This window comes from Nuphar pumila, chromosome 7 (genome assembly GCF_984573655.1).
Source record: "Nuphar pumila chromosome 7, dmNupPumi1.hap1.1, whole genome shotgun sequence".
Classification (NCBI taxonomy): Eukaryota; Viridiplantae; Streptophyta; class Magnoliopsida; order Nymphaeales; family Nymphaeaceae; genus Nuphar; species Nuphar pumila.
Window position 1 is genome coordinate 68,115,553 of NC_143255.1, and position 72,089 is coordinate 68,187,641.

Genomic DNA, 72,089 nt, shown 5'->3' on the forward strand with positions numbered 1-72,089 from the left:
TTATATATTCTGCTGGTTGCTGTACGCATAATCAAACCTTGTTCTTGAATATGACTTGATTCATATGCTAAAAAGAATTGTATCCAAGATTGGCCGTGAGACCATATTTGCAATGTGCTGAAGCATTTTTTTTTTTTTTTTTTTATATATATATGGCCAAATACCAACTCATGATTCTCTATCCCCATCTTCATATTCATTATTGCTCATCTTTGTTCTGCTAAAAGTTGCTATATAAATTCTAACAGTGTCATAACAAGGGAAGTTGTTTGTTGCCCATGACAAATTGCAAGTCGTATCTGCTATCTTTGTGGGTTATTGGGGATTTTGACATGATGGGATATGTCATGAACAGACATCTTTGTGGATTTCTGCTAAATGTTGCCATATAAATTCTAACAGTGTCATAACAAGGGAAGTTGGTTGTTGTCCATGCAATGATGTATCTGAGAAATGTCATAGCGATGATAATGTTGGATGCCATTTTCTTTTCTTTTTTTTAGTTGTAATCCTTGTTGCAGCATATCACCATTACCATGACACTTGATGCACCTCGCCCCCTTTTTTTTTGTAGTTACAACAGTAGCTACCATACCTTCACAAAACCTCCCTCCGTTCCACTTCCTACTGCACAAAAACCATAGCAACCACTCATGCCTATTGACTGTAGCCTGTACACCTTTACATTGTCCATCTCTACTTAAACACCTTGCTGCATACATACTTCAAACCCCAGCATATATAGTTTTGATAAAACCATCTTGTATATAGATTTCTGCAGTTATCAATCAACCATAGATGTTTGTTTATAGATCTCTGCATCCTTTTTTTTTGTGCTAATAGTATCGTCCACCCTGTATACTGTCATAGCATCATTTGGTGAATATGAGTTGATTTGCCTATTTGAATATGAGCGTCCACTCCTCATAGGAGACACCTCCAATATGTCACCGTAGGGTCGGTGGTTTGCCTTTGCATCACCTGTACAACACCTGCTGTATACAATGATCAGTCTTCATCGGTGGCTGAAAATTTTAGTATAAGGCTGGATTGGCACTTCCAGTGGATCTATGATATTAAGGTTACCTTCTTGCTGGTTTGAAAAGATCTCTTCATCGGTAAAGTCTTAGCAACAGCAAGAGGGTCATCAATGGACATTTTGCTTAGGGTATATATGCGTATATCTGTGATACTTGAAGCCCACTGTTGAGAACTCATCATTAGGCCCTGTGCAGAATATATATTCACAATATATGGTATATATATATTCCTGTGTTTTGCCACGTGACTATAGAGGTGTACCTTTAATATATCATGTATATTGTTAATTGGGTATGAATGCCATCATCATATACATCTATATGCTTCTTTCCTTCAACATATTCATTTAGTTTTAATTCAAAACTCAACTTTTTTTTTTTCTCTTTCTTCTCTATGTCGGATAGTTTGCTTTATAGCTAATTCAATTCTTTTTGCAGGAAATATGCGGATAAAGTTATCATTTGAAGTTAAAAATTTGATTTTATGAGTTGTAATAATTAGATTTGAATGAGAATTTACATTTCCTGTTTTAGGCAGAATGGATGAGCATTATAAACATCATAAATTGTTTGTTTTCATGCATTTTTTTTGCCTTCATTCCTCAAATTCTCACAATGGTAACACGAATGGCACGTGCACCATTTAGTAAGAGATAATTGATACTAAGTTGATGATCCACATCAATGGCCATAGTCAGGGTGTGGACAAAACTTAGCATTTTTACCTTTTACAAAATAATACTGGACCCACACTGGATCCTTTTTCAAAATTCATCATGTTTTCCATAAATATTTTCCTCTTTTATCAGAATTTAACTTAAAATTAACTCAAAATATATACCAATGGCCATAGTCAGGGTATATTGAAGGTTAATTTCATTTTAAATTCTATAAAAGCACCAAATGTGTTCCATTCTTCACCTGAATTTAAACATAGATTATTATATAATACATTCAATGACCATAGTCAAGGATGTATTATATCTTCAATCTTATTTTAATTCATTTAAAGAATGAAATAGCTTTTCAAATTCCAATTTCAAAATTATTCAAATTCATTCATCATATAGGATAGAATTGCATCATATTTTCAAAAACTTTCTTTTTCAAAAACTCCAAGTGATGTTAATATCTTCTTCAATCTATCTTCGATCCTTATCAAATCCAATTCATCCTTTTCATTTTCAAAATTCAGTTTCATTTTTAATCTCAAAGTTCAATTTAACTTTGAGATTTCAAAGTCATTTTATTCAAATTCAAATCAAATTTCAAAGTTCAAATTGACTTTGAAATTCCAAATTCATTTTATATTCATATTTTCGATCAAAATCAAAGTTCAAATTAAACTTTGAGATTCTGGATTCATTTTCAGAATTTACAAATCCATTTTAGGACCTAGGATTCAACACTCATGTTAGATCTCAGGCTCCAGATCCAATTCCTCCTCAGGATCCAGACTCCGATTTCACTTTGGATCTTAGACTTCTGGTCCAAATTCCATCTTAGGGTCCAGAACCCAACTCTACATTGGATCTCAGACTTCAGATCCAAATTTATCTTAGGATCCAGACTCAAACTTCACTTTGGATCTTAGACATCAGATACAAATCCACTCTAGGATCCAGAACCCAATTCTATTGTGGATCTCAGATTTCAGATCCAATTCCATCTTAGGATCCAGGATCCAATTTTACTTTGGATCTCAAACTTCAGATCCAAAATTTCATTTAGGATCCAGAGTCCAACCCTATCTTGGATCTCAGATTTCAGATCCAAATACCATCTTGGATTCCAAATCTTAAATCCGATTCCATTCAAAATTCCAAAATCCAAATTCCATTTTAAATTCCAATTCTTAAAGCCAATTCCATTTCATTCAAACCAAGTTCCTATTTCGGATCCTAAATCCAAAAATCAACTCAAAACTCTATTCAGAATCCAGAACTTGGATTCGGATTTCATCTTGAAATTCCAATTGTTACAAATCCCATTCCTCAATTCCTTTAGATTTCCCACATTTCCTTCTAAAATCAAAACTTCAAAATTGGAATTCAATTCCATTCCAAATATTCATCCAAGTTCAAAACTTCTAAATTCAAAGTCCATTTATGACTTTGAAAATTTCCTTCATTCTCTTTTTTTCAAGACTTCAAGATCAATTCCCAAATTCCAGATTTATTTTCCCAAGCTCTTGATTATTCTAAAACTTAGAACTTTAATCTTAAGTTCTAAGTTAGAAAACATTTCTTCACTTTATCAGATTCACTTGGGGATTCTTCAAAACATTTTCTAAAAAAGCATACATCTTTGCATTTGCACCAGCATGATTCATTGTGCATTTTTTTAAATACTTAGATAATTTCTTAGCAAAGCAAAAGGCATTAATTCGACCCTTGGTTCGATTACCCCTGGTAAAGGCGCCAGGAACGGTCGAACCTCGTACCGACGAGCAGATCCCGTCTCCTAGTTTTCCCGCAAATATTTCAAAACGGAGGCGAGTTATTTCAAAATATTTTTTCAAAATCAAGGTCAAGTGAGACCCGCAAAATAAATTCCTCTTCTCTCTCTTTCTCTCTTCTCTCTTTCTTCCTTTTCTCTCTTCTATTTTTCTCCCTTCAAAAAGGAGGAAAATAGAGGTTGGAAAAGGAAAAGAGAAGGAAGAGAGAGAATATTACAAGAGAAAAATTTTTTTTTTTTTTTTTGCGATGATCACACTCGCAGAGCGAGGTTCAGGCTTAACCCTTAACCTGAACGGGACGACCATATGAAATCCTCGGGTGAAGAAACCATGATGGGACCTTCGGAATTCGGACGAACAAATCCGAAAGGGGTTTGCGAGAAGAGAAAAACAAGGGATTCCCTAAAGCTTGAGAAAAGGGATGATCTGGGGCGTCTCACTGCTGAGACTAAATCAGCTTTCTAAAAACAGACGACCTCTCACAGAAAGTTTGGGTGATACCTCGAGGAGCGAGGCAACAGGTTTAATCCTTAGCCTGAATGGATACAGAATCCTCGAGGAGCGAGGAAACTGTGATGGGACGTCTAGACTTGGCATAATAAGTCCAAGAGGGGTTTGCAAAAGGATGAAAATGGGGGTCCCTAAAGCTTGAAAAAAGGGTTGATCTTGGGCGCCTCATTGCTGAGACTGAAAAAAAAGCTTTTGACAATAACAAACCTTTGGCAGAAAATTCAGGTTTAACCCTTATCTTGAGCGATAACTGTCTATGGCGGGACAGTGGGGAACATGAAAAAGTGTGCAGATCTGAGAGCACTCAGATCAGACGGAAGGAAAGTACTTTTCAGTTCTGAAGAGGGATGACGTCAGGATACGTCAAAACGAACATCAAGTTCTTACTTCATGTTGGGATAACGAGAAAATATTGCCAATAAGATGCCAAAAATTGTAGTTGATTTAGAATGATTGAATTGTGCTTATGTGTGAAAATATCACATCTTTCTACCTAGAGTATTAACTCCAATTGGGCTAACTCTGTAGAATCAAGAGTCAAATTCAAAATTTTGTTGTTGTTGAGTTTCTTCAAGGAAGATATCAATTTCCTTGATATGAAAAGAGAGGAAACATTCTTAGTTTTATAAAAGCAATTCAGTGAAAAGATATTGATAAAAGAATTTCACATAGATAAAGATGATTTCTGACAGTCTCGGGCAGTTTGATATCCTGAGGCTTTTCCCACGATGATCTTTTTGCACTTTTTTGAGTCATGGAGCTTTCTTGGGCTTTTACATCATCCTTCATTTTGGAGATGTCCTAACTTTTCTCTCTTTTTTTTTGGGAAGGGTACGTCACAAACTCCATCTTGAAGATGTTCCGATCCCATTTTTTTTCTTTCTCAGGAATTAGGCTTGATGATATTGGTTCATTGGTCAAGATTTCTGGGTGATAGCAGAAATATCAAATATCTTTTAGGGTTTGTTGGGAGGTCCATCGCAGTCGCCTTCATCTTGGCGGTGATCTGAACGTTCCCTGGAAGGATCCGTCACAAACTCCATAATCTCAGAGATGATCCAAATCTTCTTTGGCCCTCGAGATCTAGCTCGCATATTCATCTTCATCTTGACGACAATTGAGAGATCCCTTTTGCGGATATTTGATTGTAGCTCAAAGGACTAAGGAGATACGGATTGAGTAGGTTCTTTTTTTACTGCCCAGGATATTTCCACTATCTTACTATCAAGAGAATGATCTTTAAAAATGTGTCATAGCTATCATCAATATCAATTCGCTTATGGCTTTTCAACATCATTGAATTTTTCTTTTGCCGGTTATATCGAAGATTTTTCTTCGTCCTCTTGGTTGACCAACAGAAAAAGCATGAATTTAGTTCTTATTTCGCAAAAATCTTGCTCTTTTGGAAATAATACTGAAGGTAGTTGGAGGAAATTCTTTACGTGATGAAAGCTTTGAAATCGACAATGACTTTTGATAACAAATTGGCAAAATAGTCTTGAAATCCTTGGTGAATGTAATTACTTGATATCGAATTGACATATCTATGACAAAATTCTCCTCTCTTTTTCCCCAAAAAGAGAGACCCAGGCTTAGCCCTTACCTGAATGGGAAGTTGGAAATACTCCTCTCTTCCCCAAAGAGGAGGTGTTTGCAAAATAGAACTTTCGAAGAGAAATTAAGTTTTCGTCAAAACTCTTTATCTCTAGGCTTCTCTTATGGAAAGGCGGCCGAAAAACAAAGTTGAGAAAGTATCACAGAGGAACGATTCCATCACACTATCCTTAAAATAAGGTCCTCTGCGAAGGGTTTGGCCAAAGATGAGAAAATGGGGCCACAAAAAAGAAACGAGCTTCTGTCGTAGCTCTCCCTGGAAGAATGGTTCTTTTGTGTAAAGTTGCTTGTTGTTTTGCAAACATGTTCACAAAGAAAACGAGTCCCTTCAAACTCTCCCTGGAAGAGGGTTCTTGCGAACGAAAGATGGTTGCATGCGAAAGGAACCAGCTCCCTCGAACTCTCCCTGAAGAGGGTCCTTCACAAAAGAAAAAGATTGATTTTTGACAAAATGATAACCCGAAGGTTGAAATTGGGAATTTAGAGCTTGAATTGTTGATGATTGGTTAGTACAAAGATTGAACCTGAAGGGCTAACTGATCAGTCAGCCAAACACTAGCACGAGCGCTAGATGTACCAGCACTGGATTTGAAGATGTACCAGTACGAGCACTGGTTTTTAAAAAACACACCAGTACGAGCACTGAATTTCGAAAAATGCCCCAGTATGAGTGCTGGGTTTCAAAAATGCACACCAGTACGAGCACTGGGTTTTTGAAAGTGCACACCAGTACGAGCACTGGTTTTCAAAAATGCACACCAGTACGAGCACTGGTTTTCGAAAGTGCACACCAGTACAAGCACTGGGTTTCGAAAGTGCACACCAGTACGAGCGCTGGTTTTCAAAATTGACACCAGTACAAGCACTGGGTTTTCAAAAATACATACCAGTACGAGCACTGGGTTTTTGAAAATGCATACCAGTACGAGCACTGGGTTTTTCAATGGAGAATTAAAAAAGAGACCGACGTTCTAAGATACTTGAGAATTAAGTGAGAATGATTGTCAGTGTTTCAGGATTATCCCTTATCCTGAAGGGGAAATTCAGGTTTGTCCCTTAACCTGAAAGGGAATGCAAGAAAACTTTGGTCCAATACGAGCATTGGATCAAGAGGGGGGAATCCGAGTCGGAACTCGAAATCGCAAAAATGGAAGATAAAAGGGAAAACTCAAGTCGGAACCCAATTTTTCAAAATAAAAGAATGAATGAGAAAATCGAGTTTGAGAAACTCGAATCCTTGACGTAACAATTTGGTCCAATGTGAACATCGGATCCAAAAGGAAGCCTGAGTCAGAACTCGCAACTCCGGAAATAGGAATATATATATATAAAAAGGAGAAAACCCGAGTCGGAACCCGGTTTTTCAAAATAAAAGAACTTATGAGAATCAAGTTTTTGAGAACTCGAATTTTCGACGTAACAATTGGTCCAATGCGAACATGGGGACCAAAAGGAAGCCCGAGTCGGAACTCGCAACTCCGGAAATAAGAATACACATATAAAAAAGAGAAAACTCGAGTCGAACCCCGATTTTTCAAAATAAAAGAATAAATGAGAAAATCGAGTTTGAGAACTCGAATTCTCGACGTAACAATTGGTCCAATGTGAACATCGGAACCAAAAGGAAGCCCGAGTTAGAACTCGCAACTCCGGAAATAAGAATATATATATATAAAAAGGAGAAAACCCGAGTCGGAACCCGGTTTTTCAAAATAAAAGAATGAATGAGAATCGAGTTTTTGAGAACTCGAATTCTCGATGTTACAATTGGTTTAATGTGAACATCGGAACCAAAAGGAAGCCCGGGTCGGAACTTGCAACTCCTGAAATAAGAATATATATATATATATATATATATATATATATATATATATAAAGGAGAAAACCCGAGTCGGAACCCGGTTTTTCAAAATAAAAGAATGAATGAGAATCGAGTTTTTGAGAACTCGAATTCTCGACATAACAATTGGTCCAATGCAAACATGGGGACCAAAAGGAAGCCCGAGTCGGAACTCACAACTCCGGAAATAAGAACATATATGAGACCCGAGTCGGAACCCGTACCTTTAAAAGAAAAATAAAAAAGAAAGCAAAAACCTGAGTCAGAACTCAGATGGGAAGGAAATGATTCCAACCCGGGAGTCGGATTATGGAAGGATTGACAAAAGGCACGAATAGATTCCGATGATTTATGAAGATGAGAAACTTATTCAAGATCCTCGACCCAAGATGGCCTAAGATTTGAATTTTATTTATGATAATTTCAGGATTATCCCTTATTCTGAAGAGGAAGAAGGAAATAAATTGAAAAAAAGTGATAAAAGTTGATGAAGAATAAAATCGATAAAAATTTAATAGAGAAAAGATTGATAAAGATTGACAAAGCATCAACAAAATTGATAAAGAATCTATAAAATTGATAAAAAATTCGAAAAGAATGAAAATTGATAAAGACTGAAAAAAAAATCTAGTGAAAAGTTGGCAAAATTGGTGAAAATTTTGAAAGACGGTAAACGATTTCAGAGTTATCCCTTATCCTGAAGGAAGAAGGACCTCGCGGGACAAGGTTCAGGTTTATCCCTTAACCTGAAATGGAAAAAGAATACCTCGAAGGCCGAGGTTCAGGTTTATCCCTTAACTTAAAGGGAAAAGAAGACTAGAATTTTGAGGAAATTTAATAAGGAAAAATTGATAAAAATCTACAAAATAAAGAAAGATTGATGAAAATTGTTTTTGCGAAAGAATCATCATAGGCAGCAATATCGCTTCTATGAGGGGTCTCAGGATTATCCATTTTCCTGAATGGGAACACCTCGAAGGACAAGTGTCAGGTTTGTCCCTTAACCTGAGCGGGCAAAAGAGGAAAAGGAAATACCTCATGGGAAAGAGGCATCAGGTTTATCCCTTAACCTGAAAGGGTAAAAGTAAGAATAAAATTGATAAAATTTAATGAAATTGATGAAAATTTGATAAAACTTGACAAAAATTGATAAAAATATTAAATTGGAAAATGAAATGAATGCAACTAATAAAGATAACAAGATTAACTAAAAAATTGATAAGATTTTTAGAAAAAGAGTTTATATGATCATGCTTGCACGTGGGATCTTTAAAATGAGAGGAAAAAAATGTTTATTTGAAAGACAAATAAGAAATCATTTTGATCGCAAGAAGAATGATCAGTGCGAGAGCTGATCTTTGAAAGGAGAATTTATCATGAGGGTTGATTAAAGAGAGATCATCATGAGGGTTAATTTTGAATACAATGGTTCCAAACCAGTTTTAAAAAGGAGATCAACACAAGGGTTGATTCTTGAGATAATGGTTCAAAAGCAAAATTGAAAAAAAAGATTAACTCAAGCGTTGATTTGGTCCGAAAGTGAATTTGAAAAATCAACACAAGGGTTGATTTTTGAAGACAATGGTTTGAAACCTGATTTTGGAAGATAAGATAAACACAAGGGTTGATTTTCGAATATAATGGTTCGAAAGCAAAATTGAAAAATAAGATTAACCCAAGAGTTGATTTGGTTCGAAAGCAAATTTGAAAAATAAAATCAACACAAGGGTTGATTTTCAAATATAATGGTTTGAAACCAATCTTGGAAAATAAGATCAACACAAGGGTTGATTTTCTGAAGATAATGATTCGAAACCAATTTTTGGAATAGAAGATCAATACAAGGGTTGGTTTCTGAAAAAGATTGGAGCAAAATTTTGAACCCTTGGCGATCATAACGAAGACTTTGCAGAAAATTTTCAAAATTTCATGATTTTGAAAAACCCTCATAGGTAATATCATTTCTCTCATCCATTGGTGCAAAAAAAAATGACGGTTCTTGAAAAGGAGTGGTTGTAAAGCCTTAAGTGCCCCGAAGATGATTATTTAAGACCCAGTCTCTGCACTGCAGGATTATCCGAGAAAGAAATCTCCCCTGGAGGAGGCCATGAATATCAACCCTCTCACTCTCTCTCTCTCTCCCTTCTATTTCTGCTTCTGTGCACATCCATTAGAAGATCATACATTGCTCCATCAAGCACCGACTGACCTATACATTGACTCTTGTGAAGCCTGATTCAGAGTTTTTACCCTTACAGGAGGAGTGTTTGGGGGCTCCTCCCAGCGTGGGTATCATCATTCAACTAAATGAGTTGTAGATCCTGATTCAGAGTTTTTACCCTTACAAGAGAGGGGTAAAACCTCATCTCACTCTCTCTCCTTTCTCTCTCTACTTCTGTGCACATTCAACAAACGATCCAACATTTCTCCATCAAACACCGACTGACCTGCACACTAACTATAGCATCGTTCAACTTGATGAGTTGTGGAACCTGATTTAGAGTTTTTGCCCTTACAGGAGGGGGGTTTGGGGGCTCCTCCCAGCGTGGGTAGCATCATTCAACTTGAAGAGTTGTGGAATCTGATTCAAAGTTTTTTTCCATTCATATTTTAAGGCATTAGATCTCATTTTTGAACATTCACGCATGTGCAGTTTGCTTTCATCATGTTCAGTTGCTTTCTAGATTATACTTTGAATTCTTGTGCATTTTAGATCTATCGATTTGTATGTAACCCGAGCTCATTTTAACTTGAATTTTTTACTGCAATTTCATGCATATGTCTTCATGCTCTCCATCAAAAATCAGATCATTCTGAGTTTGTTTGATCTACTTTAAAAATTGAGATTCAAAACCTGTTATTTTGCACCGTCAGGATTTTAGCAGAATCAGGACCAACTTGCGGAAGTGATTTCTCCCTAACCAGAGATGATCTTTTCGATCCGTAAAAAGGGTTGTTTTCTAAATTGAATCTAATTTTTCATACCAAATTTCAGCGATTTTTATGGTGTTTTCGTACCAGTTTCGGGTCAAAAACCATAACCCTGTCACCCTGTGTCATTTTAACGGCTCAGATTTTGATCCATTTTGTTTGAATTTTATTTTCCTAATGGAAGATTATTTTTCAATTATGTAAAACGGGTTCTCTTTGTTTATGTGTCTAGTTCATCCCTGTAAATTTTCAGAAATTTTCATGGTCAATTACTATTTTATTTTGATTAAATACCAGAACCTTGTATCCAGATTTTATACATGTTCTGATTTTGGCCCCCATATCATGACTGTTGTAGCACTTCTTCAACAAATCGTTATTTGATTGGCAATATTCTTCAGCAAATTATTGTTATGATTTTTTTGAGTCTCTAATGAGTCTCTACTATGATTTGTAGTATTTTTGGGTCTCCAACGAGCCTCATAATGATTTATAGTGTTGTTCGATCTTTTAACTATGATTTATAGTGCTTTGGGGTCTCCAACGAGTCTCACAACGATTTGTAGTGTTTTTCGGTCTTTTAACTATGATTTATAGTGGAGACCCACAGCGATTTATAGTATTATTGGACCTCGCTATAGCGATTTGTAGTGTTTCTCGCTAAACACTACAGCGATTTGTGATACAAATCGCTATCCGAATCAGAACCAACTTGTCAGGGTCATATCTCCCTAACCAGAGATTGGATTTCAAATTCGTAAAAAATGGTGTCTTCGTTATGAAGTCTAGTTTATTCCTGTAAATTTTCAGCGATTTTTATGGTTATTTGATACCCCATTTGGATCTAAAACCAGACCCCTATCAGTCTGCCTTATTTGAGTGACATAGGTTTTTATTTCATTTTGTAAGAGTCATATCTCCCCAACGGAAGATCATTTTTCAAATCCGTAAAAAGGGTTTTCTTGCTTTATGTGTCTAGTTTATATTTGGAAAGTTTTATAACTTTTTATGCTCATTTGATATTTCGAACCTGTTAAAAACCGAGACATGTTATAAAATGTTATAAAACTTAAAAAGTTTGAAACTTCCTCTATGTGTTTCGATTTTTAACAGGTTTGAAATATCAAATGAGCATAAAAAGTTATAAAACTTTCCAGATATAAACTAGACACATAGAAGAAGAAAACCCTTTTTACGGATTTAGAAAATGATCTTCCGTTGGGGAGATATGACTCTTACAAAATGAAATAAAAACCTATGTCACTCAAATAAGACAGACTGATAGGGGTCTGGTTTTAGATCCAAATGGGGTATCAAATGACCATAGAAATTGCTAAAAATTTACAGGAATAAACTAGACTTCATAACAAAGATACCAGTTTTTACGGATTTGAAATCCGATCTCTGGTTAGGGAGATATGGCCCTGACAAGTTGGTCCTGATTCAGATAGCGATTTGTATCACAAATCGCTGTAGTGTTTAGCGAGAAACACTACAAATCGCTAAACACTACAGCGATTTGTGATACAAATCGCTATCCGAATCAGGACCAACTTGTCAGGGCCATATCTCCCTAACCAGAGATTGGATTTCAAATCCGTAAAAACTGGTATCTTTGTTATGAAGTCTAGTTTATTTTTGTAAATTTTCAGCGATTTCTATAGTCATTTGATACCCCATTTGGATCTAAAACCAGACCCCTATCAGTCTGTCTTATTTGAGTGACATAGGTTTTTATTTCATTTTGTAAGAGTCATATCTCCCCAACGGAAGATCATTTTCCAAATCCGTAAAAAGGGTTTTCTTTTTCTATGTGTCTAGTTTATATATAGAAAGTTTTATAACTTTTTATGCTCATTTGATATTTCAAACCTGTTAAAAATCGAGACACATAGAGAAAGTTTCAAACTTTTTAAGTTTTATAACATTTTATAACATGTCTCGGTTTTTAACATGTTCGAAATATCAAATGAGCATAAAAAGTTATAAAACTTTCCAAATATAAACTAGACACATAGAGGAAGAAAACCCTTTTTACGGATTTGAAAAATGATCTTCCGTTGGGGAGATATGACTCTTACAAAATGAAATAAAAACCTATGTCACTCAAATAAGGCAGACTGATAGGGGTCTGGTTTTAGATCCAAATGGGGTATCAAATGACCATAAAAATCGCTGAAAATTTACAGGAATAAACTAGACTTCATAACGAAGACACCATTTTTTACGGATTTGAAATCCAATCTCTGGTTAGGGAGATATGACCCTGACAAGTTGGTCCTGATTCAGATAGCGATTTGTATCACAAATCGCTGTAGTGTTTAGCGAGAAACACTACAAATCGCTATAGCGATGTCCAACAATACTATAAATCGATGTGGGTCTCGTTAGAGACCCGAAAACACTATAAATCATAGTTAAAAGACCGAAAAACACTACAAATCATTGTGGGGCTCGTTGGAGACCCCAAAGCACTATAAATCATAGTTAAAAGATCGAACAACACTATAAATCATTGTGAGGCTCGTTGGAGACCCAAAAATACTATAAATCATAGTAGAGACTCATTAGAGACTCAAAAAAATCATAACAATAATTTGCTGAAGAATATTGCCAATCAAATAATGATTTGTTGAAGAAGTGCTACAACAGTCATGATATGGGGGCCAAAATCAGAACATTTATAAAATCTGGATATAAGGTTCTGGTATTTAATCAAAATAAAATAGTAATTGACCATGAAAATTTCTGAAAATTTACAGGGATGAACTAGACACATAAACAAAGAGAACCCGTTTTACATAATTGAAAAATGATCTTCCATTAGGAAAATAAAATTCAAACAAAATGGATCAAAATCTGAGCTGTTAAAATGACACAGGGTGACAGGGTTATGGTTTTTGACACAAAACTGGTACGAAAACACCATAGAAATCGCTGAAATTTGGTATGAAAAAACTAGATTCAATTTAGAAAACAACCCTTTTTACGGATTGGAAAGATCATCTCGGGTTAGGGAGAAATCACTTCCGCAAGTTGGTCCTGATTCTGCTAAAATCCTGACGGTGCAAAATAACAGGTTTTGAATCTTGATTTTTAAAGTGAGTCAAACAAACTCAGAATGAACTGATTTTTGGTGAAGAGCATGAAGACATATGCGTGAAGTTGCAGTAAAAATTTTAGATTAAAATGAGCTCTAGTTACATACAAATCGATAGATCTAAAATGCACAAGAATTCAAAGTATAATCTAGAAAGCAACTGAACATGATGAAAGCAAACTGCACATGTGTGGATGTTCAAACATGAGATCTAATGCCTTAAAATATGAATGGGTAAAAACTTTGAATCAGACTCCACAACTCTTCAAGTTGAATGATGCTACCCACGTTGGGAGGAGCCCCCAGACCCCTCTCCTATAAGGGTAAAAACTCTGAATCAAGATCTACAACTCATTTAGTTGAATGATGCTACTCACGCTGGGATGAACCCCCGGACCCCCCTCCTGTAAAAGCAAAAACTCTAAATCAGGCACATAAGTAGAGAGAGAAGGGAGAGAGAGTGAGAGGGTTGGTGTTCATGGCCTTCTCCAAGAGAAACCCTTTACCTCCCTTGATTTCTTTTCTAGAGAGAGAGGGTTTTACAGTGTTTTACGAAGAAGGAAGAAGAAGAAGATGACGATGGAGCAATATAGGATCGTCTGTTGGATGTGCACAGAAGTAGAGAGAGAAGAGAGAGAGAGTGAGAGGGTTGTTGTTCATGGCCTTCTCCAGGAAGAACTCTTTGTTTCCCTTGATTTCTTCTCTAGAGAGAGAGAGGGTTTTACAGTGTTTTACGGAGAAAGAAGAAGAAGACATGTTTGTCCTTTTTTTGAACAGAAAAAGAAGAAGACTTTGAAGAGTCAACATCATCCTCGACTTTCTGGATGGAGGACATGTTTGTCCTTTTTTTGAACTGTTTGTTTTTCTTTTTTGAATGAAGGGCATTTTTGTCATTTTCTCAAACCATCACTTTATGAGAAGAATAGCAAGAAAGGGTACTTAAGTCTTTGCAACAACACCAGAGTCCGATGCAAAGTTATGTCAACATACACGGGAATACGAGCCCCATGTGCTTGTATACGTGGTGCTCATTCAAAGCCCCGAACACAGACGTGGGATTCAGTGAATCATCGGGGGCGAACATACACCACCCTCTCACATCTGCTTTTGAATCTTGGTTTTAGTTTTAGGTCTGAATCTGGCTTAGATCTCTTGACCTATTAATTATTATTTTTTTGAGAACGGACCTAATAATTTCAAATAGCAAAATGGGTGTCGTCCGACCCAATTTTGACCCAAACCTGTCTTCAATGTGTATCGAGTTCTACCCTTGATCTGAATAAGCCAAAATAAATTTGTTAAAGACAAGGCAAATTCATATATATCTAATACAAAATATTGGCCAGATATCACCGAGGTGGTATCCCATGTGCTGAGCGGGTCCTGTGCCAAGCTGAAGGCCCAGGTTCGAATCCTTCTGCCACATGGGGCTTAAGAGATATCTGGTAGGGTCTGCCTAACCCCAGCTTGCCTTTTAGAAAAAACAAAAAATTGGTCAGATCCAGTTTCAAATTTCAATTTTTATGATCGACACTAGTTTTAAGCCTATATCCAACTTAGGTTTCATAAATCATAATAAAGCTTTGAATCTGGTTGGGCCTATGTTACGGGGTACAGTAAAACAGAGTTTTTTTTTTTAAGGCAAGCTAGGGTTAGGCAGACCCCTGCCAGTTACAACTATACCATTGGGTTTTGAACCTGCAACGTCCCAATACAATGTGACGTGCACTAGCTGCTCCAACCAGACAAGCAAAGTTGGTCATTTTCATCTGAAAAAGTGTTGGGTTTGCCCGACTTTGTTTCAAACCAGCCAGAATGTCGATTTGGTTCCAACCAAGATCCAAACCATTCAAGGGATATTTTGTTTATACGAATTTTAAAGTAAACATTCAAGTAAAATTGGAATTTTATAAATGTGGAAGCATGACTTGCCTACGACAGGCCAAAATCTTCCAGACCTCACATCCAGACCAATATTTTGTTTGAGATACTCTATTCCATTCTATAATGTTGAAAGAGAGTCGTTAGCTTTATTCATTTTACAATTGATCAAAAGGATTCGATTGCCGGTATTTGGCAGATATTTATCAAACAATCATTTTTTCCAACAGCGGCAAAGGCTAAAGTTGACTCTCTCTCTCTCTGCTTTTTTATCTCTCACTCTAGTTATCTCGGACCGAGCTTTCGGAATGGGGTAGGTACAGTACAGAGAGTGAAAAAATGCATCGAGTGTAGAAATGCACGGTGTGCGTTGGCTTGATCGATGATGTGTGGTGGTAGTACGGCACACGATAGGCAACAATATTATTGTTACTACATCATTGTATGATGGCACATACGTAGAGCGTTGTTTAGTTAAGCAGTGCCAGCAGATCAGAGGATGTTGCTTTTGAAAATTTGGTTAAAGAACTCTTGGCTTGCAGAAGTTTTCTACGCGTAGCGGTTGAATGCATGTGAGTGCATGTGGGTTAGGGCTAATTCTCTCAGGGATCCCCTTAGGTGATTTCAACCGAATATGGTGACTCTAGGCTAGACGAGTGAATACCTAAGTGTCAACGAATGAGTTTGGGTGGTGCTTTTCGCTATGGTGTTCAATTATCAACTGGTCTTCGGACTGAGGGCTGCAAGGTCTTGTTCATTCAGTAGTATGGTTTGACTATAGCATACACATGAAGTCGCAATACGCTCTATGACACGCAAGGCTAAAACAAGTTTGTGTTCTTTTCGAAAGTGATAGTCGGTATAGGACGACTATGCACTAAGTGACATGAACTAGATGGAATTCGCATTTGAAGATGTGCTTGATCAACTTTCACTAGGTAGTTATGCACAAGGTAGTGTGTAGGGCCAATGAAATGATTCAGCACATGAAAAAGTGTTTGTGTGAGGCCTTTGTCCATTAGGTTAGCGGGACTAAGCAGTTTGGCGCCATCGCGGGTTTGAAAAAAATTCTATGACCATGACAAAGCGATAGAAAGGCTTGTGACGGTAAAGAAGAACAATTGCGTCGCACTGGCCTATTGAAAAAGTAGGCTTGTGACATTGGTATTAGAGCAGAAAGATTCACGAAGACCTTGTTGTTCATGGAATGCGACACTGAAGAGGACAGTGATGGTTTGTCTTGGTTATGCAAATTTACGCAGCTAAAGTTGTTGACCAAGCACATAAGCAATATGTTGGCAAGATGTATGAGTCATCTTGTTGATGGTAAGCAGAAGTGTAAGGTTGTTGTTTAGTTAGCCAAGGGAATGTAGATAAGGCAAAAATTCTTACAAGTTATGTGTTAGGCTCGCAGGTGGAGCATGACGTTTGCCTTGTGCATGTAGATAATGCATGTTGCATTCGACTGGATGGATTTGCACCTTTGAGTATGAGAGACTCAACTAAACTTTTATATTGTCTCACAAGATTGTAGGTTAGCGGAGTGCCCATCTTGAGCAGAATGTTCATTGTTTTGGTCTCTTAACTTGGTAGTTCCTCTGCGAATTATGTGTGCAGAAAAAATCATTGTATATGAGAGTGCACTAGGGTCCCACGAGCAAAGAATGCTCGATGTTGATGGAGCAGGACACCACTGTCTAAGTAATCGAAAGCGCGTTAAGGAATGTGACTTGGCGTGTTAAAGGTTGCAACAATGGTGAATGAAAAACTGAACAAGTTGAGTAAGGTGAAAAAAAGAAGTAAATTAAAGATAAGTACAAGGAAAAACTAGCATATCAATTAAGATTGTGTTCTTACCTACACTGCTATTGTCGAAAACGATAATGGTTTGGGTGAGGGAGAATGTCTTAGACCGAGCTTTCAAAATGGAGCAGGTGCGGTGCAGAGATCTACTGAGTAAAAAGTGCATCGAGTGTAGAAAGGTGCAGTATGTGTTGGCTTGATTGGTGATGTGTGATGGTAGCACAACATGTGATAGGCAATGGTATCATCGTTAGTGCATCTTTATATGGCAGCATAGACGTTGAGTGTTGTTTGGTTTGGCTTGCAAGAGTTTTCCACGCGTAACGGTTAAATGCACGAGTGTGTGTGTGGGTTAGGGTTAATTTCTCAAGGTATCAACTTAGGTGATTTCAATCGAGTATGGTGACTCAATGTAGGCGAGTGAATGCCTAGGCGTCGGTGAATGAGTTTGTGTGGTACTCTTCGCTATAGTGTTCAATCATCAACTGATCTTCAAAATGAGGGTCGCAAGGTCTTCTTCCTTTAGCGACGAGGTTTGATTGTAGCATGCACATAGAGTCACAATACGCTTCATGATATGCAAGGCTAATACAAGTTTGTGCCCTTTTCAGAAGTGATAGCTGGAATGAGGCGACTATGAACTAGGTGACATTAATTAAATTAAATTCATATTTGAAGATGCGCTTAGCAACTGCGCACGAGGTGGTACGTAGGGCCAATGAAATGATTCAGTACATGAAACAATATTGGTTCACATTATTTGACCGTTAGGCTGGTGACACTGGGTAGTCTGACTCTATCGCAAGTTTACAAAAAATTCTATACTCATGACAAAGCGGGTCTGTCTCGTTCCTCTTATAAGTTTCCCTTTCCCTCGGAAAATGATGCCAACCTCCCCTCATGCCACAACCCCACAAATAAAAACATAACCCACCAACGTACGCACAAGGGAAAAAATTCGTCCTATCAATTTCCCATTCTTTTCCATTTTCTCATCTTTTCACGTATCCAAATTCAATCAATCGGTAAGCATCATGTCTTAATTTGTGTGATTCTTACAGTTACTACTAATAATAGCCATAACAACAATTAACCTCTATTAAATGGGTCATTGATTGCAATATCTGTGGATGGCTGGACTCTCAGCTCAAGTCAAGCGGGGCAGAGAAGACTTGAAAATTCAAGATGAAAAGATATAAGAGAGAGAGAGAGTGAAGAGGTTCGCCGAAGTAAAGCGGGGCAGTGGGGGTCTACAAGTCGAGATGCAACGATCGGGTTAACTTATAATTATTGCTGAGTAAACTAATTAATAATGGCAATAAGATAAAAGGCAAGAAATCGATCGGGTTAACTTAAATATGATGAAAAACACAAAGTTTGAAAAAGAACATCTGCTGATATTTGATGGATGCGTATGCGCATGACGACAACAAAAGAGGGAAGGGCTGTGCCCGTGCCGATCGCGGGTAGTTAGGCCGCCTTCCTCGTCGGCCTCCCTCCAACTCCAACTCTCCATTCCTCAAGTCAACTTCATCCTTCCGCCCTTTCGAGTTCTGTCTGTTTCCACGGACCAAAGCAAAGCTGTTTTATTTTTGTGAACAAGGAGTCTCGGCTCTGCGCCTGCAAGCTATTAACTAAAAAAAAAACAGCAAGAAGATTGTTGGTGGATGGTGTTCCTGGATGACGCGTGAATTCGTATTGCCTGCTTCGTTCCTTCTGCTCCCCGATATTTATGTTAGTTTCGATCTGTTCCTGCTCGGGGAAGCTCCTCTGTTGTCTTTACGGCGTGGAGTGACATCTTCCGTGCGGATGAATGGTTGTGAAGAATCATCGGGAACATCTGGGATATAATTCTGCTCCACGCCAACAACTTTGCCTTCTCCATCGGCTGGAGGTAAGCTGGCTTGCTTGTTTTTCGGTGCTCTGCTGCTTCCTTTCAGGTCAACTCAGACCACGACAGAAAAGTTTAGGCAGGCGGTTACTTTTAAAGCGAATGAGAGAGGAGAGTAGCGTAAGATGATGAGGGAATTCAAGGCATAGCATCTCCACCCCTTGTCTCGTTTTATTCGGGTAACAAACCCCCCTCCACTCCCCGGTGTTCTCGTTTTATTTAATTTAATATGTGCTACATATTTCTTAGTGGAACCGTGTTCGCGTAGATCATGGGGTTGCCATCTGTGTCCTTGTCAGTCCTCGCCGTGATGCTCTTGCAGCATCCATCTTGGTTTCTTCTGGACGAGTCTCGGATGTTGATTTGATTCGATAAACCTTTCCTCTCTTTTTCTTTTCTGCTTGCTCAAGTGTGGGATTTTATCGAACCCGGGCTTTCTGTTGTTTGGAGGAGTATCTCTCGATTATCTGACTCTCCGGGGTCGTTCAAAGTTTCTGTTTGAGGTCTGAAAATAATTAAGAAATTATGCGTGGTTTGTAGAATGCTTTTTTTTTTTAAATCTTTAAAAACCTTTACCGTTTTAGTTGCTGGAGAAGCTTTGAGGCCGGCAGATTTTATACTTATGGAATGCCCGCAAGTCTCAACTAGGCATGCATGGAAAGGTTGAGACAAGTTGTATGTTTCCAACCAGAGTTGCCAGTCGAGGAATCTAGAGCGGAAGGGATACGGGATGGGAAGGGAGGCACTTTCAAAATTTTAAGAAGTGGGGGAACGACTGAGAAGTGATTCAGGAATAGCCTTGGAACTGGCCTAGGAAGCGAGGGGAAGCTAAAAAAGAGAAAAAATTAAAAATACAAAAAAAATGAAAAAAAGAGGGAATCTAGGAGGAAGCAAGCTTCCCATTTAGAGAAAGCGCGCTTCCCATTTTTTTTTACGCTTCCCAGCACTTTTCAGAAGCACAATGTTTCGCTCTTCCCCACTCTCTATGACGCTTCCAGTAATTCTGTTTCCAACATGCACATCACATGGAGCAACCTCGACAAACCGCTACCACTAGTTGGGACCAAGCAGCAGCTGCCTACCAGTTCAATAACAGAGCAAGATTTTACTCAATAGAGCTAAGAACCCAATCAGGGAACATATCTTTCAACAGATTCAAACCTAAGCCTTGTTTGCAATACTTGAAGCAGTGTATCACTCTGAAATGATGGATGTTTCTATGTGAAGGACAACCTCTTCCTTCACCCTCATATTTTTCAATTCTGATAGCAGCTTGCTTAGAAATCGGGTTGTAATGATCTTCGTTCATAATACACACTTGCAGTGTCTAAGTGGCATATCAGAAACCAAATTTGGTACATCCAATTTCTCAAACCAAATCCAATGAATCATCAGCAAGTAGAACAACTATAGATACTAATCTCAATTATTCCTTTCTCATTATAGCAGACTTATTATTTGTGAACCAGAAAGACATACGGTATAAGATTGGATAGACATGTCATTATCTGAATGTCTTTCTTTTGTGAGGAAAGCTACTCATAACTAATAATAAATAGAAAATATTTGGTCAGGGCATGCATGATTAGAACACTCCAATGTGAAATCAGAACAATAAATTGACAAAGAATTGTGAAGAAGTTCAGTCCTTTTAAGTTATTGTATATGCAAACAATAATTTGCTGAAAATATCATTTGGTTAACTTTCCATCATAAAAATTCTGCTTCTTTCTGGAAGGTTACTAAAGAATCCTTGAGTTGCCAGTTTTTGTCAGTACCGTACTAGCTGTCTCTGTGGCATCTTTGTAATGGAGTGCAAGTATTTAAGCAATACAGTCAGCTGAAATTATCCCAGTTTCCAATGAAACGATTAATCACTGACTCTCTCAGTTTCTTTTTTTATTTGTCAGCTCATTTAGTTAAGGCTTCATTGGACTTGTGAACCTTCAGATTGAAGGGCTGCATGTGATCTGACTTATCTCTTCTTCCATTCAGTCATAAGTCATAACTACACCTCTACAATGACAAAGTAACTCGGAATAAAAGAAAATAACTTAAGAATATTGGGGAAATTAAAGTTTGGGCACTGTATCATTAGCCTTCCAATGTTATATTTTATTCAGACAACCTTTATTTTACTAATAGGATACTCCTGTTGCTGGATTAAGATGGAATTCCTTTTTCCTGATTAGGACAGGACCATTTTACTAGCTAAAAGAAGGTATACATGCTACATTCGGTAAGTTTTTAATTACAAATTGATAAGTCCATATTTAGATAAGTATTCTCTTGAACAAAGAAATATGGTCTAAACAAACTTACTGTGTGTATAATAAATCATAGTTTGAACTGGCCTGGTTATCTACTTAATGACGATGGATCAGGTTCAAAATTGTAGCACCAACTTCATCATTACCATTCACAGATCTTGAAATAAGCTTTTGAATGGTACACAAATTATTGAATTCCAAAACTGGTAGCCAAGTTGAAGTCTGATTTATTGATCTGCTCTATAAATTGATCAGGATTCTCACTCATATGCTCTGGGATGTGTCTAGATCCACATAAGTTAGTATGTGACGGTTTTTGTCGACATATTTATTTATATTTAATTCCTTATGCCCATTTAGTTCTGTTTTCCCTCTTTTTCTCCACATTAACAAAAGCACAAAAATTTAAGCCTTGATTTTTGTTGAAATTACTGCCTGGTTGTTTTTATGAGGGGCCCCGCTTGACTTGTTCTCTTCACGATGTCACATAGTTAAACGTTACACATCATTTCACAAGGTTGTTTGGCTTGAAGAATATATTCTTAGGTGAATTTATGAATAGTTTCTTGACCTTCTCTTTGTTCTGTTAAATGGTATTTTATACTTAAAGATTATGTGTTTAAAGTGCTTAATCCATTTTGGTGCTAATTCATGTAAATTTCATTGACAAACTATGTGACATGAATCTCCAGTGTCTTTTTCAGTGTAGGAAGAGATAAAGTCTCCATTGGATGGGAAATTCTCGTCGTGAAGATGATGATAATCTGACATGTTCTTGTCGTCCAAAGGTAAACACTGTACCAAAACATTGACACAGAGAAAATCCAAGGTTGCTTTTAGGCCTTTCTTGTGAATATGAGTTTCACTTTTCCTGAGCCACCTTTCCCTACACTGTTGGAGGATTCATTTATTTTATTTTCATTTTGTATAGATTGCATTTGATTAGCTATCTGCTAGCTTTTCATTTCTTATCAAAGTTACCAGACTAGGAAGTGGGAAACGATATGGGAAGCGGAAGCGAGAAGCGATGCATTTTTAAATGTATAGGAAGTGGGAAGCGAGGAATAAAAAAAATACATAAGAATTGAATGAGAATCAAAATGGAACACAAATAAAAACTAAGCTAAAAGTGACTATTCTTAAATTTCATGATTTTTTACTATAAAAATTAATTTTTTAACAAAATCTTAAAATGATGATTGCCAATTTAGAGAAAACACATAGAAGTGAGTGAGAAGTGTGAGCGAAAACACATAAAAAAAATGAAAAGTAGAGTGAGAAAAGACATAAGAAGAATAGATGAAGCATGTGAAAACCATAGGAGAAGCGTGGGAGAATCGAGATTCTCATCAAGTTTCGAAAGGCTTCCGAAGCGAGTTTCCGGGAAGCTAGTTTCCCACTTACCTAAGAAGCTTCCGGTAACTCTGTTTCTTATGATAATGTTGTTAGATAACATATAAATGAATCAAGAAGCTATTCAAAGCTAATATGATATTCGCATGTTCTACTCTGCTCATAGAAGAAGAGCATTCTTTTATTTGTCATTCCTTAGATAGGGTCCTGCTGTTCTATATGAAATTTAATAGGAGGCAATTTTGTCCATGAGTTTGTTCGCTGGAGCACATTTTTGTTCATTTGCCTTTGTTGTCTACTTATTTGGAAGTTGTCCACTTTATTGTGTTTGGCAGGTGCATGGGCTTATATGTGGGGAACTAAAAAAGCTTGTGGACAAGATCATGTTGGTTCTCCCCAGTCTAGAATCAGCTCGACCAGGATTCATGTCTGGAATAAAGATCTTGTGCTCTCTAAACCTTGAAATTGAAAAAGCCAAATTACTCCTTCAACACTGTGCTGAATCAAGTAAACTATATCTGGTAGGTTTATTCTTTTCCTTTTCTCTAAATGTTTAGGTTAAAATTGAAACTGATGAAATCAAACATGGAAACATAAAATTTACTTAGTTGCAATCACAAGAAATAATGGTGCAAGCGAATGCTGAGTAGTGTGAGTTTTATGAAATTGATTTTTAAAACAATATTTAATAAAAACAATGTGAAATCTAGATACCAAATAATAAAACCCGGCTCGCACGAGTGGTGGAGTCCGGATCGATTTCAGGGAACGGGAAAAATACTTTGTATTCCACATAAAAGCTAAACTACTCTTTTTTGCCTTGAAACAAATTAATTAACTAAATAAATGAGAGTGTGACCCCCTGTAGAGGGCTTAAACAAATAAAATAATAAGTGTCTTTTTACAAACTCAAATTGAATTTAATAAAATAAAATAAAAGTCTAAGCTAAAAAAAAAGAAAAAAGGTCTTCAGTGCTCTGAGCTTCTAGTCCCTTTTTATCATCTCCTGCTTCCCTCTTGTTGTTACTATAATATTTCTTTTCTTTGGAGGGTTGCTTGGTTTCTTGAAAGGCTTGAAGGGTCTTTTGAAGGGACCTCAGAGATCTCTTCGAGGGTACTTTTGAGGGATCACCGCACAATCAACCGCTTCCCTGCAAAACACAAACACAAAACAAGAACAAAACAATGAAAAACTAGACAAAAATTCAAGGTTGGTTAGTTTGATGAAAAATCACAAAAGCCAGAATATAACTATGAAGAAGAAACTAACTTAACATTGTAACAACTATGAACTAACATGAACAAACTAAACACTAAATGATAAAATAACAAAACAAACTAACTAACAAGAACTAATTCATGTAGCAAACTAACTATAAATTAATTAAAAAATCAAGAAACTAAGCTAGCCGAAAATCAAAAAAGGAATTAAACTAATATGACTGATTACTAATTAACTAATCTAACCTTAATAAGTAACAAAAATTAACAAGAATTAACTACCAAGAAAATTAACTAACAAACAATGCTAAAGAATCAATTAAGACGAGTTATTAAACTAAATGCAAGATTGATAACTAACTAAGCTAACTAACAAACTTTGAAATAATATAATACCTAACCTAATCTATTTAATCTAAAAAAAACAATGAATGAAAGAACATAACACGGCTCGGCTATTAACATTCAACGACTAACTTAACTCTAAATCACAGATTGAAGTAAAAACTAAGTAACCTTAACATGAATTAAAAAAATCACAGTTGACTAAATAAATTAAAAACTGAGTTTAACCTACAGCCAGAACATTAACATCAGCTACATTAATTAAAGAAAACTCACTAATTGAAAGAACGCCTAACTCGGTTAATTCTTCTAAACTATTAACGGAAAAACAACTAATTAACATTAATTGAAAACTAATAAGATGTTAAAAATAGTATAAAGGAACGTGAATAAACAGGAAATAAACTAGCCTAATTGACAACTTTAATAAAATTAATTTATTCTAATTATTTTATCAACTATCGATTATCTAACAACGCAATGATAAATATCGAACGAACAACTAGTTAACTAACTGGAGACAAAATAAACAAATGACGTGACTCAAAAGAAATAAATTAAACTTACTGACGAAAGTAAACAGTTAAATACTAAATCTAACGCTATAATGTTAAAAAGAATTAAAAAGAATGACAGAAACCCTAATTGGCTAAAAAAATCTAATTAATTAATTTAATGACTATCGAATATAAAAAAAATTGATCTGAGCTAAATCTGACCTATATCTAACATAAACTAAATTATCCTCACGAAAATATCAGAAACTTCTATGTTAAAACTATCGATTGGAATAAAATATTATTATCTTACACGTAAATCAAGAAAAACGATTAATCTAGATTAAGCTATATATTTTTTCTTTTTATATTTTCAGATGATGAAAAATATGATGAATCTAAACTAGATATGATGAATATGTCATGAATCTACAAAAATTACATGCAATGATGTGATGTATGCTATGCGAAAATTTAAATCTACGAAACTATAGAGAAACGGGAAAGAATAAGCAAACCATACGATTCGCTTCCGATGGAAGGGTTGAGAGGAAGAAGGTGGTCTTTCCTGCTGCAATCGATCGAACTATGCTCTCTCTCCGACAGAGGAGATGAGAAGAACCGGCGACGACGAGGTTTACAAGGAGTGAAAAGTATAAGAAGCAAGAAGGAGGTAGGCAACCAGTCGATCGAACAAAGGGGAGAAAGGAAGAAGGGGAGGCAGACATGAGAGAGAGAGGGGGGCGCAGGATACAAAAGGAAAAAAATGTGTGATCATGCTGAAAAAAGACTATTTATACTAAAAAATATTAGGTTTTCAGGATTTTTATGAAAGTCCGGATAGTTTTCAAAAATTCCAAAAGAGGTCTTCTCTAGAAAACGTGTTTTTCAAAAAGGGAATACTTCTAAACAACTAAAATTAATTAATTAACTCCTAATCTAATTAAACTACAAGTTAGAAAATTCTAAACTAAAAAAAATACTGAAAAACGCAGGGCAAGCTTTGAAATGTGCAATTTTTCTGTATTTTTTATTTTAAAGCGATTTCTTGAAAATAACAATAAAAATGAGTTTTTAATGCGATTTTTCTATGGATCGTGCAAAAAATAGTATGAATAAAATATAAAAATATATGCATGATTCCTGAGATTGAATATTAGTGCCAATTGGTATCAAAGTCAAGCTAGTATGATACAAGTCTAATGGTTGTATTTACTTTTCTATGGCATTCTCTTCAAAATCTTAAAATACTTTCTAATTTGAACTTTTTGTCCATTTGATCTATACCGCATTGGATGTGTGGAGTATAACTTGTCACTTGGCGATCATTAGTCACATGTCTCTGATATTTTGAAAATGTAGTCATATCATTGTTGCCCTGTAATCACGTTTACATAGAATATATCGCTATTTTCACATGAAAACTTTTCAGTTAAATGAAATGTTGTGCTTATTCATTATGGTTTCTAAATTATGCACGTTTTTCCTCCTCTTTTATCCTAAATCTTATAAAAGCAGAATCATGGATAGTGGAGGCCAAAAAGTTGGCGCTTCATAAATTTTTCTCAAATGACATTTTTATCATATGTTCTTACCATGTCATTGTAAATTTCTTTGGGCATTCGTTAATTCTTTCTTGAATTGATGCATTACTTACATGGCACTTATGTAATTTTTGAACATAATTAATAGTTACCTTTTCAAACAAGCATAGTTTTATATGCCAACTATGTCACATGGGTATGGGTATGGGTACGGTACGACATGGCAATTCTAAAAAATGTGGGTACGGGGACACGGCTATATATATGTATATATATTAAATATCACATAAATACAAAATAAATTCAAAATAAACTGAATATAATCTATATATATGCTATATCTAAAATATATATTATATACTAAAAATATAATTATAAATTGAATACAAACTTGTAAGTACAGAGAGTAAAATGGCGTGTCTCGTTGTCGACATGTGTCGATATGGGGACACACATGTCGACACGGGTACAGAGGGTAAAATTGTTAGGATATGCTTCTTGTATATATATATATATACATATATATATATATGTATATATATTTGTGGTTGTAATTTGTTGTACCCTCTAGGGGTATTTTGGTCTTTTGACCCTTGTAATAGGAACTGCCCATTAGGGGCATATATTTATTTTTCTTATTGGAATTAGGATTCGAGTCAAGGGCATTTTTATCCTTGACTCAAAGAGCCATTAGGGACTCCCAACTGCTAGATTTCTAGCCGTTGGGAGCTCCCCAACGGCTAGAAGGCAACCTTTCACTCCCTTCCCTTGTGTATAAATATGGGGATCTCTCCCCTTTGTAATTCATGCATTTTATGTGCATTTTTATTGATAATAATATTTATTTTTTAGATTGTTGTTTGGCCCTTAGTGTCCTTTTATGCTTGAACCCATTTTGGGTTGTGTGAGTGATCCTCTTGTCTCTTGTGAGTGAACCCTATTGGGTTGTGTTTTATGAGATTGTTCTCATTTCATTACATGGTATCAGAGCCATCGGTTAAGGAACTTGTTTGTGTGGACATGAGAACGTGGATCATGGCCTCATGGTGTCCAAAGAGTATTTTGCTTCCGTTATACCTTCTCTCTTTCTATTTTTCTTTCTCGCTCTCTCTTTTTTTGTAAAAATGGAGGATGATCGAGATGTTGTCATGTTCATTCCTGTGAGACTCAATGATACAAATTGTGATGTGGGCATCCATAGTAAAACATAAAATTATGGAAAAAGGGTCTATGGGTTTTGGTTGATGGCACCGAAAAATAACATAAGCTTATGCTTATCAAGATCGAAAATGGCAAGGAAGTAGCGCTTCACCTTGAAGGAATATCTAAAGTTGTTGCTGAATACGAAAGAAGATGGAAAGAACGGAGGATGGGTATTCCAAGATCATTGAATGACTTATCAATAGTGTTGACATCAAGAAGTGCTCGAATTTGGCAAAATTTAATTTTGCTAGTGATGCATGGAAGTATCGTAAGGGTATGTATCGTCTAAAAGACATAGCTTATGTGTGTAATTTGCAAAATAAAGTTAGAACCATGATTCAAGGTGAAATGAACATTAGAGAATATTATAATGATGGTTCTCTTCTTTGGGATGAATTGACTCTTCTAGAGCCTAAGTGGCATTGCTCTCAAGACGTAAAACTCTATGAAAATCAAATAAAAATGGAGCATTTCTACTAATTTGTTAATGGGCTTAGATCCAAATTAGAAGAGACCAAATCGACTCTTCTTCATAGAGGAGGTGTTCCTACCATAGTTGAAACTCTAGAAGAATATACTATGGAAGAGAATAGATTAAAGAAACCCTCTTCCTTCAAAAATAAAGAATTCATGCTTGTTATGTCAAGGCCCATAAATCAAACAAGGATATACAAATCTCCATATTTTGGGAAGAATTCAAATGACTGACTTAAAAAAGAAAGTCATATGTCACTTTTGTAATGAACTGGGATATATCAAGCTTTTTTCCCCTAAAAGGAAAAGAAAAGATAGAAGAGAAGACAAAAGAGTGGCTTCTATAGGGTCATCATTCGAGAGAAGTGGTGTTGATCAAAGCTCCAAAAACGTTGGAGACATGTCCTTTGCTCAACATGTGGAGGCTCTAACACAACTAATCAAGAGCCAATCATCTTCCCTTTCTGGTGTGGCCGTCTCCACTTGTGTGGATTTTGGCAAGTCTTCTTGGATTTTTTATTCCGGTGCTTCATTTCATATGACTCCTAATTAGTCCATATTATCCGAATGCCAAAATAATTCAAAAGATTCTTATGTCTTAACCGCCGATGAAAGCTCTTTAAAAATCAAAAGTTTTGGTACTTTGAAAAATGGCCAAATTCTTTTTGTTTCAAACATTAGAGTTGTACCAAAACTTAATTTAAATTTCCTATATGTTTCTCAAACAACTGACTATGGATGTAAAATTACCTTTTTATCTAATGGTTGCTTGTTATAGGATCTTTGGTCCAAGAAGCCGATTGGGCGTGGCCATAGAAGAGAATCTCTACTACATGGACAAATTTAAATTATCAAATCAAACTTTTTGTAATTTTGTTGAAAAGAATGATATTGAAATTTGGCATAGGAGATTAGGACACCCAACTATGACAAAATTGTATTTTTTTTTCATTTCTTAAAAATTGTAATGAAAAAGAATTGTTTTGTGAGGATTGTATTCTTGGCAAAATGAAATCACTACTTTTTGGAACTAGTCATTTTATTTATAAAGAACCTTTTGAATTGATACATTCAGATGTATGACCACCGGTACCAATCATGTCTAAAGGTGGTATGTGATATTTGTGGATGACTTTACTAGACATTCATGGATTTATTTTCTTAGACTCAAATCCGAAGTATTTGATTGTTTTCAAAAATTTCATAGCTATGCCAAAAATCAATTTAAAGCCTCCATTAAAATTTTTAGAACCGATTTCTGAGTAGAATTCCTATCTAATGATTTCAAAAGTTATCTTGACCAACAAGGAATAGTTCATGAAAAATATTGTCCTTATACCCCTCAATAAAGTGGGTTGACCGAAAGAAAACATCGACACATTGTTGAGACCACTAGGACCCTTCTCATTTTAAAAAATGTTCCAAATTTTTTTGGGCCAAAGTCGCTCTTACGACAATCTATTTAATTAACAAAATGTTCTTTACTATTGTTGGTAATATTTCTCCTATTGAAAATTTATTTAAAACTTCTTCTGATTATAAAAGATTAAGAATCTTTGGTTGTAACTATTTTGTTCTTTCTAACAAAAGAGATAAACTTTCCACCAAAGTTATTCCTTGTGTTTTCTTAGGCTATGCTGAAAACTAAAAATGATATAGATATTATAATATTGAAAAGATATTTATGTTTCACGAAATGTGATTTTTCTTGAAAAAAAATGGCTTTGAAAAAATTTAGTTTAAAAAACCTTGTGATTGCTCGTTCTTGTTTGACTTGATGCATGATATTGTGAATGATGATATTCAAAATATGCATGAGAGTGACAATGATGCCACTCACGATATACATGAAAATGATGTTCCTATTAACATGGTTGAACCTCGCAATGAATTACAAGTTTATTCTCGTCGAACTCAAGATCCTCTTCCATGTCCCTTAGAGAGATATTCCCAAACTCCAGACATAGATCAAACTAGTGTTAGAAGATCTATGAGGTTATCAAAAGCACCTAGTAAGTTCGTATCATATGAATCATTTGAACTCAACTATAAAGCTTGCCTAATGGCCATTCACTCCTATGTAGAACCATCCTCCTTTAATGAGGCCAAAAATCGTTGTGAATGGATTGAAGCTATGAACAACAAATTAGAAGCTTTAGAAAAGGTTAAAACTTGAGAAATTCAATTTTTACCTATAAGAAAGAAAACCATAGGATGTAGATGAGTCTACAAAATCAAAATTGAAAGTGATGGATCACTAGAGATGTACAAAGCTATGCTAGTGGCCAAAGGGTTTAGTCAAGAGTATGAAATAGACTATGAGGAAACATTTGCCCTCATAACTTTCATCACTACAACATTTATTAGAAAATGACCCATATTTCAAATAGATGTTAAAATTGTTCAAAATGAAGAAGTCTCTATAGAACCCCTTTCGGATTAGGGTTGACACATAAGAAAGTTTTTTGTTTGTGAAAAGCCTTATATGACCTAAAATAAGCTCCTAAGGATTGGTATGATCATTTTAGCAATGTGATGATTCAACTAGGATTTAGATCTTGTTATACTGATAGTGCATTGTTTGTTAAGTCTTCTGATGCAAATATAGTCATTTTACTCCTCTATGTGAACAATATGATTATCACAGGAGGTGATAAATATGGAGTTAATCGGATTAAAGATGTTCTAAAAACAACTTTGATATGATAGATCTTGGTTTTCTTTGATATTTTTTTGGAATTAAAGTTGCTTACTCACCTCATGAGTATTTTTTGTCTCAGATAAGTATGCAGCCGAGATAATCGAAAGGTCAAGTCTTACTGATGAAAAGAGGGTTGACATGCCAAAGGTTATAAATGCAAAAATGAAGAAAGATGAAGAACCTCTGAAAGATCCAACTTTATATCGCCAAATTATTAACACTCTAACCTACCTTTCTATTACTCGTCCTGATATTGCCCATGTTATTCATATTTCATACTGCTAGTCAATTTACAGTACATATGAGTGTTGTAATGAGAATAATTAGATATGTTAAAAGTACCATTAGTCATGGTTTATTTTTATTATCTTCATCCCCATTTGTTGTTATTGTATATTCTGACTCTGATTGGTAATGAGATGTAAATGATCGTTGCTCAACCACCGAATTTTGTATTTTTGTAGGTGATTCTTGGATATGCAAAAAGCAATCAAAGGTGTTCTTGTCCTCTACAAAAGCAAAATATCGTGTCGTGGCCTTATTTGTCAAAGCCACGGTGTCGCCTAGGCGACCTAGGCGCAGGTGGTGGGGCCCTATATTGCCGCCTAGGCTGTCACTGCCTAGGTTTTTTTTTTAAGACATATCATTTGTTTTCTTCTTCGAGGAGGAGAAGTAGAAGAAAGAGAAGACAATATACATGTTTCTTATTATGTTTTTTTTTTTTATTTTTTTGTTTTTTTTTTTGGGTATTGCCTAGGCTCCACCTAGCGCTTATGACAACTAAGGCCATGGCCATTATGGCTTCTGAATTAGCGTGGTTGTGATAGTTGTTAAAAAACTTGGGAGTTTATATAAATGAACCCTCAAGATTATGATGTGATAACAAGAGCGCTGTCTATATTGCAAGCAATTATATATTTCATTAGCGAACAAAACATATTGAAATGGATTGTCATTATATTCCTGAAGAATTCTTGAAGAAGACCATCTCGTTATCATATGTACCATATGAGTATCAACTGACGAATTTCTTCACTAAGGCACTACCTTCTCTTAAATTACACTTTCTACTTGGCAAACTCTTGGTTATCATTCCGTGAGTTTGAGGAGGGTGTTAGAATATGCTTCGTGTGTGTGTGTGTGTGTCTATATATATATATATATATATATATATTATTTTTGTGGTTGTAATTTCCTGTACCCTCTAGGGATATTTTGGTCTTTTGACCCTTGTAATAGGAGCTGCCATTAGAGACTGATATTTATTTTCTATATTATTATTTTTATTTTTTTCTTATTGGAATTAGGATTTGAGTCAAGGGCATTTTTGTCCTTGACTCAAAGAGCCATTGGGAGCTCCCCAACAACTAGAAGGGAGCCTTTCACTCCATTCCCTTGTGTATAAATACGGAAATCTCTCCCTTTTGTAATTCATGCATTTTATGTGCATTTTTATTGATAATAATATTTATTTTTTAGATTGTTGTTTGGCCCTTAGTGGCCTTTTGTGCTTGAACCCATTTTGGGTTGTGTGAGTGATCCTCTTGTCTCTTGTGAGTGAACCCTATTGGGTTGTGATTTATGAGATTGCTCTCATTTCATTACAAAAATGATGTGTTCCGGTTCCATAGTATACCAAAATGTCTCTCTCTTCTCTCTCTCTCATGATCTCAATTGCCAACCTTGCATGACCACTATACTGAAAATGTGAGAGCTTACCTTTTCATTTCCTTGTAACCAAGCCATTCAATGCATGACATACACATTTTAATTGAGAAAGTGACTATTGTCGGCGTTCGCAAATGATTGATTGGAAGCTGGGGGGGGGGGGCAATCTATAAATAGACTGTTTCTAAAAAGATTCAACCCATCAATAGGCAAGAAATACCTTCACAGTTAGCCCTGTCAATTCTCCAATTCATCATCTATGACACCTTTTACTTAGCTCATATTGCTCTCAATTCGTATGTTCAATATAATCAAGGTTGTAGTTTTCTTTTAACGCTTTTTGCCATGAAAATGTTTTAAAATTAGTTTTTTTTTTCTCTCAATTTTCGGCAAGAAGTTCAGTTTAAGAGCTTTGTTCCTCAAGTACAAGTATAAAAGGGTAGTTGTTTGCTTTCATATTTTTTCATATATGTTTTTAAGAAAAACTATTTTATTTTAGATGTGTACTTAAGAAAACTATTTTATTTTAGACGTGTACTTAAGAAAAACTATTTTATTTTAGATGTGTACTTATTTTCATATATTCGTTAAATTTTATTTCTTTTTATAATAAAAAATTTAATGTGAACTTTACCTATCTAGAGCCAGACCCATTTACCATACTAGTATGATTAAAGGAAGGAATAAATGCTCCTTGTTTCTAACCTTTCCTTTTTTTTACTTTTCACATTTTTTTCTTCCATAATTGTTTAGATGTTCTGGAGAAAACAATTATCTTTAAATTCTTCTGAAAGATTGCCTCACCAAGAAATTGCCAATTCTATTAGTGACTAAATATCAAATGGAAGCTTATTATTGTGCTTTCCCATTATAAATCAAGCCCACATTGAATTTTGCTTCCATCATAGCAGATGACCAAATATTTATTAAGGCTAATACTTTACGAAGCTGTAGCAAGCAGATATGCGGTCACATTAGTAGGTGCTACTACAGTAATGGGAGGTTATTCTTCTTGTGAGATTTTAGAGAGAAAATATCATGACATTTCCAAAATATTGTAGAAAATTCATGATTACATCATGATGCTGTCACTATTGTCATATTGTGATGACATTTTCAGTAAATTGCAAAACCACCTGGCTTTTCACCTCTTTCGAAATAAATATCTAATTTTTTTAATTATTACATTTAACTGCCTCCCTTTTTTCTTTTGATCCATTTGAAACAGCAGCCTAGGGCGTGGAGTTACTTTCCTTTCCTTCACTAATGAAATTCATCAATCTTTTCGTTATAAATAAACACTAAAAACATATTATTCATTTTGTTTGACTAAGTCTTGGATAACTGAATTCATTTAGGGCCAGGCATGCCTTTGCAAAAACAAAAAACTTGGGCATATATGTAACAACAGAGAGGTGAGACATTTATAAATAAGTGATAGGTTGGGCATCTTATCATAATTTTCTCATCTATTGTTTGCTTTCTGTTTCTGCAACACAATTTTGGTTCTTTTTCTTGTTCCTTTTATTTTTTTCACCTCTTTTCAACCTTTTGCTATATTATTGCAAGTGAGCATTGCTAGAATCTATCTTTTCCTTTTCTATTTAATTTTCTTTTTAAACTGCTGATGTCAAAAAATTGTCAATTATCCTGAGAAAGCCTCTCTGAGATGTTGCTGAGATTAACATTGTTGACCAGTTTAAACTACTGGATAGCTCTTTCTGATATTACTAATAGATATTGACAACATGGATTAGTTTAAGAAGCTTAGCGAGGCTTTCAGATAAATTAATGAAGGGTTTAAAGTTTGTTGTTTGTACAACATAATTTATCTAGCCTCTTGTAATTATATCAATGACCTTGGCATTGTAGGTGACTTTATAGTTGATTAACTGTTCTCATCTCTAGCTTTTGTTTTTATAAGCAACCGGCATGTTTTGATATATATATATATATATTATTTATATATGTATGCATGTATGTATGTATATTTTTGTACATAAATGTGATATATATTATCTGTATGTTCTTACATTCTACAAACTTGGGCAGGCTATGACGGGAGAATCAATCAAGAGGAGGTGTGAAAAGATACAGAGCTCACTGTGTCTAAATCTAAGCCAAATTCAGAATATGGTTCCTATTCTCATAGCCACACAGGTTGTTGATCCATCTATGTATTACTGTTTTATCCTTTTAAACTTGCATCTTATGTTCCTTTGAAGGATGCACTTACTTGGTGAACATTAATTTTGAGAGAATATATGGAGTTTGTACAGATCCATGCAAATTTTGTCATGTCATGTTATTGGCACTATTTTTATCATGTAATAGTTTTTCTGGAAATCTTTGAACTGCTTGATAATTCATTCCTTAAAACTTCTCCCTGGAAATTCTGCAATAATTATAGAAAACATTAGATGGTCTCTAGAGTAATACGACCTAATGTTTTCTGGTTAGACTTGTCACTTGTTATGTGTGCATTTATTTAACCCCTTCCTCCCCCCCCCCCCCCCCCCCCACACACACACACACACATATATATATATATATATATATATATATATATATATATATATATATATATATATATACACGTCAATGAGCTGCACTGAAAATCGGTTGCTAGATTTCAAAGTGATTTTATTTTTGGATATGAAGCTTGGTTACTTTTGAACTGTCCTTTAACTTGCAAATTAGTGTCAGAATTTGGGGATCAAAAAGATTCTTGCTCATTCACGATATTGGTGTTTTTATTTTTCTATATTGGAATCTATATCTTTTTAAATATTTTTTCATCTCTTTCTCTCAACACACACGTGCAGCACACTTGCATACTTTTTCTGAATGTACTGCTCATGTTAGCCATCTTTCCTTTCTGTTGAAATGGCAATATCTATGCAATGTATAGCTCATACATTTTTGCTGGGTTATTCATCACTAGCATCACTTGCTATGGTGGGAAATGTTATGTGATGATTAGCATTCATTTGCAGACATCTGAAATTCTAAATGATTTTAAAGAGACAAGGTTTATGCTAGAATCATCAGAAGAGGAGGCTGGCAAGGCCATATTAGCATTGCTTCAGCAGGGTACATCTGCAAGTATCTCAACAGAAATTTCAGAATTTGAAGCTTTTCAAACTGCTGCTCTGAGGTTGCACATTATATCTCCTAAGGCTTGTTTAATAGAGAGAAGATGTCTTAAGAAGCTCCTTGATAAGGTGCAAGGCAGTGACCAGAGAAAGGAGAGCATTGTACTGTACCTTTTGCACCTATTGAAGAAGCACGGAAAGTTTGTGAAGGGCGAGCATACGGAAAATCCTGATGATCGATGTAAAGGATCAACAAAAGCCTCCAATCATCCAAACAATAGGTGCACATACGAAACAATTGATGATATTGTGGACACGATACAATATATGGAGTCTTGTGAAGAGTCTATGAATCATGTCCAGAGCATGCCTGTACCACCTGATTCATTTAGGTGTCCACTTTCTTTAGAACTTATGTGTGATCCTGTAGTAATTGCTTCTGGCCAAACATATGAAAGAGCATGGATACAAAAGTGGTTTGATGAGGGCCATGATACTTGTCCAAAAACAGGGAAGAAGTTGCCCCATATATCAATGACTCCAAATGATTGTGTGAAAGACCTAATCTCTAATTGGTGCTATAAGCATGGGATCGATGTAGCTGCCGAACACATGCAACTGATCCCTTCAGCATCGTGCTCTTTGAATGAATCCTATTCGACTTCAGTTTCTAGTTTAGACAGTTCCTTGGAAGTGCCAGATTTTCTATCAAATAACAAGAGGGCTGATCCCATTGTTCAAGTTGTCAGCAATATATCAGTTGGATCTTCCTGTAGTAGTTTCTGTTCTGAGTCATCATTTAACGTGAGCTTTACAAATTTGAATGATGATTCATTCAAGTCACTGTATTCAGGAAATCATAGCCGTGGACTTCTCATTAAACTCTCCTCACCGCCATTGGACTCTCAACATAAAGCAGCAGAAGATATTAAGCTCCTACTAGAAGAACATGATGAAACCTGTAACTCCATGTTACATAATGGTTTTCTTGAGGCACTGTTGAGTTTTCTAAAACATGCATCTGAACTATCTGACGTAAAAGCACAACAAACAGGCGCTCAGGTGCTTTTGTCTTTTGTGAAAAAAAGCAGGTAAAGAAGCTCCTCTTCAGCTGACATAAGTGCGCATTTCACTGTTAATCTGTGCCTTCGACTGTATTGTGCTTAACAGTTGTTGGGGGTACAGGAGGGTTATAGGATAGTTGCTTAGTCTCTTTACATAATAAGGCTGATTTCTTTGTATGTTCTTTGTTGAGTAGCTATCTGAAAGACTTTAGTGGCTTAATGTTGCTTGCCTTTGGAGTAGTTTGTTGTCTCATTCCTCTTGACCTTTTTGTTGATTTTCCTTGCAGAATCAAGTTACCGTTTTTGTCAGATGGTGTATGTGACATCCTTCTTCTTCTTCTGGATTTTGGAATTACAAAAGAAGCTTTATCTGTTATGAAAATTTTATCCAATGATGATTATTGCAAATCCAAATTGGTGGTGTCTAAGTTAGTTCCTTCCATTATCAATGTTCTTGACACTCATATTGGTCAATCCTTGGCATTTGCTATTAAAATCCTGTATAATTTGTCTCCTCTTAGTGAAGCCCAATCTTATATAGTTGCTTCAAGATGTGTCTCCAAGTTGGTTCCACTTTTGAGTGACACAAAACTTGCCGGAGATAGCATACAAATTTTGCACAATCTAGCCCGTACTGAAGTTGGCAGGGATGAAATAGCTGGAACTTTTGGATGCATAGGTGCTGTAGTTGAGCTGCTTGATGATAGTAGTCCTGAAAAACAAGAGCATGCTGTGGCTGTGCTCCTTTCATTGTGCTTTCATGATTCTGATCATTGTCAGTTGGTCTTGAAAGAGGGTATTATCCCTTCTCTTGTCAATATTTCTGTCAATGGAAATCAAATTGGGAAGGAGAGTGCCCTGAAATTATTGCAGTATTTAAGAGGCCTCAGACAGAGCTATTCTCAGGAACATTCACCACCTTGTACGAAATTCCATTGTGAAATATCAATGGATCAAGAACCCTTGCCCAAAGAAAGGAATCTGGTGACCAAGTCTTCCAAGCTTTTTGGAAGGAAAATTGTCCTGTTCTCAAAGCCAAGATCGGCGACGCTTGTCTGAGAAGTTTCATGTGAAGGAATTATTCAAACTAGGTACATAGATTCCATTAAGTTTCCTAAGACTTCTTAATTTCTGAATATTCAAAAGGAATTGTATTTGGCCCTTGTTCAACTATAGCTCAGTGACGTACATAAGGGTGTCTTTCTGGCTGACTTAAGTATTCTTAATTGAGTGTAAAGGTTGTCACCTGTGTTTTGGACCAAGTGATCGGACTCATGATACAAGTGTCAGTTGAGTCAATTGTCCTGATTTAACTGGGAGACTTGACCCAAGTTGAGTTTGACATTTAAGGTTTTTACCACGTGTTGGATCTCTCATGATTTTCTTTTTGGGATAAGCATCTTCAGAACTTGTCTTCCCATCTGCTTGGTGCTCATTGAGAAAACAGATTTTAAACCTGACTGAACATTCCCATGTACACACTGACACGTACACACACACATGCTTCAGTCTTCATTTGATAAAAATTTAGAAGAGCATTGAATGTGTTCCTGCTGGACAGCCAGTAAAGTTCTCCATAGATGTGCCTCCATGTTTCACTTTTGTCTAACTTGTTCCCAGACCATCAACCATTTACTGCATAGTTTTACTTTATGCCTAACTAAGATTTGTTGCTTTTATTAAATCTACAGCAGCTTTTGGATGAACCTTTGAGGTGTGAGGAGATTTCTCAGCCAGTTCAAATCATACTTCAATTCAGGAAATAACTCTTGAACGTGGGAAGTGGAAGCAAGACACACAAGCCTTGAAGATGTGTGGGGGCACAGGAAGTCTTGGTGAAGGGTTTGAGAAATGAATGGAAAACATGTAGAAGCATAGCTGCATCTATGCTATAAATTGGTTGTACTAGAAGCATGGAAAGGATGGGGGATTGTACAGTATTTACTGGATCTCTTTTGTACTATAGTGTGTTTGTGTGCATGTGTTGGAAAGGAGGGTGTTGTACAGCATTTATAGAGTGTTTTTGTGCTATAGTATGATTATGACCATGTGTTTTTCATATGTCCAATTTTTGATTAAAAATGATTTTGTTGGATTTAGAAATCCACCGAAAGCCAAAGAGGATTGATTTACATGTTCTTGCTGAATCATTAAAACGAAAATTGAAACCAAACTTGATGCGGAAGCATACCTGAATCTGGTAATCCGATAGATCATTGACGGTATGATCTTCTAGAACCTTTATATCTGGTCGTTTTTTTTATCTAAACCTACTGAGAGAATGACTTAATTCTCTTTCTGACTTATGGGGAGCCTGAAGAGAGAGCCATTATATAAGGTTTGAGATCATAACTTAATGTGTTTAGGAGTCTATCTCCAATTCAGCCTGTTACAGAATTGTAGTGAGGGAATGTCTCTCCATATAGTGTATCATACCATATGAGATACCACAGGGCCCATTCGAATTAGATCACATGAACCGGGCCTGAACCTAGGACAACCTTACAATATGTGGTTCAACGTATGTAGTTCCACACGATTTTTTAACAATCTCTCACTTAGGCCACGTACGTAACCTTATAATTACACATTGTAACCTTATGAGCTCAAAAATATTGTTTTATCAATTAATATATCTACCAATCCGCTTCATTGATCATGTCAATATAGAACCAAAGCGGTCTTCATTACAAATAATGTAATTGGACCCATCAATAATCACGTATATTGACACAACCAAATGACATGGATCAAGTATAGATGTGAAGCGTGAAAATTACATGCTATGTGATCAAACATGCCTATGTTCAACTAGTCCTTCCTGAAACTTTAGTGAGATCACAACATAATGAGTACATAATGAAACTGAAACTTTAACTTTATACCAAAGTGGAAAAAGAAACTTTATTATATCATAGAATGTCCAAATACAAACTCTCACTAAACCAGCATACTATAAAATGATAAAACACCCATGCGAGCAGTATGCTAGTGAAAGACCTTGGGTGGCAAACCTTTAGTAAGTAGATCTGCAATCATGGAGTTTGTGTCAATATGTTCTATCGATATCTTACTATTTTGCACTCTTTCTTTAACAATAAGTAACTTAATGTCAATAATATTTAACTTCGATGAGCTTATGTTATTATTGAAATATAGCATTGCTGAATTATTGTCACAAAATAACTTTAGTGGTCTTTCAACATTATTCAAAATTCGTAACCCTTTGACAAAATTATGTAGCCATATCTCATGGTTGAATGCTTCATAACAAGCCACAAATTTTGGTGCCATGGTGGAAGAAGCAATGAGTGTCTACTTGGCACTCCTTCAAGAAATAGCTCCTCTGGCCAGCAGAAAAATATAGCCTGACGTAGATATACGACTATCTTGGCATCTCGCAAAGTCAGAATCAAAATACCCAATGATCTCTAACTGATTTGACTTCTTGTATGTGAGCATGTAATATTTTGTTCTCTGCAAATATTGCATAAACCGTTTGACTGCTTTTCAATAATCCATACCTGGGTTAATAAGATATCTGACTAACATCCCAACAATGTACCCTAAATCTGGACGCATACATAGTTGAGCATACATAAGACTCCACACAATAGATGCATAGGGAATCTGTTTCATAGCCTTAGTTTTAGACTGGTGTTTGGGGCACTGAGCGAGACTAAACTTGTCTCTTTTAGCAACAAGAGTATCTCCTGGTTTGCAATCCTTCATGCATATCTTTGCAGAATTCTTTCGATATAACTCTTTTATGATAATCGAAGAATACTCTGAGAACGGTCTCGATGTATTTGGATCCCTAACACAAAAGAGACATCCCAAAAATCTTTCATTTCAAATTTCTTTGTCAGAAATCTCTTGGTTTCGTGCAGTATGCTTATATCAATACTGGCAAGCAATATGTCGTCGACATACAAAACCAAGAAAATAAATTTACTCTCACTGAATTTATAGTATATGTATTCATCAACCACATTCATCTCAAAACCAAACGAGAGGACAATTTGATGAAATTTATGATACCACTAACGGGAAGTTTGCTTAAGTCAATAGATAGATTTCTTTAGTTTGCAAACCATTTTCTTGGCATATTTTGAGATAAAATATTTTTGTTGGACCATGTATATTGTCTTATCGATGTCCCCATTAAGGAATGCAGTCTTAACATCCATCTGATGCAGCTTTAAGTCATAATGAGCCACATGTGTCATCATAATCTTGAAAGAGTTTTGTAGAAACCAGAGAGAAAGTCTTTGTGTAGTCAATGTCTTTCCTTTGATTAAACCATTTGTAACAAGATGGGACTTATATCTTTCTATATTACCCTTTGAATCCTTTTTTGTTTTAAATATCCATTTGCAACTAATGAGTTTCACACCTTGAGGTAATGAAACAAGATCCCGCACATCATTGTCCCTCATGGATTTAATCTCCTCATGTATTGCTTCAATTCACTTTTGAGAGTTAAAACTTTGTGTGGCTTGATGGAGGTTGATTGGGTCATCTTCCATTAGGTCAGTATCACCCTCATGTTCTTGTAGAAAGACAATATAATCATCTAAAATTGTCCTTCTCTCTCTAGTGGATTTTCTTAATGGCACTAGTTCTTGAGGTGTTTCTTGAGGTTGTTGAGTTTGAAATCCAAGAGTAAAAGCTTGATTTTGGATAGGGATATCTAAAGCATTATCTTGATCCAAATTTGTGAAAATAATGTTAGGAATGAAAATCTGATTATTGTGATCCACAACTGTAGGAAGAGAAAGAGACTCTTCTTTAAAAGCAATGTCTTTTACTTTATCACTCCCTCAAACTCAGTATCCTCAAAGAAACAAGCATTTTATGTTTCAAAAAATGACTTATTCGCATAGTCATAAAACTTATAGCCCCTGGACCTTTCAAAATACCCAACAAAATAGCAGCTAATCGTTCTTTAATCCAGTTTTTTTCATATGGCATATAGGGCCTAGCCTCAGCTGAACATCCCCAAATGTGAAAATATTTCATACTAGGCTTTTGGCTTGTCTACAATTCATATGTGGTCTTGGTTACTGCTTTAGAGGGTACCTTGTTCAAAACATAAGCTACAGTTTTTAATGCTTCTTCCCAGAGAGACTCTGGTAAGGTAGAATGAGAAATTATACTTCTTACCATATCTTTAAGAGTCTTGTTTCGTCTTTCAGCAATATCATTTATGTTAGAAGTGCCTGACATGGTATATTGAGGGATGATCCTACATTCCTCTAAAAATTTAGCAAAAAACCTTAGACATTGTTCACCTAATCCATCATATCTGCCATAGTACTCACCACTACGGTCAGATCGGACGGTCTTAATTCTTTTGCCAAGTTGGTTTTCAACTTCAGCCTTAAACGATTTGAACACATCAGGGGACTGAGACTTTTCATAAATTAAATATACCTATAACGAGAATAGTTGTCTATGAATGTAATAAAATATTATTGACCACTCTAAGAAGCCGTAGGAAAGGGTCAATAAATATCTGTATAGATTAGTTCTAAGACGTTTGTTCTTCTTTCGGCACCTAATTTCCTTATGTTTGTTCGTTTTACTTTTATACACTCAATACAAACCTGAAAGTCAGTGAAATCAAGGAAATCAAGAATCTTTCTCGACACAAGCCTTTCAATTTTTTGTTTAGAAATATAACCTAAGTGCTTATGCCATAACAAAACAGAATTCTCATTTGTCAATTTTCGTTTTGTACCACGAGAACTTAATTGCAAGGTTTTATTAAATGAGGCAATAATATCAAGCAAATAAAGGTTATCAACTATAGATAAAGAACTGGTCCCAATAAGATTTGAATCAAGAAATAATTTAAATTCATTATTTTTAAATAAACAAGAATAACCATATTTATCCAAAATAGAAATAGAAACCAAATTTTGCCTAAAAGATGACACAATAAATGTTTCTTTCAAATCTAAATAATTTTTAGTCTTTAATAACAACCTAAATGTTCATATTGCCTCGACTTCAATTGTTTTGTCATCGCTCACATAGTGTAAAATAAGTTCATTAAGAGTCCATTTCTCCTTCTGGCAGTACAACTGACCTTAAACTAGATGTATTGTGCAAGAAGGGATATCAAAACCAAGTGCACGAGTAAGTCCTTAGACAATTCTAACTTTAGTGCCTTGAGTTTTGAAGCAAGATGAGACATTTTCATAATGTACTCCCTAATGTTTCCTTTTCTCTTATACCTCATTTAGACAATACTCGGGAGAAGAGTATTTGTCTCAAGTTTTTCGTTTTTCGTAAAACACTTCAATTTTTTCAAGGAAACGTTTGGCATTGGCCTCTTTGGACATGATGCCCCTAAAGGATTCAGAAATTATATGTTTCATGATCATAAGACTCATGCAATTAGATCAATCTCACCGTTCAGAGTTTTTTTTATCCTCAGTAGAACTTCTATCCGTAAGAACGTGTGGTTGATCTTCTCGTAGTGCAAGATCCAGATCCATACATCCAAGCATAAGCATAACATTTTCTTTTCAATTCTTGAAATTGAAACTGCTCAAAATAATGATGAAATTAATGTTTGCATATATCATAGAAACAGAAGTATTAACTGAATAAAGAACAACCAAACTCACGATTAACATTCATATTCACATGCAACATAAAATAACATATTTAAATAATGGTGAACCCCATTACAAGATATCCAGTATAACATTAACACTTAGTCTTTGGACAAAAGTATCAACTTGTAAGTGGTACTCTCAATATGGTAATCAAAATATTGACAATTAGTCCTGTCAAACAACGAGCATTTCTTTAGACCGACTCGTTATTTACATGAAAAACTGAATAATTGTCCCATATTTATTACTGAAAGTATATATGAGTTCGGCTAAATAGTAATCTTCCTTTGGGCCGGTCACTATTCGCATGAACAACAAACATATAAACATCACAATATTTCAAAATGAATTAACCTATACAACAAATGTTACTTTGTCAACATATTGATTCAATTAATTTAATTTAAAATATTGGACCTAGAATAAGAAATAATACCAACGTTCAAATATGTCAATAGATGCACATGAACAATAAGGCAAGCACAATAACATATATGGGCCAAAAAATAACCGTATATCGACCCACCAAAGTGACCCATAATGTGCTCTAACATAGCCTTACAATCCTAAATTTTTTTTATTACGGTTAGAGCACGGGTCCGACCAATCGGGCTTGGCCGGACCCACCAGCGGGTCCTAAAGTCGGTCTGACGCAAAACGGGTCAGACCCAACACAGTGAAAAATCAGGTGCGGGCTCAAACCGATCGGACCCAATAATCTGAAACCAAACGCAAGCCTATACAGTGGATCGGGTCTTAACCAGGCTCGATCCACATAAAACCCCATATCTGACTCGGTTCAGCCCCTTAACTGAATGGGGTTGAACTGGGTCATCAGGCCTCATCCTTACAGATATGTATGCCGATTTGGTTCCATATCGGGTACCGAACCGGTTGGTATCCTAGCGAAGTCAGAACCCAATGAGACACATGGCCATATCGGTTCTATGCCCAATGCCTTACCCGACCTGGCCTAAACAAGGCACCAAGATGGTTCGGATTGAAAAAAAAAATGTGCCCAACACACACTGGACCGAACCGGTCCAGTGTAACAAATTCGGACTGCCAAATAGCCGAAGCGGTTGGTCCATGTTGAGCACACTGACAGGTCACCGAATCAGGCTTGTGTAAAAGCCCAACTCGGTCTTTAAAAGAATGAACCACTTTATTGAAAATTTGAATCGGCCCGACCGACATAATTGACTGAATACCGAATCGGCTCGCCCGACTTGTCGGCTAACAGGCATCGAATCGGCTTGAAGCCGTTTTGCCTGGCCCGACTCGAGTCAGCACTGCGGATCACAGTGGCTAAAGCAGAGCATCTCGGGTCACCAGTTCGGCTGCCGGCTGAACCGACCCTGACAAACAAAGGTTGAACCGAAAAAAAATTCAGTTGTCGCTGGTCTTGAGGCACCCGACGACGATGACTGAGGCAAGCCAGATGCCCCTCGTACCATCGCCGGTCACGACCGACCCCAAATGGTCATCGACGGTGGCTAGGCCAAGCCACATGCCGAGACCACCATTGATTTTCGTTTGGTTTACCGTGGCCCTCTCCGACCGACTCGAAGATCAGAACGTCGATAACCCCCTTTCGCCCGACGTCTGGAGATCTGGACGATGACAATAGGTCGTCCGACATCTGAAGATCAGAATAATGATCTCCCTCCTGTGCCTGGTGAACAAAAGAGGGGCGAACCCCTTTTTCGATCGCCATCCGTCATCCAGATCAATAGGAAGCGGGAGGGTCGATCAACCCTCTCGCCTGTCTGAAAAGAAAACCTAAGGGAAGGGTCGAATGACCCTATCTGTTGTACAGTTCGGTGACAAGAGGCAGAGAGACACATGTCCGGCTATCGGACCGATCATCCACTTGTCTGGTGATCTGAATAGGGGCAAGCCCCTGCTACTTCTGACGGCGGTCCGTCGATTAAGATGGGACAAGGTTAGCGTTTGATCGGCAACCAACGAAAGGGCCCGATGGCCCTTCCTGCCTGACAAACAAAAAAAAAGAACATCCCATGTCGTCCGACGACGATCCGATAATCACAATGGATCATTGCCGAAAAAACCAAAAAAATGTACAAAATATATGAAATCGTAATTTTTCAACGATTCAATGAGAACATGCGCTCTGATACTAATTGTTGGATTTAGAAATTCACTGGAAGCCAAACATGACCGATTTACATGTTGTTGTTGAATCATTGAAACGAAAACTGAAACCAAACTTGATGTAGAAGCATACTTGAATTCATTTGTGCTCTGATAGATCATTGACAGTATGATCTTTCAGAACTTGTATATCTGAACATTTTTCTTTCTCTGGACCTAATGAGAGAGGGACAGAATTATCTTTCTGACTTATGAGGAACTTGGAGAGATGACCATTATATAAGGTTTGGGGACCATAAGCTAATGTGTTTAGGAGTCTATCTCCAGTTCATCCCATTACATAATTGTAGATAGGTCAAGTTTCTCCACATAGTGTACCAAACCATATGAGATACCACAGAGCCCATCCAAATTAAATCACACGATTTAGGCCCACACAATTTTTTAAGAGATTCATCAAAGCGTGCACATATTTTACAATAAAGTCTGTCAATATTAGGTATCTTGCACCATGTCCATGTGGATCAGTCTTTTGTCCAGACCTGGTAATGAATGGTGCCAATGTCTTGCATGGCCCTTTGTACGATTTTAATTATTCAGTTGTGGTCGGCGTGTTTATGTGACCTGCTTAGTACCTGGAAATAATGACTTCTCAACAAATTCTGACATATGATCATGGAACATGTTATCAAATAAAGGAGCAACCTGTTTTGTATGTCTTGTTGGTAATTGAAAGACCGTATCTTTATGGTTTCTTTAATTGCATATTCCCGTTGTAGGATAAATTTGTTGTTTCTTCTGCATCTTCTATTGTTGTGGCTACCATGTTAGTAGCGTGTAATTTGAGGATTTCAAAATCTTGAATCTTCAATTAGTCTAGCTTGTCATTTATATATTTTTTTGAGATATATCTGTGAAATAGTGAAACATAGACAGATGAACCTAAATATTCTACTATCGGTCAATTGAGACTAAGACAACTAAAGACATCCATCGAATGGATCTTTTGAATCTAATTTTTATAAAGACAGATGGTATTCACTTGGCACGATTTCGTGTTTTGACCGAGACAAAAAAACTTGATAAACATGGCCAATTCATGACACAATGTGACAAATCTGGCCAATTGTTTTTTCTTTGGCAGTTTTACCCTTCAAAGTATGATTATACTATCTTCTAAATTTGTCCAGTTCTGACAAATACCTACTACCAAAATTCTCTACCAATCCAAAAACACTGATTCTCAATTTTTTGACCATTTTACACTTTGTAGGCATTTTATTCGGGCACACGCCATTCACATCAATCAGTAGCTAATCTCCAATTGACCCGAACCTGCAGATGTCCAGTGCTTTGCATAAACTGTGTACATCTCTCTGCTGAGGTTCTAAAGACATCTCTTATCTGAGCATTCGTGATTCCTTACGTTCTTCCTGCAAAAATCGGGGGGACTTGCAGATAATTTGTAACAACCTACGACCCTCTTCCGCTAATGCGACTTATCCCTTAGCCGAAAGAAACGTGTTATTTGTCAGGATGATTTTACTGCTAATGTCATGGGATTTTCAGATAATTTTAGAAAAAAAACTAGCGAGCTTCATTCGTTAAATGTTTCTCTTTCAAACATTTGCACTTTTTTAGGCTTTTGCTATGAAAGGCTAGCGGGCGGATTCACAATTAATTTAGAAAAATTAGTGAATCTCCTTTTTCTTTCAACAAACATCAATTTTCTTCTGTTTATGCATATCTTCATCTTATTATGATTAGAATGACCTTATTTAATTTTAATACCCTTTATTAATTTGAATATATCGATCATTTGGTAGAAATTTGTGTTCCACGTAAATCTACTCACGATTTTATTCCCTATCCCATCGGCTCCACTCCCACCTTTCTTTCATTTCAGGAATTGCTCACCGCCTTTCAAGTTTCCCGAAGCTTGAAGAGCAGTGCGGTGATAGAGAGAGGGTGGTGTATGTTCGCCCCCGATGATTCACTGAATCCCACGTCTGTGTTCGGGGGGGGGGGGGGGGCGAATGAGCGCCACGTATTTATGCACATGGGGATCGTATTCCCGTGTATGATGACATAACTTTGCATCGGACTCTGGTGTTGTTGCAAAGACTTAATCACCCTTACTTGCTTTTCTTGCCCTGAAATGACGGTTCGAGGAAATGACAAAAAAATCCTCCATTCAAAAGTTGTGAAACTACGGTTTGAGAAAATGACAAAAAAGTCCTCCATCCAGAAAGTTTGATGTTAACTATTTAAGTTGTGGACGTTCTCTATTCATTAAACTCTTGCGCCATCTGCTATAACAGTACCTCCCATTGTCAACGCAAGCTTTACCTTCGTCTCCAGTCAAGGTTTTCGCCTCGTTTTGTATCCTGTTTTACAACACATTGTCGCCTTCTCGTGCTTGCGTTGTGTTACAAAACATTCCCGTGTCTTCTCTTCATTTTCGTTGTCGTTAGCCATTATGGAAGAAATCAATGATGCACAAACATTCCAACCAGTGCCATTAATGCGTCGTGAGTAGCTTTCCATCTCGTCATGCTATGATTAAGAACACATGTCTTCTTGTGTGCCATTAAGGCATTGTTTTGTTAGTGCAGGTAGATCTTGTTCTTACGATGGTTGGAAACTTATCGATATTTGTAAGACGCTGGGACCTGTTGACAAGAATGCTTGTTTGCAAATGCTAGGAAGGGCCTCTAACCCATCAGGTATCTTACATTCACTCATTATATGCTTTGTATCTCAAACCGTTGTATTAGTAACATACTACTAATTTGTGAGATATTGTTTTGTTAGTTAATATCGATTTGTTTGCTATTATGCCAAATTTCTTCCGTATCGATTTGTAATGTATTGTGCCATATATTTATCGACCTTTTGGATATTATGCTTTTGTATTGTCGATTTGTAAGTTATTATGCTTAACTGTTGTATCGATTTTCAATATATTATTCGATATGTATATCGATTTGTAAGATATTATATGTTTTGTAATATGTATTCATAAGATATTTGTACACAGACTTTGAAAACGTGTGCGTGCAAAAACACATTGTTACACGCATTCAAATCGCTGCTCTGTCAGCGATTTGTATTGAACTTGTTTCACAACCTCTTGGATCTACTGACAGCATTATCATCAACACACATGTCTGGCATTTCATGTCTTTTATTGGCATGGTAAGTGACAACTCGATGCTCAGTATAAGCAGATATCAAACCGCAATTGCTTTTATACTATCATTCTTTAAATCGATTCTTTGACTTGCTAACCCTTATCGATATCCGTTGTTATATGCATCCTGATTAAATCGTAGTAAACGTATGCGCTTGCTAACACAACATGATATATTGCTTACAAAACATTCTCGTGTCTTCTCTTCTTTTGCATTGTCGTTAGGCATTACAGAAGAAAGCAATGACGCACAAAAATTTCGACCAGTGCCATTAAAGCGTCGTGAGTAGCTTTCCATCCCATCATGTTGTCGATGAAGGACGCATGTCGTCTTGTGTATCATTAAGGCATTGTTTTGTTACTGCAGGTAGATCTTGTTCTTACGATGGTTGAAAACTTATCGATATTTGTAAGACGCTGGGACCTGTTGACAAGAATGCTTGTTTGCAAATGCTAGAAAGGGCCTCCAACCCATCAGGTATCCTACATTCACTCATTATATGCTTTGTATCTCAAACTGCTGTATTAGTAACATATTACCGATTTGTGAGATATTGGTTTGTTAGTTAATATCAATTTGTTTGCTATTTTGTTGGCAACACAAACTGATATATTGCTTATAACATTGTTGAGCTTATTATCAGGTTGTAATGAAGACGATGTAGCTCAATCAATTGAAAGTTATAGAGAATGGAACATCTATAGTAATGATGCAACTGAAGAATTGAGCATCTGCACTAATGATGCACATGATAAGAAGGGTGCAGACATTAGACCCACTCTTGACTTGAATGTTCCAGTAGAAGAAATGCAATTCAATAATGAGGTAGATTATCATGACAGTATACATAATAAAAGTGTAGGCACTGTGAATGAACATGGAAGTACACTTGACTATGTTCCGGTAGAAGGAATGCAGTTTAATAGTGAGAAAGCTACATATAAATTTTACAATGATTATGCCCTAAAAGTTGGCTTCAGTGTGAGAAGGTTTTCTTGGTCAAAAAATCCACAGGGTGTCGTGGTGAGAAAGACATATGTTTGTTTCAAGCAAGGTTGGAAGAAATCAATGGGAAATCCAACGAGGAGCATGCCAGAATCAAGATGTAGATGTCAAGCTAGAATGGTTTTAAGAAGACATCCAAATGGGAATTTTCTAGTTCGTACTTTAATCAGTGATCATAATCATGATTTATCTGCATCATTTATGATTCCTATGTTAAGGTCACATCGTAAAGTAACTGTAGCGCATGCTGCAATGGCTGAAATAGCAGATAGTGCCAGCATTGCACCAAGGAAGACATACAATTTGTTTGCCCACATAGACAGTGGTCGCGATAATGTGTCATTCACACCTTTGGATCTAAGAAACCACTTGAGAAGGAAGATGAATGATAACATGAAGAATGGAGAAATATGTTCTTTGGTTGATTACTTACAGAAGAAATCAAGCAATGACCCTGGTTTCTTTATTGCAATTCAACTGAATGAAGATGGATATGCTGTGAATATGTTTTGGGCCGATTCAAAGTCAAGAGTAGATTATGAATGCTTTAATGATGTGCTTGTATTTGATACTACAATAAAGATTAATATTGAACAGTGGTCATTTGCGCAGTTTGTCGGAGTGAACCATCACTCACAGAGTTGTATATTAGGCGGCGCGTTTTTGTATGACCAGACCAAGGAAAGCTTTGAGTGGTTGTTCAGAGTATTTACATAGGCAATGAACAAGAAGCAACCTGGAGCTGTACTTACAGATGGTGATCACGCAATTGCGGCTCCAGTGCTTCATGTGTGACCAGATGCACATCATCAGCTATGTTTGTGGCATATCTTTCAAAATGCAGCAAAGAACATATGACACATATTCAATTAGAAAACAGGGTTTGATAAAAAGTTTATTAGGTGTGTGCTTGAGAGCGTAGACGAGATCACCTTTATGTCTGATTGGGAGGAAATGATTCAGACATACGACCTTAAAGATTGTTTGTGGTTACAAAATTTATATGCAGAAAAAGAGAAGTGGGCATTGGCATATGGAAGACAATACTTTTGTGCTGGTATGATAAGTACATAGAGAGCTGAATCTATGCATGCCACTTTGAAGAAAACCTTGTATTCATGCTTAACAATGTTTCGCTTCATGGAACAATATGAATTATTTATAGACGGTCTAAGACAGAATGAGCTTGAACAAGACGTGAAATGCTTCAATACACGACCTCCAACTTTTGGCATGAAAATATTGATGTGACCTACAGATCTGTATACACTAACTGTATTTGAATGGATCAAGAAAGAGGTGTTTCATGTCATGAATTACAATATTGAAGGACACGTGCAAAGCGAGAATATGCGCAAATACTGTATTTTATGGGAGGGCGAAAAGCATCACAAAAGGCAAGAAGCACATGTCACGTACAATGTGGACAATGGACGAGTTGAATGTTCGTGCAAAATGTATGAATTCAAAGATATTTTATGTTGTCATGCATTAAAGGCACTTAATCAAGAGAAGATATAAGAAATACCAGAGTCTTATGTAATGAGAAGATGGAGAAGACAAGCAAAGATTGAAATGCTTGATATGGACAATGTGAGTAAACCTGGTGTCGACAAGAAGTGCCACATAGCCTTCCGTTACCAACAACTGTGTAGGTCATTTATGCATGTTGCTGATTTGGCATCGAGAAGTGAAGAAGGCTATGTATGCATGAGAAAAGCGTCAAGGGAGTTACTTGAAAACGTGCAGTTAATTAACCTTCAGTCTGTTGCAGCGAATGAATACCAGTCGAAGATAATGGGATCGAACAACGCAGGTGAAAATCATGCTTCGCTCAACACTCCTGAGAAGTTGTGGCATAGCCTAAACATCATTTTCAACAAGTCGGTAGTGAATGTTGTTGATTATGATGAACATATTCATGAAGCGAAGGGTATCAAAAGAAAACCTGCCTCTGATCGCAGTCGTTGGAGGACAAAGGGTGCACTAGAAATGGTTGGCAAGAAAAGGTCTAAGAAACAGCCAACCTCTAATCAAAAGCAACAAAACCCTTCTCATGAACAGGTATGTAAGACATTATATTGCTTCCCATTACGTGAAGCTTGTCAATATCTAACTCGTGTAATGTCCAACATGCAGCAATACCCTAAAGACGTAATACCCAACGTGCTAACCTCCATTCCTCCCGACCAGATTTTTGGCAACGATAGCTTCAGTTTTACAAGTCTTTTGGTATGTAATCAATGTTGGGATGAGGTTTGCATTTCTTGTGAAACTTAAAGCAGTATTTTATATTTTGTGTTTCATGACAGGCTCTGATGAATTCACAAGAGAAAACTGGTACACAGGAATCTCGTTTGGGCTATTAATTAAGTGGTCATGCCTCTTTGCATGACCCGATTTCCACATTGTCGGCTTTGTTAACAGTTTAGGGTTTCTAGCAGAGGTTGTTTACTGAGAAATCGTTGTATTTCCCTTCTTATTCGGACCGCAGCAAAACTCCTAGGACGTCCACTGATCTTGCCAAGGAAGTCTTTCGTAATCTCTGGATTTTGATTTGTCGGTGACGATTTGTGGTCAGTGGTTGGTGGTGCGTGAATCGATCTCGTATTCGCTGTATAGCGATTTGTGCAGTCATTCGGCTGCGATTTGTATAAGTAATCTATAACAGTCATTCGTATATGGTTAATACATATTTACAATGATTCGTATTACAAATCATGTGCATCAATTTTATGAGAAAATTATAACAAAGTAACAATTTCAACACATAAATCGATGTACGTATAACGTAATACAGTACAAATGGAGACGAAAATTGAACATGAAGCCTATAACACAAACCCTATACCCTAAACTGAGTGAACAATGGAGAACATATTTGCGATTTATGCGGTCAACACAAGCATGTAATCGACGTTCGAAAATGATAAAAGTAAAGATCTATACAAAATGATTGACGTTCACAAATCATTGTAATTATCTACCTTCTGTACTGAAAATTCCAAAATAAATTTGGGTTGTATGCTATCAAAAAAACATGGTAATGTTCTCCGTTGAATGATAATAGTCAGCAGCAATAAGGTTACTAAACTGTTCATAAATCGCAATTTTCCTCGTCGTCATTGAAAGTAAATCGCAATACACATATGTGATTCCTACGGACAGCGAAGGATGCATTAAAATTTTTTTTATTGATCGTACATTATTCATTGATCACGGTGGTTGAGCAGTAGATCTTTTGGCTCATAAATAGTCGCACAAGTATTGGACGGTGTGATTATCTTCTACTTCGTGAACTAGCAACAGTCAAACCAACGGTTCCTTTATAGACTTGGAGTTTCTCCCTCGAACATGTAACCAGCTACATAGCAAATTGTGGTCGATGAGAAAAACGAAGACAGCTACACGACCAACAATGGAAAATCATGCGTATATTGTCTACACATCGTCTCCATTTTCATCAAAATCCATCTCTTTCATGTCATTTTTGCGATTTGTGTTGTGTACTCTATAATGTAATTTCAATATCGTTCATTGCAAAGTCCTTATTCATTTCAGTAGAACATCCACCGACGAAGTTGGACAAAAACTTAGTCAATCACTCCTGGAGGACATTAAACGAATGCACAATGAATTCGCACAATGCAACATGATCAGTAATTTTGTTCGTATAAAACTAGTAGGAGTTGTCTATATACGTAAGCCATGTGTACGTACGTTAACAACATCATATTTGCTGCAAACAGACTATATCTGATTTCGTCAGTTATATTAAAAGCAACGCACCAAGCAAAATTATAAGCATCGTGAGCCCATATTTCATGGTATATCGGTTGTATTTTATGTTGCTTTTAGTTATTGATTTAGTCCAGTTGATTCGTATTTTAACATTGTTGTTAATAATGTTTCAGTTTGCAGACTATCTTACATTGTTTGCCATACTCTATTGGATTTAAAGATGGCCTACCTTACTGGGTTAACGGTAATAATTGCAGAGACCTTTTGTCAAGTGAAAAAGTAAGTAAACAAACCTAGAGTGCAAGGTTACAACATAACAGTGCTAACAACATTTTTACGATCCATTTGCAGATATTGATTCCTACACTCTGGCAATCTGAAAGGCATTGGGTCTTATACGTGATGGATTTACATGAAAAACAACTATGGTATTACAATTCGTTGGAAGTTGACAGTGGTTTACGGCTTGACATTTCCCATCTCGTAAGATTTCATCTATATGAGTATCGTGTCGTGTACTGGGGTCATGAATTTACTTTCGGCCGCATTATTCTCAAATCGGTTTTGTCAAAGTCATTTTGGGAGTCGACGTTAGCGAGTGGATCTATCGCACGGCATACCATGCTCCTTTACAAAATAATGGCGTTGATTGTGGCGTATTTGTAATGAAGTATATTGAAGTGATATACAATGATGCATAACCCTGTTTCGACGCTGTATGCCATTTCTTGGCCTCTGTTATTGGGTATTAAATGCATGTCTATTGGTTTCACATTACAATTTATTTTTGCAGGTTGATATACCTGGATTCCGCAAAGAACTCTGCAAAAAATTGATGGCCTTTCTAATTGCAGAGGAGAAACTAACGGAGCCGCCACGAGGATCTAAAAGGCAACGAACAACGGTGCCCACCACGCTAGAGTAATTTCATGTTCGTCTATTTCATGTAGATTTTAGAGACGGTATAACCAACTTGTGTGTAATCTATCATATTTCGACCGAATATTAGAAGTCGTTGTTGACTGCATGAATCACAATCCTTTTTCGCGGTTTGCATTTAAAGTGTCCCAGCAAAAGAGCGATTCTTGATCAACAAACAAATCTTACCGCTATTGACCTTCATCATGGGCGCATATCTTACAGCAAACATGATTTATGCATGCTCTAAAAAAACATGTATATGTTCGCCCAAAAATAATAATACTCAACAGCGATAAGGAACGGTTGTTGTTCTGAAATCGCAATATTCTTCGTCGTCATTGAATGCAAATCGCAGGAAAAACATAGGATTTATACGGTAAGCATGCGCAAATAATGAAAGCTTGTAATTGATAAAAGATGTGCGCTCAACCCGCATGATTGACAGTCGCAGAATTTGATTGCGATGTATGCAATCAACAAAAGCTTCTAATGTTCGAAATGATAATAGTCAACATCGATAGGAAATGTTTGATGTTCAAACATCGCTTTATTGCTGACACGCACAGAATGAAAATCGCAGAAGAGATTAGCGATGAATGCGGTGAACAAGAGCCATTAATGTCGCTTTCATAATTAGAAATAGTACACAGCTATAAGACAGGTTTGATGTTTAGAAATGGTGGTCTAACGTCATCTTCACTGCTACTACCATGAAATCTTGTGTAATAATTTGAAATTTTTTGGACTGTGAAACGACGTTTCCTTTAATTATGATATTGCAGACATATGAAAAAAGTCTAGACAAATACTTCAATTGCGTCGAAGCCGCTTATACACTCGATTCAAGAACAAGTCGTTTATGTAGGAATTATCGGTTTGTCGGTTCCTTATTCATGAAGCAAAGTGGAACACATCCTTAACCTGTGTGATGTGTCATTCATATATTAATGAAACGTCCTATCACCCTCCATCAGTTTTCAAATAAATATGATAGTTTTAATAAATACGGAGCAAATCTCAAATAAAATACAGTCTGCATTATTGAAATTGAACAATGTCATGTCAGAGAGCTATTCCCCAAACTAATCAATGTGATTGGACATAGTAGTTCAAATCATGGTAGCACGTAGTGTGTGGGTTTGATTTTAGAAATATTTTTTGGTCTTATATAAATCCACAACTTCGTCCACCCGCGTCCCAACAAATCGCCTTAGGTGTAGATTATGGACTTACACCTCGACATTGGGTCGACCGAGTCACTCTCATCTAGCTATGCACTATATTCGTTCACGATGGGGCATATATATTACAATTTTCATTCTCGTAAGTTCAGCAATACAACGATTTCTGAGGAACAAACCTTTCTTATCGATAAATACTTCATCATTTATTCAGGGCGAACATTACGTGCCTTTGTGGACCACAAATCGCGGAAATCTATTTCGGCGCTTTTCATTCACGGAGTGCGAGTTATACAAAGATTTCGGAACAGCAACAAAATATCTTTCGATGTGCAGTATTTTTAATTACCAAAGAGCAACATTACTAGCATTGGTTAAGCGCATACAACACAAAACTTTTTCTCGATACGATTTAATTTTCGTAGATGAAGCAGTACAATGATTTACAAGCGTGTTTTGTAATGTTCAAATTATAATTCAACGGAAACAGATTTACAAAATTTGCCTACCGGAAGTTCTTCTCCTACAAAATTTGCCTGGCAGGAGATGTAAAAATGAGGTTTCTCAGAGGCTGAGCAAAGTTGTTCAAGATAATCTGCAGGGCGTACTCTTCTGGGACGGGAACCTTCATTCTGTTACAGGTGCTTCTCCACCTGTGAATGAATTTGCTAGCTTTCTCATTCTCATTCTGTTTTAATTTATAGAGATGGTTGAGAGTTGGTGACGCTTCGACATTAAACATGAAGCGCTCAATGAATAAATTAACAACTTTATCGAACTCTCGTAGTTCGATAGGATTGATGTGGTCTGCATACCATCTGGCCGCTACACCCTCTAGGCTGCGAGGAAAGCAAATGAATAACGCTCAGTTGTCCTTCCTGAAACAGCCGCACTCAGCATAGAAAGTGGCCAAATGAGCCTTCGGGTTGCTGGTTCCGTCAAACTTGAGGAACTTGCGAGGGAGATTTTGTAGATTATCATCCCCATCTAGGCCATTGTAAAAATCTTCACCAGAGTAAGTCTGTTTGCCTTTGCTTTTGGCCTGAATATCCTTAATGGCTTAAGTCATTTCCCTCATCTGTTTGTGCATTGAATCATTAACTGGAATAGGTTTATTTACAGATTCAGGCTCTGCAGTGATCTTAACAGACTGCTGCGGAGGATTATGATGGTAGACAAACTGTTCTTCTTCTTCTTATTCTTCTTTGGCTGATTATGATTCCTCAGAAGTGGTGTCAGGTTGGACTTTCTTTCTGATGATCCTGACTGGCTTTTTCACAGCTTTCTTTTTTGGTTTTCCCTTCGGAACGACCTTCTTCTAACTGGCCTCAGCCTGCTCTGACATCATTTTGGTCATCATTCTCTTAAACAGGCTGTACATGGCGGGATCTATATCATCGGTTTGGTTCTTATTCTGCCCTCTGACTGACTTAGGAGAGTTTGTTGCCTCGGCTTTGCTGTCGCTGTGCTGAGGAGCAGTCTCTTTTCTAGCTCTGGTCTGAATCATCTTGCCAATGCCAACGATTTCTCTGCGGAATAAAGGAATGGTTAGAGCTCAGAGCAATTTTTGAAAACACGACCCTTTTAGAAAAAGACAGGAAAGGAGGAATTGACAGACAATTGAACAAGTTATCCCATCACCAGGGATCGGGTCATCACAAGTTTTGTGATAATTACGCTACCATTTTGTGGTAACGGGAAAAATATGCCTTGTCACCTAGGTGAGGTCGTCCATCATGATAAGAGATAATTTGAAGAAGAATATAAGGCAAAGACTCATCACTAGGGATGAGGTCGTCACGGGGATTGTGACCACATAAAGCAAAATAAAAGAACAAAATTTTGGCCATAAAGAGCCTTTTTTAATAGAACATAAAGTTGCATTTTTATTGATGACAAGATTCAAATACAAAGAGAAGGTGAGGAGACAGTTTGCCACCATTCTTGATATTCTGAAGATACATTAGGACAAGAAAATATAGACAAAGGAATGAAGGAGTCCCAAGTGTATTTGGTTACATGGTATGCCCTAGACCACTGATCTGACTGCAGATCGAATTCTGGCATGTGGCTCGTCTGGAAGCGAGTGTTGACACGAATCTGCCAATGCGAGAACTGTCAGAGACACCTCTTTGGCTGATAGTTGACACAGAAGAAAGAGCCAAGCAATCTGTAACGCTTGCTACGAACATAAGTGTAGCGAGGAACTGATTCTTGCCTGTTAAAGTAATCCCAGAGGATTTCTTCCTGGTACAGACTCTCAATCAAGGTTCGATACTGAATGACAGACTTCGGCTTCTTGCTCTTGAATCTGAGGAAACTGACCTTCGATGGAACATGTCGTAGGAACCACAACTGCAAGGCATACATGCATCCTTCTACCAAAATGGTCTCTCCTAGGGCAAAACGAGCTAAGCTTCTGTAGAGAAAGGCTAGAGCTGCCATGGACACTGAAAGCTGGCGGGTCTGCTTGCTTCCCCATCTTCGAAAGAGTTGGGCGACTCTGACATCAATGAAATTCTGGCCGTCTTGGAAGAATGTTAATCCTACTGTGCATACGACCATGGCGTGCTGGATTCTTTCCTTCGCTGCTCGGAACAAGGTGTCCACTTCCTCGTAGGCTCCATACTTGTGATAGAGTCTGAACAGATCGATGAACTGACTTCTATTGATCTTGGTGAGAGGCCATGGACACTGAAAGCTGGCGGGTCTGCTTGCTTCCCCATCTTTGAAAGAGTTGGGCGACTCTCATATCAATGAAATTCTGGCCATCTTAGAAGAATGTTAATCCTACTGTGCATAGGACCATGGCGTGCTGGATTTTTTCCTTCGCTGCTCGGAACAAGGTGTTCACTTCCTCGTAGGCTCCATACTTGCGATAGAGTCTGAACAGATCGATGAACTGACTTCTGTTGATCTTGGTGAGAGGCCAAGATCTGCTCCCTGTCACTCTGGCTAATGCTTCTCGAACATCTATCCCCTTGACATTGATCAGGAATTGCTGCTCGATCGGTTCATCTGGCTGACCAGTTGGCTCTGGCAATCCCATGATGTCACTAAACTCATCCATTAGCAGGGTTATCTCTCCCCACGAGAACCAGAATTTGCAGGTACGCGGGTTCCACCGTTCTGTCATAGCTTGAATTAAACTGTCGTTGATGGTTCGCTTGCCCACTACCGATGCCATTGCCAATCCACAATCATCCAAGTGGTCTGGGAACATACGCGAGAAGGTGGCGAACCAAGAATAATACCACCGAAGGAAGAAGGAATGAGACTGGATGACCCGATGATCCGGGGTTCCATCCCTTATTTGATAGAAGACATGATCCCTGGGAAAGATAGCATTGAGAGATTCACACGCCATCGGAATGATACTGAGGCAAAAGAGGAAGAGAATTAGATAGAATGCAGGACTTACGGACAGACTTTTGATGATAGAAGAGGATAGACATAAATCCTGAATTTTTTTGAAAGATCAAAGGATTTAGAAAAAGACTTTCCAGGTTTTTTTTAAAGAAAATTTGACACTAAAAAGAGAAAAGAATGTAGGTAAAGGAGAAATATATACCTGGGGTTTTTGAAAATAAGAGGAAATTTTGAATAATGTACCCAGGGTTTTGAGAAGGTTTGATATATATAGGAGAATACAAGGAAACATCGTACAATAAAAAAGTTGCATAAACAAGGATGTGCACACAACACTCCCTAAAGGCTGACTCTAAATGCAATGTTTGAAATAGCTTATAGAACCCTAATCCTAACTCTATGATTCAGATCATCTGATTCCAATCAAGGTATGCCGATATAGTCAAGCCGAAGCTCGAAGTACGTGGCATAAAAATAATTCTCCGGTTCTAGGGTAATGGCTTCCCAACATCCTTGAGCACCTACCGATATACCTCGGACTATGACCCTTAGGTACGTGGTAGGGGGGCGCGAACCCAATTAAGTGTCCCAGTTGTGAGACTCTCTCCCGAACTATGGTTCAGTGAGACAGCCCAGCAACGTGAAGACCGAGACAATATAGGTGGGGATGTTTTCAAAAATATGTTCAATATGCAATAAAAACCAGAAAGCTCTAATGCAAGCCCTAAAGAGATAGATTTAAAATAAAAAAAAGCATACACTTGCATACATTGTTTTGCATTCAATCCCTAGAATTGAGGAGAGTTGTATTTTAGATCTAAATCTAATGTGAACATGGAATAATCTCCTTAATATGGTCCTACCAAACCATACTTAGATCCTATATGCAATGATGTCAGCTTAGGACAAAGTCTAGGCTACTAAGGTTTGCATGAAAATGAAGCTGACATTTATAGAATAAAGACTTAGAAAATATCAAAACAAAGCAAAAGTCACAAATTCGATCGGACGAAGACAAGTCTCATCATGGTCGCCAAAACTGTGATCATCGCAAATTTTTCCTCTCTTGTGTATTTCTCTCTGTTCGTTCTCTTTTCCTTTTCTAACCTCTATTTTCCTCCTTTTTGAAGGGAGAAAAAAATAAAAAAAGAAGAAGAGAGAAGAGAAAGGAACTCTTTTGCGGGGTCTCATTTGACCTTGATTTGAAAATATTTAGAAAAATTACTCACCTCCATTTTGAAATATATTGCGGGAAAAATGGAGAGACGGGATTCGGTTGTTGGTACGAGATTCGACCGTTCTTGGCGCCTTTACCAGAGGTAATCAAACCAAGCATCGAATTTATGCCTTTTGCTTTGCTTAAATATTATCTAAGAATTTATCCTAAGTCTAAATGCACAAAGAATCATGTTTGTGCAATGCAAAGATGTATGCTCTTTTGAAAATTTTCAAGTGTTCTGAGATGAACTTGATAATGGAGTGAAGAGATGGTTTTTAAATAGTAGAATTTAACTTAGAACTTGAGATAGATCAAAGAAGTTCTAAGTCTTTGAAATAATCAGAGTTGGGAAAATAAATCTTGATTTGAAAAGAATGATTTTTGAAGCTGAGATAAAAGAAAAAGGAATGAATTTTCAAAATCAGAAATTGACTTTGAATTTGAATTTTGAACCTGGTTTTAAGAGAAGGAGATAAAATTTTAAGTGATATTGAATTCTAGATCTAAAATTTGAAGTCAGGATAGATTTAAGAAAATCAAATGGTATTTAAAAATAGAAATGGATTTAGGAAGTTCAGATGAGATCTGAAAATGGAATTAGATTTAAAATCTAGAATTGGGAATGGAATTGGATTCTGGATCCTAAAATGGATTTGGATCTGAAGTCTGAGATCCAAGGTGAAATTGGAACTAGGTTCTGGATCCTAAAATCGATTTGGATCTTGAAGTTTGAGATCCAAAGTAGAATTGGGTTCTGGATCCTAAAATGGATTTGGATCTTGAAGACTGAGATCCAAGGTGAAGTTGGATTCTGGATCCAAAATCCTAAATGGGAATCGGATTCGAAACCTGGAATCCAAGATGTAATTTGGATCTAACTTTGGATTTGGAATTTCGAAATTAATTTGAGAATAAATGAATTTTAAAATTGGACTTGAATTTGGAATTTAGAAAAATGAATCAAGAATCTCAAAGTTAAATTGAACTTTGAATTTGATTGGAGTTTTGAATAAAAAATGAATTTAGAATTTCAAAAGTCAAATTGAACTTTTAAATCTGATTTGAATTGGAATTTTTGAATATAAAATGAATTTGAAATTTCAAAGTCAAATTGAACTTTGAAATCTGATTTGAATTGGAATTTTTGAATATAAAGCGAATTTGAAATTTCAAAGTCAAATTGAACTTTGAAATCTGATTTTGAGTTGGAATTTTCGAATATAAAATGAATTTGAAATCTCAAAGTTAAATTGGACTTTGAGATTGAAAATGAAATAGAATTGAAAATGAAAAGATGAATTGGATTTTACAAGAATTGAATGATTGAAGAAGATATTAACATCATTTGGATTTTGGAAAAGAATTTTGAAAATATGATGTTTTATCTTAAATGATGTACGAATTTATAGAATCTTTGAAATTGGATTTTGAAAAGCTATTTCATTCTTTAAATGAATTAAAATGAGATTGAAAATATAATACATCCTTGACTATGGTCATTAAATGTATTATATAATAATCATATCTAAATTCAAATGAAGAATAAAATACATTTTGGTGCTTTTATAGAGTTTAAAATTACATTAACTCTCAATATACCCTGACTATGGCCATTGGTATATATATTGAGTTAATTTTAAACTAAACTCTGATAAAAGAGGAAAATATTTAAAGAAAATATGATGAATTCTGAAAAGGATCCAGTGTTATTTTATAAAAGATAAAAATCCTAAGTCTTGTTTACATCCTGACTATGGCCATTGATGTAAATCATCAACTTAGGATTTAATTACCTCTTACAAAATGGTGCACCATTCATGTTTCACCATTGTGAGATTTTGGGAAATAAAGGGGAAAATCATGAAAACAAGCAATTTATTATGCTCATTCATTCTATGTAAAACAAGAAATGTAAATTCTCATTAAAATCTAACTTATTACAATATTGGAATTTTAAAACATCACAAATTTCTAATCTTAAGATTTTCTCATGTTCCTGCAAGACAGAGTTCGCACAAAAGGAGGTTTGAGATGTGAGTGTAAAAGGATTTATTCAAAACCTTATACAGGAGGTTTTACTCATTTTGAAATGAGAAAAGCATATGGCCTTCCCTGCATTTGTCAGCAAATGTACATGCATGTATATATATATATATATATATATATATATATATATATATATATATATATATATATATATATATATATATATATATATATATATATATATATATATATATAGGCAACACCATAGTTAGATGAATATCTGAATGACCATATTGTGTAAGTGCACATGAAGGATTCATGGTATGTAGGTATTAATGAAGTTTAGTTGAAGCTGAATCAGAAAATACTAGAATTAATGGGTGGAGGGTATGCTAAAAAAAAAATGGAGATGAGGTTTGCTATACTACCATGAGCTATATGTGTAAATCGAGATTTCTGGTACGGAAATCGAATGGTAATGGTCATATATACATAACCTGTGAAAATGATGTTTTGAATGTACAGTAAGCAAATATACACAGATGAGAGTGGCGAGAATATAGCCGGGGTGCTAGGGGCTGAATGACTAAGACAGTAGGGAATACGTACAGCAGCAGTGGATGCGACACAGAGTATTATATGCCTAGATGTGACACAACATTAAGGGGGAAAGGGGTGTGGCTGTTGTAGCGTGTGCTGGACCAGCAGGGGAACCATGCTAAAAGGCAGATGGTGATAGGGACTGCGGTGATCGAATGAGCCCACTGGAACCTGTGAATAGTTGTCCTAAGCTAGTTGGATTACCTAACATGGTAGGTTTACTTGGGCAAATAACAGGCCCTGACGTCACGCAGGGGTTGGGATGCTGCATGATGGACACACATCAAGGTAAATAGTCAATGCAAAAGAAATCACAGCATTGTAGTAAGTGATGTTGCTGCCTTCAGATATTGCCCTCATAATGTAATCCAATGGCGACCATAGCTCAAAATCTTGGACATTAATGCCTCAAATTTGAATGTAAACCTAAGGACAATGTCTTGAAATCGAATAATTATATAAGTAACAAAAGAGAATATATCTCGATCCTGATTTTAGAACATGCAGACAGACATATTGATATGAGAATGGGCAGAAAAACAAAATCAATAATGTAATGCCACCAACTCGTGTCATATGACAGAAGATGTTATAAATAGATAAATTAAGCAAACTCAAACTTACCTCTGCAAAAAAATTTTTTTTTTTGGTGTTGTGCTACTTTCTTAGCAGCCAAGCTTATCATCCGGACCAACGGACTCCGTTCCAGCTTCTAGGGTGAGAGTCCTTGCTTCGTACCTGCAATCAGATGAATGAGAACTTCTGGATATATAAAAATGTTATGATGTTTATGAGGAGCTGCGGCTTTTGTCTCCATTATGATGATAATTACACCCCGTAGAAGAGTATTGGCTCATCTTGCCGCTACAGAAAATTAGGAATCATGCCCAGAGGTGACTGCATACCCACCCCTTTTCAGGTCATCCCTGCAGGATCTGAAATGACTTTGATATATGAAGGAGAGAAGGCATATGCTGGAGGAGCATGGGCCTCAGAGCATACAATGCTCAAGGTAACATGGTAGGCCATCAATATATCAACAATAGCAGATGAATAACTCATAAAATCACGGATAGGCACAGTAATTTGGTAGGTGAAATGAAAATATCTGAAGTATCAAGCACTTTATATCACTTCAGTTCTCCATTGAGAATAACCAGTTACCAGGTGATATACATAGAGAATAACCAGTTTTCAGGGGACAGTTGACGCTGCCATGCCACCACAGATTGCAACCACGCCTGTCATTTTTTTGTACATGTTGCTTTATCACAGGATTACATTGGATTTTCCCTCTTTCAAGTTAAGAATGAGCCCATGAAGGACTCAGAAACTCAATGAAAATGTTCAAGCTTATTCAACTAATCGCATAATTATTGACTTGAACCCATATTATGACAAATGCCAATCATAATCCTATTTGAGATAATATCCTTAAAACAATAAGAAGAATTGAAATACATCTTCTCTATCATAACCTGTAAGGGCATGATCTTCAGGAAAACATCATTTACCTAGAAATGAGTTAATAAACTCAAGTCGCCATCTGTAGAAATGCAGCCCAGAAATACTGATTATCATAATGGATCAATGATCACGGATTTCGAATTACAGGAATGTAAGAAAGTCACGAAAATGACTAAACTCCATGAATATTTAACAGAGCCAACTGCTGTAAAATAATTGAAACATTGTTCATTATTAGTAGCCGATTGATTAAAGGCAAACAAAACCAGAAGATAAAAGGGGCGAATCGAACCAGAAGGGTTGCTCATGGGTCATATGCGGGATCTTAATTCAAGTATTAAAACACAATAAAAGAAGAAAAGGAAGAAAAAAAATGTGTGTAAATACACAGTACAGGAAATATAGTTGCAGGGACATGATTTTAGTAAGTATCGATATTCATATCGAGATGATAAAGGCAGAATGCTCTTATATGAGAAACTGAAGATGAACGAGATAAAAGGAAAAAGAAAAAGAAAGAAAAGAAGAAAAAAAAAGAAAGAACGAGAAAATCCAGACAAAGACTATCGTTAATACCGGAAGAGAGAAATTAATAGTATAAAAGAAAATGGATCTAAGCTATAAAAAAAAAAGTAGAAAAGAGGAAGGAAAACTTGTTGGAGTGCAAGCACTCCGTTGATGTCGCACAGAGTGGGTTGATTTGTTATGAACAAATCACTGCCATCAATGGTGCTTTAGTAAATAAGTAAAGATAAAGGAAAATCGAGAATCAAAATTAGAAGAAATGCAAAAAGGGAAAGGGGAATAGAGAATACTCACCGTGATTTACTAAAGTTCTGGAGCCTCTGTAAGCCACTGAATGATGGCTTCAACCGTGGTTTTACAGGCTATTGCTGGACTCGGTTAGGCTCCATGGCTTTTTTAATCATAGCCGATCTTTAGCCACATATGTAACTGATTGGTGGTTCGAGAACCGATGGGTGGCGTTGCCGGAAAAGGGAGGAGGTCGGTTTGAGCTTGATGGTAAAAGAGAGACGAGGGGCGATGCCAGAACAGTCGATCCCCATCCCTTCGTTGTTGCCCCATTTATATAGAGTTTGAAGAAGCTTCGAGCAGGGGAGAGTTCGTTGAGAATCGACGGCTAGAGATGGGAAGAATAGGGGGGTTGAAGTCAGCGATAGAGGGAAGAGAAAGGGGTTGAAGCCGTTGGTGATGAAGGACGAAGGTTGCTTCGTCAATGGAGATTTTGTTAGAGATGGACGAAGGAGGGAGAGAGTAGGCAAAAGAAAGGCGCTGGCCAAAGACAGGGTTTCGAGAGGGTTTTGGGCTAGAGAGGGCGATGGCCCGAGAGAGGGTTCGAGAGGGTTCTCGAAACCCTCAGGTTTTTGTTAAAAAAAAATGAACTTCGGTTTTAAAAGATTTTCAAAAGAGCTCCCCCTCTTTTAAAAGTTCTTTTTTTTTTTAAGTTTTTTAGAAAATGTTTTCAAAAAGAAAGTTTTCAACAACTTATTTTTTTCCTTTTCTATATATATATATATATATATATATATATATATATATATATATATATATATATATATATTATTCTTTTCTTCAATGTCTACATTTTTTTGTATTTTTTGAAAACAAAACTCTAAAAACTAAGGAATTTAAACTGATTTTTACAAAATTTTAAGATTTTTACAAAAGAAGGGTTTTTATGAAAAATCGGGGTTATTTTGGGGAAATTCCTTCAGAAAATGGGTTTGGACCCAAGTTTTCGAGAAAACATTCGAGTTTTAAACCTCGAATTGAAAAATACAATTTGATGGATCCAAATGGATATCGGACGAACTGTCTGAGCTCTTCAAAAAGTTATTTTGAAAATTTTGAGAATTTGATAAAAAATTGGATAACGAAGCTCAGATTTGGATTTTTTATCTGAATCTGGATCCGAAATTGAGTTAGATATACCAAATGAATTTAATTTTCAGAAAACTTGAGAACTAAAATGGAATTTAGATTTAAAAGTGACTCAATTACCCAGAAAATGAAGATAAAGGGCAAAAGGGAAATATTTACAAACTTTTTTGAAAAATTTGGGGTGTTCACAGATGCCCCTCTTTGCTACTAAGCTGGTTGAAAGCCGAGCTTAGTGGCAAAGAAAACACTCCAAATTTTAAAAAATGTTCCATTCAGCAGATCTGAACTGGGTGTGGAAGAATTATTTTGAACATGGCTTTTCAGGCTTAAAACCTTATCCTGAATGGTCCTAAGGGGGGAACGAAATCCTCGACAATGATATGACTGGATAATAGAAATGAGGAAATCGTGACGGGACTTTTGGGTGAAGATCCCAAAGTGATGAAAGATAAGATTTTAGATCAAGTCTTGTGGGCGAGACAAGATCAGCTTTTTGGAATGACTCAAGTTTTTGCCCTTAACCTGGATGGGATGAAGATATCTCAAGATAACCCGAATGGGGAAAGGAATATATAAGGACTTTGATGGGACATTTTGAGAGAAAATGCCTCGTGAGACGAATTTCAAGTATTGATCCTTTTCTGGATGGATATATAAAGAGCGTGGATTCCTTTGTGGGGAAAAAACATGAGGGGACTGGAGGATTACCTCGTCGAAATGAGGTTCAGGTTTAACCCAAACCTGAACAGAAGGTACCTCATAGAACGAGGCTCAGGCTTCGCTCTTATCCTGAAAGGGGTGACCATACAGAATCCTCGAGTGAAGAAACTATGATGGGACAACGAAATGCATTGCCAAAGCGAGATTCAGGTTTAACCCTTGACCTGAGTGGAGGAAAATCACATGAAGTCCTCAATATGAAGAAACCGTGGTGGGACTAGAAAGGATATTTAGTTGAATCGAGACTCAGGTTTAACCCTAACCTTAACGGAAAGATACCTCGCGGAGCGGGGTTCAGGCTTAACCCTTAACCTGAAAGGGACGACCATACAGAATCCTCGGATGAAGAAACCATGATGGGACCTTCAAAATTTGGGCGAACAAATCTGAAAGGGGTTTGCGAGAAGAGAAAAACAAGGGATTCCCTAAAGCTTGGAAAGGAGATGATATGGGACGTCTTATTGCTGAGACTAAATCAGCTTTTTAAAGACAGACGACCTCTCGCAGAAGGTTTGGGTGATACCTCAAGGAGCGAGGTAACAGGTTTAATCCTTAGCCTGAATGGATACAAGATTCTTGAGGAGCGAGAAAACTGTGATGGAACCTCTAGACTTTGCACAACAAGTCCAAGAGGGGTTTGCAAAAAAGATGAAAATGGGGGTCCCTAAAGCTTGAAAATGGGTTGTTCTTGGGCGTCTCATTGCTGAGACTGTAAATAGCTTTTGACAATAACAGACCTTTTGCAAAAAGTTCAGGTTTTACCCTTATCATGAGCGGGAACTATCTATGGCGGGACAGTGGAGAATACAGGGAAGTGTGCAGATCTGAGAGCACTCAGATCAAACGGAAGGAAAGGACTTTTCAGTCCTATGGAGGGATGACGTCAGGATACGTCAACACGAATGTCAAGTTCACACTTCATGTTCGGATAACGAGAAAATATTGTCAACAAGATGCCAAAAATTGTAGTTGATTCAGAATGATTGAATGGTGCTTATGTGTGAAAATATCACCTCTTTCTACCTAGAGTATTAACTCCAATTGGGCTAACTTCGTAGAATTAGGAATCAAATTCAAATTTATTGTTGTTTGAGTTTCTTTAAGGAAGATATCAATTTCTTTGATATGAAAAGAGAGGAAAAATTCTTAGCTTCATAAAAGCAATTGAGTGAGAAGATATTGATAAAAGAATTTCACATAAATAAAGATGATTCCTTACAGTTTTGGGCAGTTTGATATCCTGGGCATTTCCCATGATGATCTTTTTGCACTCTTTTAAGTCATGGAGCTTTCTTGGGTTTTTTTACATCATCCTTTATTTTTGGAGATGTCCTAACTTTTCTCTCTTTTTCGGGGAAGGGTACGTCACAAACTCCTTCATCTTGAAGATGCTCCGATCCTTCTTTTTCTTTTTCAGGAATTAGGCTTGATGACATTAGTTCATGGGTTAAAATCTCTAGATGATAGCAGAAATCAAATATCTTTTAGGGTTTGTTGGGAGGCTCATTGCAGTCGTCTTCATCTTGACGGTGCTCCAAACGTTCTCTGGAAGGATTCTTCACAAACTCCTTCATCTCGGAGATGATTCAAATCTTCTTTAGCCCTGGAGGTCTAGCTCGCATAATTCGTCTTCATCTTGATGACAATTGAGAGATCCCTTTTGCGGACATTTGATTACAGCTCAAATGACTGAGGAGATATGGATTGGGTAGGTTCTTTTTTTTTTTTTACTGCCCAGGATATTTCCACTGTCTTACTGTCAAAAGAACGATCTTTAAGAATGTGCCATAGCTATGATCAATATCAGTTTACTTATGGCTTTTCAACATCATTGAATTTTTCCTTTGCCGGTCATATCGAAGATTTTTCTTCTTCCTCTTGGTTGACCAACAGAAAAAGCTTGAATTCAGTTCTTATTTCACAAAAGTCTTGCTCTTTTGGAAATAATACTAAAGGTAGTTTGAAGTAATTCTTTATATGATAAAAACTTTGAGATCAACAATGACTTTTGATAGCAAATTGGCAAAAATATTCTAGAAATCCTTGATGAGAGTAATTGCTCGATATCAAATCGACACGTCCATGACAAAATTCTCCTCTCTTTTTCTCAAAAAAGAGAGACTCGGGCTTAGCCCTTACCTGAATGGGAAGTTGGAAAATACTCCTCTCTTCCCCAAAGAGGAGATGTTTGCAAAAACGGAACTTTCGAAGAGAAATTAAGTTTTTGTCAAAACTCCCTATCTCTAGGCTTCTCTTATGGAAAGGCGGACAAAAAACAAAGTTGAGAAAGTATCACAGAGGAACGAGTCCATCACACTCTCCCTAGAAGCGGGTCCTCTGTGAAGGGGTTGGCCAAAGATGAGAAAATGGGGGCCACAAAAAGAAGCGAGCTTCCGTCGAAGCTCTCCCTGAAAAAAGGGTTCTTTTGTGTGAAGTTGATTGTTGTTTTGCAAACTGTTCGCGAAGAAAACGAGTCCCTTCAAACTCTCCCTGGGAGAGGGTTCTTGTGAACGAAAGATGGTTGTATGCGAAAGGAACGAGCTCCCTTGAACTCTCCCTGAAGAGGGTCCTTTGCAAGAGAAAAAGATTAAATTTTTTTGACAAAATGATAACCTGAAGGTTGAAATTGAGAATTTAGAGCTTGAGTTGTTGATGATTGGTTAGTACAAAGACTAAACTTGGAGGGCTAACTGATCCGTCAGCCAAACACTAGCACGAGCGCTAGATGTACCAGCATGAGCACTGGATTTGGAAATGTACCAGCACGAGCACTGGATTTTGAAAAACACACCAGCATGAGCATTGGATTTTGAAAAATGCTCAAGTACAAGCGCTGGGTTTCGAAAATGCACACCAGTACGAGCACTGGATTGCGAAAATGCACACTAGTACAAGCACTGGGTTTTGAAAAGTGCATACCAGCACGAGCACTGGTTTTTCAATGGAGAATTTGAGAAAGAGACCGACATTTGAAAATACTTGAGAATAAAGCGAAAAATGGTTGTCGGCATTTCAGGATTATTCCTTATCCTGAAGGGGAAATTCGAGTTGAAACTTAAGAAAATTAAAAAAAAAAAAGCGAAAATCCGAGTTGGAACCCGGTTTTTCGAAATAAAAGAAAGAGTGAGAATTGAGTTTGAGAACTCGCGTTCTCAACGCAACAATTGGTTCCAGTACATGCATCGGATCCAAAAGGGAGTCCGAGTCGGAACTTGGAACTTCAGAAATAAGAATATACAAAAGGGGAAATCCGAGTCGAGACCCAGTTTTTCAAAAAATAAAGATAACAAGAAAGAATGAGAATCCAGTTTGAGAACTCGAATTCTCGACGTAACAATTGGTCCCAATACGAGCATCGGATCCAAAAGAGAAGTCTGAGTCGGAACCCGGAACTTCAAAAAATAAGAATAATATATAAAAAAGGGAAAATCTGAGTCGGAACCCGGTTTTCCAAAAATAAAGATAAAAAAAATATGTGAGAATTGAGTTTGAGAACTTGAATTCTCGACATAACAATTGGTCCCAATACGAGCATCGGATCCAAAATGGAAGTCCAAGTCAGAACCCGGAACTTCAAAAAAATAAGAATAATATATATATATATATATATATATATATATATATATAAGGGAAAATTTGAGTCAGAACCCGGTTTTCCAAAAATAAAGATAAAAAGAATGAGTGAGAATCGAGTTTGAGAACTCGAATTCTCGACATAACAATTGGTTCCAATACGAGAATCGGATCCAAAAGGAAGTCCGAGTCGAAACTCGAAACTTCAAAAATAAGAACATACAAAAAGGGCAAATCTGAGTCGGAACCTGGTTTTTAAAAATAAAGATAAAAAGAATGGATGAGAATCGAGTTTTTAGAACTCGAATTCTCAACATAATAATTGGTTCCAATACGAGCATCGGATCCAAAGGGAAGTCTGAGTTGAAACCCGAAAAAAATAAGAATATACAAAAGGGAAAATCCAAGTCGGAACCCGGTTTTTCAAAAAAAAAAAGATAAAATGAAAACGCGGCCTGAGTCGGAACTCAAACGGGAGGGAAATAGCTCCTTCCCAAAAGTCGGGTTTCAGAAGGATTGACAAAAAGCATGAATAGATTCTGACGATGAGGATGATAAGTTTATTCAAGGTCCTTGGCCCAAGGTGGCCTAAGATCTGAATTCTGTTTGTGATGATTTTCAGGACTATCTCTGATCCTGAAGAGAATTCGACAAAGTCTAAAAAGATTGATAGCAATTGACAAAGATAAGAGGATGAATAAATTATTGAAATTGACAATAAAGATTTAGTAGAAATAGACAGAAATTCGAGGAAAATTTGATGATAGAGGGATTTTGGATTATCCCCTGTTTTGAAAGAAAATAAAAGGGCCTCGCAGGACGAGGTTCAGGTTTTATCCCTTAACCTGAAAGGGAAATACCTCATTGAAATGAGGCATCAGGTTTATCCCTTAACCTGACATGGTTTAAAAATAAAGGAATAAAATTTAATAAGACTGATAAAGCTTGATAAAATTTGACAAAATTGATAAAATTGACAATAAATTGATGAAAATTTGATTAGATTGAAAAATGAAATGAATGCAACTTAATAAAGATAACAAGATTAACCGAAAAGTTGATAAGATTTTTAGAAAGAGATTCGTCTAATCCTGCCTGCATATGATGAAGGAAGACAAGTATAGATCAATAAAATGCCCCAGTATCAGGGAGAAGAATGTGAGAATTCAATAGAAGATTATTGCTTTATTGAAAAGGACTTCTGAAGAGTACATAGGCTAGAATGAACAATTTAAGTGTAGAATCTCTTCAAATGTAAAGCATTAATAGGATCTGGCAGTTCTACTTCATCTGCGTTGATCAGACAATAGGAATTACGAGGCAACGTTTCCTTAACCACATAAGGGCCTTCCCAATTGGGTGACCACTTGCCCTTCGGCCAATGCTTGAGATGAGTTGTCGATCTGAGCACAAGATCATTGACTCGGAATCTTCTCTCAATAACTGATTTGGCGTAGTGTCGAGCTATCCTCTGATGATAGGCTTGAGCGTGCTCTGCCGCCTTGAGCCTTTTCTCATCTAACAGATCAAGTTGTACCAATCTCTGCTGCTGATACTGATCAAGCGAAAGTTCGATGAGTGATGCAAACTTGAGTGTGGGCTTCTGAACGTGGAGAGGTAACACTACTTCGGTCCCGTGGACAAGCTCTGAAGGAGTAGCATTGGTTGGGGTCCGAATGGTGGTTCGGTATGCCCAAAGTGTATCGTGCATCTTCTCGTGTCAATCGTGACCCGTTTCCACAGTTCTTTTCAGAATGCGGATCAAAATCTTGTTGGTGGCCTCTACCTGGCCATTCCCTTGAGGATAATAGGGAGCCGAGAAGTGATGATGAATCCTGAACTTTGAGCAGAAGGTCTTCGTTCTCTCATTCTTGAAGTGGCTGCCATTGTCTGACACAATATCATGTGGGACGCCAAAGCGGCAAAGAATATTCTTATGAATGAAAGAAACTACATGTTGGCCT

The 72,089-nt window shown here is 36.6% G+C and overlaps 1 protein-coding gene across 5 annotated transcripts; it reads left to right on the top strand.

Moving 5' to 3' along the window:
* The first annotated feature begins 18,639 nt into the window (after window positions 1-18,639).
* Window positions 18,640-38,561, top strand: LOC149832372 (U-box domain-containing protein 7-like). Of its 5 annotated transcripts, XM_090014474.1 has the most exons (8): window positions 18,756-19,071; window positions 19,138-19,247; window positions 22,043-22,126; window positions 23,027-23,212; window positions 34,397-34,504; window positions 35,341-36,530; window positions 36,791-37,594; window positions 38,195-38,561. In XM_090014474.1, the coding sequence occupies exons 3-7, from the start codon at window positions 22,070-22,072 to the stop codon at window positions 37,560-37,562; spliced, it is 2,313 nt and encodes a 770-aa protein (XP_089870600.1). In that variant the 5' UTR covers window positions 18,756-19,071; window positions 19,138-19,247; window positions 22,043-22,069; the 3' UTR covers window positions 37,563-37,594; window positions 38,195-38,561. The 5 variants fall into 5 exon arrangements, with proteins under 5 accessions (XP_089870601.1, XP_089870605.1, XP_089870602.1 ...); XM_090014475.1 differs by having other exon boundaries at window positions 18,640-19,247; window positions 22,031-22,126; XM_090014479.1 differs by having other exon boundaries at window positions 18,743-19,247; window positions 35,289-36,530.
* Window positions 38,562-72,089: the final 33,528 nt, after the last annotated feature.

What these genes read in the sequence shown, in the direction of transcription:
- LOC149832372 (XM_090014475.1), top strand. Translation starts at nt 22,070, where the DNA reads ATGGGAAATTCTCGTCGTGAAGATGATGATAATCTGACATGTTCTTGT. An exon ending in CATGTTCTTGTCGTCCAAAG is followed by an intron (nt 22,127 to 23,026) that starts GTAAACACTGTA and finishes TGTGTTTGGCAG; the next exon opens with GTGCATGGGCTTATATGTGG. An exon ending in AATCAAGTAAACTATATCTG is followed by an intron (nt 23,213 to 34,396) that starts GTAGGTTTATTC and finishes AAACTTGGGCAG; the next exon opens with GCTATGACGGGAGAATCAAT.